This window comes from Myotis yumanensis, unplaced genomic scaffold (assembly GCF_028538775.1).
Source record: "Myotis yumanensis isolate MYYU_CA2020_CCGP unplaced genomic scaffold, mMyoYum1.0.hap1 SCAF_7, whole genome shotgun sequence".
Taxonomy (NCBI): domain Eukaryota; kingdom Metazoa; phylum Chordata; class Mammalia; order Chiroptera; family Vespertilionidae; genus Myotis; species Myotis yumanensis.
The window spans coordinates 32,453,707-32,523,570 of record NW_027223758.1 but is presented as its reverse complement, the minus strand read 5'-3'; the positions used below and the strand labels follow the sequence as shown (position 1 = coordinate 32,523,570).

At 53.0% G+C, this 69,864-nt stretch overlaps 2 protein-coding genes across 2 annotated transcripts; one reads left to right on the top strand and one right to left on the bottom strand.

Moving 5' to 3' along the window:
- The first annotated feature begins 2,910 nt into the window (after positions 1 to 2,910).
- Positions 2,911 to 14,660, top strand: FAM110A (family with sequence similarity 110 member A). Its single transcript, XM_070421473.1, has 2 exons — positions 2,911 to 3,104; positions 13,097 to 14,660. Exon 2 carries the CDS (start codon positions 13,194 to 13,196, stop codon positions 14,076 to 14,078), a length of 885 nt encoding a protein of 294 aa, XP_070277574.1. The 5' UTR covers positions 2,911 to 3,104; positions 13,097 to 13,193; the 3' UTR covers positions 14,079 to 14,660.
- Positions 14,661 to 40,308: 25,648 nt separating this feature from the next.
- Positions 40,309 to 69,322, bottom strand: ANGPT4 (angiopoietin 4). Its single transcript, XM_070421472.1, has 9 exons — positions 69,023 to 69,322; positions 57,009 to 57,164; positions 55,488 to 55,609; positions 52,443 to 52,684; positions 50,148 to 50,254; positions 48,049 to 48,150; positions 46,398 to 46,564; positions 42,995 to 43,125; positions 40,309 to 42,297 (listed from the first exon to the last, which is right to left on the bottom strand). Exons 1-9 carry the CDS (start codon positions 69,320 to 69,322, stop codon positions 42,137 to 42,139), a joined length of 1,488 nt encoding a protein of 495 aa, XP_070277573.1. The 3' UTR covers positions 40,309 to 42,136.
- Between the last annotated feature and the right edge of the window lie 542 nt (positions 69,323 to 69,864).

Genomic DNA, 69,864 nt, shown 5'->3' with positions numbered 1-69,864 from the left:
ATCTGGAGACCACACCATTGTTGACATTCCCGACCTTAAAATGGGGATGCTGAGGTCTGGAAGGCAGCCTAGCAATATGTTCACATTGTCATATGCTTTTGTAAAATCTGCCACATCAAGGTATTTTAACCGCACTCTGTTAAAACCACCATCTCTTTTCAGGCTTACTTCCCCTTGTGTCAGATGATGTGGGAGTGAGTGCTAGCATTTTGGGGATCTGGCTAAGATGCCCGTGACATTTCATTTGGGTTTAGTGGTTTTATTTATGTTGTTTCCAGTAACTTTTATGAATAAATTATTACCAACTGACCTAGTATAGGAATGGCTTCCAGGAATGCCCCTACTTAGCACACTGAGTTGACTCAAACACCACTGTGATGTGAACATGCGAGTCAGAGGTTATATCTCTATACGTAAGAGTGGTTACATGTTTGTGGAAAGTATTACGGAGGTAATTCATAAAAGTAATGTTATTTTTCTGGTAATGTTTGTGGAACTTGTCATTTGCCATGGTTTCTTTTATCTTTCTAACCTAATAATCACTTTATTATCCAATTTTATATTTGTAATTTTGTAGTTCTTTTCCTTTTTTTCTTTTTAAAAAATATATTTTTATTGATTTCAGAGAGGGAGAGAGAGAGAGAGAGAGAGAGAGAGATCAATGATGAGAGAGAATCATCGATTGGCTGCCTCCTGCACGTTCCACACTGGGGATTGATCCCGCAACCCAGGCATGTGCCCTTGACCGGAATCAAACCTGGGACTCTTCAGTCTGCAGGCCGATGCTCTATCCATGGAGCCAAGCCGGCTAGGGCTGTAGTTCTTTTCTTTTTTTTTTTTTAATATTTTATTGATTTTTTACAGAGAGGAAGGGAGAGAGATAGAGAGCTAGAAACATCGATGAGAGAGAAACATCGATGAGAGAGAAACATCGATCAGCTGCCTCCTGCACACTCCCCACTGGAGATATGCCCGCAACCAAGGTACATGCCCTTGACCGGAATCGAACCCGGGACCCCTCGGTCCCCAGGCCGACGCTCTATCCACTGAGCCAAACCGGTTTCGGCTGTAGTTCTTTTCTTAAATAAGATTTCCTAAATTGTATAAACCGTGGGAAGTACAAAGGCTGGATCTGCCCCTGCTAAGTTTTCTCTGTGTCTTTTAGGATCACAGGGCCCTCCTTGCCTTTCCTCACTGTTACCACCAAACAGGTTTTGCACATTTACATGTGGATATAATAAAATAGTTCAGAAGACTCCTGCTGGATCCAGACCAACCTTTGTTTTCTCATCTATAAAATAGGAATAATAGGATCTATCTTCTCAGATAGTAATAAAGTCAAGTGAGAAAACATGTATAAGGCCTCAAGCACAACCTGGCAGAGGGCACAGTTAGAGCCAGGTTTAATGTTTTGCTGGTCCTCTCAGATATAGTCAGATGCCCTGTTTCTGACAGTATTTGTTCTGATTTGGTAGGTGCCCAGGCCAGGACACCCAGTCATTGTTAGCTATTGGTATATTATTAGTCTCCTCCCCTGTGTACCCAAGGAATGTGCACACAGTAAGTGCTCAATCATTGGCAATCCAAGAATTTGAAAGACACTAACTGGTTCTAAATTGGCCCAACCTGTGGGTCACGACCCCTTTGGGGGTCGAATGACCCTTTCACAGGGGTCGCCTAAGACCATCGGAAAACACATATATAATTACATATTGTTTTTGTGATTAATCACTATGCTTTAATTATGTTCAATTTGTAACAATGAAAATACATCCTGCATATCAAATATTTACATTACAATTCATAACAGTAGCAAAATTACAGTTATGAAGTAGCAATGAAAATAATTTTATGGTTGGGGGTCACCACAACATGAGGAACTGTATTAAAGGGTCGAGGCATTAGGAAGGTTGAGAACCACTGCCCTAGACTCGAACAGTGACTCATAGCTATGAAATCTCCTCATCTCTAAGAGCCTTTTGAGTTAACTTATTCTAATCCTATTAAAAAATTTTTTGGACATGTTTAAATGTTGGAAATTTGGAAAATCCACAAAAGCCAAAGAAAAAAATTAACTGCTGTTATTATAAATGATTATACACCTATACATGTGATGCTATGATTATGTATTTAATACATATGTTGTACATGGTGCTTTGAAACATATTTTAAAACAAACAAACACTTTCTTGGCATTTTCTTTAAATATCTTTTAACAACATAGTTTTTAATGACTGCATAATATTCCTCATCAGTAAGTGGGGTTAATTAAAGGTACCCATCTCAAAGGGTTATGTCATGTAAAGTTACCGGGCATGTAAAAAGCAGAATGGATTTATATAACCAATCCCCTTTCGCTGAGCATTCAGGTTATTTCCATTATTTTGCTATGATACATAACGCTGGGCTATATTAATCTTTGCTCAAATCTTTGGTCATTTCCTTAGTAAATGTCAAGATTGCTGGGTGTGCACATTTTAAAACGAACCCACTCATTGTGGTGCTGTTAAGGGTACTGAGAGGGAAAGGGGTTTGCCGGGGCTCATATAGCGAGTTAGCTGCAAAGTCCGGACTAGGAACCAGCCCTGGGACCCTAAATGGTGCCTCACGCAGCTGGGAACCAGGAGAAAGTCCAGCTTGAGCATTAAGGCACCGGGCTAAGGCCGCCCCTGGAAGAACAGGAGGCCGGTGCGAAGGGGCGGGGCGGGGCGGGGCGGGGCTGCTGGCCTCGGGCTCTGCGGACCTACCGAAGTTAAACGGTCGCCTGGCAACACGGGCGGCGCGGCGTTCGAACGGAAGCGAGGAACCAATCAGGATGTCCGGGGCAAACCATTTTCGTGACGGGGGTGGAGGGGGAAGGCATGCTCACTTCCCCTTCCTCTGCGCACCAGGACCTTCGTTCCGGTGGGGGCCTTGCGACGGTCGGGTCCCCCCCGCTCGTCTCGGGTGCGGAGGACCGCTCCGAAGAGGTCCCTCTGCGGGTCCTCACGCGGGACTGGCCCCCGAGCGGCGTTGGGCGTGGCCATTCCCGGCCCGGGTCCGAGCTGTCAGCCTCTCCACCACCCGACCTGGAAGAGCCGGGACTCGCCTAGGGTGGGCTCCAGGTGAGGGCGCAGGTGGTCTGGGGCGCGAGCTCGGTCTGGGGGGGCCCCGCTCACCGGAAGCCTGCGTTGTGTGTCCTCCCTGCGTCATACCTGCGTGAGAGGGGCACCTGGTGGTCTTAGCAGCCATGAGCCCTGGCTGGATCACCCCCCTCTGTCCCTTCCCACACCATCTTTGGGTGCCTTTTCTGGGCGTCTGTCTGCTCCTGTGCGCCAGGGGTTGGACTTGGTTCTTCTGCCCACGAGGTTTTGAATTACAGCGCTGTTCCTCTGAGAGGCCCGCTCCGCTCCGGGAGTATCGGGCGCGACTGGCGTTGCTGGGCTAGAAGCGGCGCGGGCAGCAGGTGCTCTGACCCCGGAGTCACTGTTGTGCTCTTGGGGACCCGGGGAAAGGATAGAGGCAGCCCCTCAACGGAAGCCAGAGCCACCAGAAACACTAGAGACTTTGGAGTTGGGGGTGGTGCAACCTGGTGAGCTTCTGACCTCGACTGTGTCCTGCCTCCTGGCCGCCCCCACCCTCAATCTCCCCCCCCCCCCCCCCCAGGTTGCTATTCTTGGTGTCCTTTTGCAGGTGGGGAAACTGAGGTTCTCAGAAAATAAGCCCCTTGCCCAAAGTCACACCAGCAGACTTGGCACCGCTGGGGTTGGCTCCCAGTCTGTCTGGCTTCAGTATTAGAATTCTAGGCGCTCAGAGTCATAGCATCTGAGAGTCTTGGATTTCTTTAAGGGCAGGTATCCTCTCTCCTCCTGGCTCTGGGGAGGGGAGCTCTGGGGACTCAGAAGGAAACAAGTCATTCATTCATTCATTCATTCATTCTTTCTTTCTTTCAACAAATATTTATTGACTTCATATGCCTTGCCCTCCCCCTTGTCTATTTTGTAGCAGTTACCCCATTTGATGTCCTGTATATATATATGTCACTTTTTAGGGAGTTTATTCTCTTTCCTGACTGGCATGTGATGCAAGGAGGGGGTTTAGGATGAGGTAAGTGAGGCACTTTCCTCCAAAGTGAAATTGAGGGGGTGCCCCAAACCTCTGTGATCAAAGCAACTAAAGTTGACATTTATTGACCGTTTGTGGTGTGTTCTGCTGGCTGAAGATAACTCGTATGGCCTCTATGCAACACAGTCCCTCCCATTTCTGTCACAATTACAAGTGCATCCCTGAAGCCACCTGTCCTACTTCCAGGCAGAGTGATGAAGGTGGAGTTATGCTGCAGTGTGGTGCGTAATAGGGAGAGACTGGACACAGACTAAATTGCATCAAAAGAGGCTGATGGGCTCTTTATGTACAGAGGTGGCACAACATATATTAGCAACAACATATACTATTAAGTGTATTAATAACATATTATAATTAAAATAGTAATAACATATTATTAAGAACAACATATATTATTGAGTAAGAAGAGCATGATGAAAACAGTACATACAGCATGTTACCATATGTGTAAAAAAGAAAGAATACAGGGTATTCCCCCCAAAAACAGTATACACATTTTAACAGCTGATAGCTCAATTTTGAATACGGAATGTATTTCATAAACATTGCCTTTATAATTATTCAAAGTGTGTGTATACATTTTTGGGGGCCACCCTATATCTGTCCATTATTGCCTATATCTCCCTAAAATCTCCCTGGAAGGACACATTGTCTGGTGATAGTGGGGCCTGCAAGGAGGGGAATAGGTGGCTGGGAACAGGAGTGGGGGGGAGTTTATTTTTACTTCTTGCCCTTTATAGCTCTTGAATTGAGCCATGTGCATATATCACCTGGTTGAAAAATTTTATATCTGTTAGATTATATATTTAATCAAAAGACCACTGCCCTGTCTGTGATCTGTCACTGACTTGCTGTGTGACTTTGGGCAAGTTTCTTTACATCTCTGGTCTAAGATAAGAAGCCATAATGGTGAGTTCAGGCCTGGGAGAGGGCAATTCGGGCTGGGAAGTGGGCTTGGCTGTGGGTCTTCCCCAACCTTCCCCTTCCCCATCCTGTGTGCCGGGCCCTGCCCTAAGGCTCTGCATGTGGTGTCTCTCATGCTGTTTCCACTGCAAGCCCCTTTGTTCCCATTTTGCAACCTCAGGTACAAACGGAGGCTCAGAGAACTGAGTTGGCCTTCACTGGGCCAAATAGAAGATTGCTGCCTTAGGTGACTGCCCCCGCATCCTTCCCACAGCCTGCTCACCTCTGCCTTCCCGAGGCTTGTGCAAGGCCGCCCTAGGCAGGGCTGACTCTGGGCAAAGCTGACGCCAGGCAGGCCAGGGCACGAGCGTCTAGGGAGACTCCAGAAATAGCATGGGGCCTGGTGTGGCCCTGGGGGATGCCCAGCTAGCCGGGTGTCTCTGACCCCGACAGCTGGGCTGAAATTGAGCTGGGCTACCCTACTGGCCAGCCCCCTTCCTGCTGCCGGGAGCCCTCCTGATCCTCCTCTAAGGCAGGTGAGGGCCTCCCTGTCTCCACCCAAGTCTGGGCTTGGCTTCTGCTGATGAGGAGAGAAGCAGGTGGAAGGAAGGGGTGGGGGTGGGAGTGCAGAATGTCATGGAAATGATAAACATCAGAAACTATACCTCTGCCCTCTTTGCAAAGAATGAAAATCACTAATGCCTCTTGAGCACTCACTGTGTGCTAAGTACTTTATAAGTATGAACTATTTTAATTCCCTCAATAATGTAAGGTAGTTACCACTATTATTATTTCCACCTTACAAAGTGAAAGTGAGCACTAGAAAGATTTAGTAACTTGTACAAGGTCACCTAGAGCTGGAATTCAAAGGCATGAAGTTTGGCTCCAGACTCTATATATTCATATTCTCTCTCTCTCTCTCTCTCTCTCTCTCTCTCTCTCTCTCTCTTTTGTAAAATGTATTAAGATAAAGTTGACCATTTTAACCATTTTTTAGAAAATATATTTTTATTGATTTCAGAGAGGAAGGGAAGAGGGAGAGAGAGATAGAAACATCAATGATGAGAATCACTGATCAGCTGCCTCCTGCACGCCCCGCACTGGGGATTGAGCCCAAAACCTGAGCATGTGCCCTTGACTGGAATCGAACCCAGGACCCTTCAGTCCACAGGCTGACACTCTATCCACTGAGCCAAACCAGCCAGGGCTATTTTATCCATTTTTAAGGGTACAGTTCAGGGGCGTTGAGCACCTTCACATTGTGCAACCATCACCACTATCCACCTCCAGGCCTTTTCATCTTCCCAAATGGAAATTTTATACTCATTAAACACTCTCCATTCTCCTCCCTTCTCGCCCCTGGCAACCACCATTCTAGTGTCTGTCGATGAATTTGACTACTGCAGGTACTCTGATCACTGGCATCACACAATATTTGTCTTTTTGTGTCTGTTTATTTCTCTTAGCATGTCTTTAGGGCTTACTTATGTTATAGCATGTATCAATTTCATTCCTTTTTAAGGCTAAATAATGTTCCATTGTATGTATAGATAACATTTTGTTTAATCCATTAATAGTCACTGGGGTTGCTTCCACCTTTTGGTTATTGTGACTAACTCGACTATAAACATGCTTGTACATATATGTGTTCAACTTCCTGATTTCAATTCCTTGAGGTATATACTGAGAAGTAGAATTGCGGGATCCTATGGTAGTTCTACTTACAAATTTTTGCCTAACTGACGTACTTTTTCCACATTGGCTGCACCATTTATATTCCCAACTGTGCACAAGGGTCCTAGTTTCTCCACATCCCCAATACTTGTTATTTTCTGTATATATTTTTTATAATGGCCATCTTAATGGAAGTGACATGGTATCTCATTGTGGTTTTGATTTACATTTTCCTAACGATTAGTGATGTCGAGCACCTTTTCATGTGCTTATTGTCTGTTTATTCACCTTCTTTGGAGAGATGTCTATTCAAGTGACTCCGCATTTAGATTGATAACCTCTGACAGAGTGGTGAACATTCTGGACTGACGAAGGCCTCATCCAGGAGCACTTGGTTGGTGAATAGTTGTCACAGCTCACACTTTGGTGGCGTTTGTCATGCACTGGCCTCGTGCTGGGAGAGGGCACGAGAGAGCAGTCCTGTTTTACAGTGGAGGAAATGGAGGCATGGAGGAGCTGAATAGCTGGTCACTGGTGGAGCTGGGACTTGACCCCAGGCAGGCTGGTTCCGGAGTCCATGCTACAGAGCTGGCCAGGGAGATGGAGTGGAAAAGGGCAGTGCTGGCAGCAGACCCAGTGTGTGCAGAGGTTTGGACGTGGTGTCTGGAGGTTTGGAGACAGAACAGGGCTCAGTTAGAAATGGCCAGAGCCTACCTTGAATGGGGGTGATTTGAGGCTGGAGGAATGGGGCAGGTGGGGGAAGGCCTGGGGCAGGGTCAGGGGGCTGGAAGGAGGCTTGGTGCTGAGGGGCCTTGGCCTTGGAGGTAGCCTGGTTCCAGTCCTACCCCTTGGTCAGTGTTGGCCCCTCTGGTGTTTGGTCCCTGGAGGAAGACAGTATGGAAGAGTGTGAAGGAGTTCCCAGCCCAGTGGGGGAAACATATTCCCAACAGTGTACAAGGGTTCTAGTTTCTGCATATCACTAATACTTGTTATTTTCTGTTTTTGGCTCCACAGCCAAGCCCACTTCCTGGCCTGAATTGCCCTCTTAATACATTTTACAAATAGGAAACAGGAAACAAGTGACAAATAAGTGAACATCTAAAACAACAGGGTGTGATGAATGCTTGGAAGGGAACAGACCAGGTGAGAGAGTTGGTGGGAGCCTCAGAGTGGGCAGGGAGTTCTCTCTGAGGAGGTGACATTTGAAGTGAGACCTGAAGGAGTTGAGAGAAGAGGTTCCAGGCAGAGAACGGATGGTACAAAGGCCCTGAGGCAGGAAAGAGCTTGGCGTGTGCAGGAACAGCTGGGAGGGCTATGTGGCCGGAGCAGAAAAGGGTGCCGATGAGGTGGGACAGGAGGGCAGGGACTGGATCTGGGGGGGCCTGAGGGCCCAGGGAGAGTTTGGACTTTATTTTCAGGTGATGGGGAGCCACAGCGGGTTTTCGGTAGAGCAGTGAAGAGATCTAATTTCTGTTGGGAAAACATTGCTATTATTGCCCCTATTTTATAGTTGAGGAAACAGACCCAGAGCCATAGCCAGGGAGTGCTTCCTGAAGCAGCTCCACTCTCGGGGGTCCAGAGAGGGAGGCTGTAGATTCCTTAGGAGACCCTTGGTGAGTGGCCGAACCCAATACTGGAGACCTGTTCCCTCCTCCCCCCAAGACCCATATTCCGGTTCAAATCCTGGCTCTGCCAATTACCAGCTTTGTGACTTCAGGCAAGTGGTCCCACCTCTCTGTACCTCAGTTTTCTCAGCTGTAAAACAGGCACACTAGTAGTACCTATCCCGCAGGGTGGGTGTGAGGGTTAAACGAGTTAACATACATAGAGAGTGTAGAAGAGTGCCAGGTACGAAGAAAGCACTCAGAAAAATTCTTACCGACTTTATTCTGAAAAGTATTATTGTCGCTTTGCTTTTACTACTATTAGTGCCTAACTGAACCCTCTCCCACCTCATTGTTCACCGTGGAGGGCCAGGCAGGGACCCAGCAGGCTACTGTGGGGAAGGATGGTCTTGTTCCATCATTCAGGCCCCAGGGCCTGGAGGGGGCGTCAGGGTTGACTCACTCTCAGTGTAGACAGCGGTTCCCTGAGTCACTTCCTATCTCCTCATGCCCTCCACCCCTATTCTGTCTTAGCCTCTCCAGGCACAGACATGGACCTCTTCAGCCTCCCCAGGGTTGGGGGGGGGGGGGCACTTCCTTCTCTGGGCCTCAGGATCCCCATGAAACTGGCCTGACCAAATGTGCCACCTGAAATGACTTAACAGGGCTTAGGCTGGCAGAGCAGACCATCAGCTCCCTCCCGGGATTCCTTCCTTCCAGCAGGGCTACTACCATTTCCTCAGAAAACGGGGATGAAATAGTTCCCGGTCTGGGGAGTGGGGAGATTGTCCAGAGATTTAAGTAAGTACAGTGCCTGGCACTCAAAAATTGTAGTTACCACTATTACTCTTATTGCTGTTGTTACTAATGTTTACAGCTTGCTCAAAGCTTCTACAGGCACTCTCAGACCCCAAGAACTCACACTGACCCGGCCTGTAAGGTGGGATCCCCTCTTTGGAGGGTCAGAAAGGTTAAGCAACCGGATCAGGGACACACAGCTAGAAAGGGCTCGGCCAGAGGGAAGGTACCCAGGTTGGACTCCTCCGGGTTACCTTGGGCAGCTGATGCAGCCTGTCTCAGCCTCAGAATTCTATTAGTCAGGTGGGGATAATAATAGCGCTCAGCTCATAGGAGTTGTTGGGAAGATTAAAATGGGTTAATTGATACCAGGAAAAGCACTTTCTCACGCCCGGCACAGTGAACTTAAACGGTGGTCCCGGTGGAGGTGGGAGGGGACTCAGTTTCTCTGTCTCCGCAGTGGGCACGCTTGCGGGAGTGGCCACGGGGACTCGCGTGGAGGGGCCAGTGCAGCTGTGAGAGCGCCCGGCTCCCGGGGAGCTTCCTGAGTGGGTCCCGGGACAGGTCCAGGCGCCCCGCCCACGACAGCGCGTCTGGGCTCGGGTTCTGGCCGCTGCCTGGCGCGCGTTCGCTCTTTTTTGGGTAATACCTGGGTCGACAGGTTCGCCAGCTCGCCGCCGGCCACCGGAAGTTGCGCAATGCTTGTTACCTGAGCCCGGGTGGGCCGGGCGGAGGAGCGCAGTGTAGCGGCGCGGGTGCAGCCAGGTACGTGCGGGCCGGGGCCGGGCCGTGGGCGCCTGGTCAGGGCCCGGGGCGGCCCCGCACCCCTTACTCCTCGGGACGGCGGGCACCGGGCGGGGGCTCACCTTCCGGCCTGGATGGATGCCGCAGACATCGTGCCGTCAGGCCCCTCATTTCAGAGCCAGGCCAACCCGGGCGCAGAGAGCGGTGACCATCGGCGAGAGTCACGCAGACCGCGCCGGGCCCGCGGCCTCTTCCACGGCAGGGAGTTCCTAGATTGCCCCGCAGTAGGGAAGGGTAGAAGCCAGACCGGGATCCGAGCTGCCCCGCTCCCTCTCTCCTCCTGAGGCTCCCTCGGGGAAGCCGGTGGGAAGGGGGCAAGGTGGGACCGAGTGCCCAGAGATGCCAACGAGAAGGGCCCGGGGCCGCGCGTTTGGGCGTTTGAAATCCGTGGGTGAGGCGTTGGGCGATGGAAGGAGGCTCAGAGCCTCAGAGAGGACCAGTCCCACCTGGCGCTGGGGCCCTGGCTTCAGCTCGCAGGAGCCGCCGCACTCTGTTTGCCCGCCTGTGAAATGGGGCTGGCGTGGATGGCTCACGGGTTAGCCTCTATCCTGTGCCCGCGAGCTGAAGCCAGGGCCCCAGTGCCAGGTGGGACTGGTCCTCTCCGAGGCTCTCAGCCTGGACCTTCCTGTTCGCGGCCCCTTCCTGAGCGGGTTAGAGACCCCTGCGAGGGCCGGCGGGGGGCGGGGGGGGGGGCGAGGAGGGAGCCAGGTCTGTGGAGTTTGAAAAACAAGGAGCCCGGGGCGTGGGGAGTCGCCTTTTGCCGGATGCTGAAGAAAGTCCCCGAGCTGTTTTGTCTCCATCCTCACGGTGACCTGGAGGTCTATTTTTAACCACATTTCACAGATAAGCAAACGGAGTCTCGAGGAGGCGCGGCTGCTTGCACAAAGCGCGCAGCCGGTGGTGGCCAAGCCCAGACAGGTATCAGTCCATGGGAGGCCCCGGGGCCGGCGGGTCCGGCCGAGGGTGTAGGGACCCCAGCCGAGCTGGGGGCGAGCGTGGCTTCTGCCCTGGCCCTGCCCATCTGACCCCCTTCATCCCCGATTCCCCGATAGTGGGATAGTGCCCGGAACCACCGTCTCGGGACGGGTTGGACTGGTTTGGGAGGCGGCAGGCCCGGGGGTGGGGCAGAGTCTAGCTACTTGGACAGGGCTCAGCAAGGCTGCCTTTCCTATCAGGCTCTTCTCTCCTGAGGTCTCCTGGAGGTCGGCCCTCGGTGGGACCGCCATTTCCACCCACTCCATCCCTTCCACCTGGGGAGCAGCTCTGGCTCTGGGCCAACAGCCCCAAAGGGTCTGTTCTCAACTCGCCATTGCAGCAAAGGTCCCAGATGGGCTGGGGCCAGATGGAAGGGGGTGTGGTGGCAGGTGCATGCTTTGTTGGCCCCGTACATGCAATGTTTTTAAAGTTATTATTATTTAATATGCTAATTTTTAAGAACCCAGAGTTTTCCTGCACTTCTGGATTTCCAGCTTCCTAGAATATCCAGCATGCACCACCTTGGGCCCATTGCCTGCCGCAGACGGGGTGTGTCTATTCACATTGGGCCCCCGTAGACATTTCAAGTCAATAAAACTGTACTGAATACCTATTATGCATCTAGAGTAATATCGTGAAACTTAGATACAGTGAACAAGATACCCCCTGCCCTCGTGGAGCTGATATTTTAGAGGAATGGGAACAACAAAAAGTAAAACTACCACAGACATAATAGATAAGTGAATTCAGCTTCCTGTGACTTGGGTCTTGTTTAGCTGCTCTGGGACCCAGGTTGATCACTTCTCTGCGTCTCAGTTTCTCCATCTGTAAAATGAGGTGACAACGACCCATCTCCCTGGCTTGCTGGAGGATTACAGGGGAGGACAGTGTTAAATGTCTAGCAAGCACACAGTAGAGATCCCTGCCTCCCCACACCAATCTAGACTTCCCCTCCTGGAATTCTGGATGTGTAGGTGGCGCTGCCCAATACATTCTGTTAAGATGGAAATGCTGCAGTCTGTGCCGTCTCTTGTATGACCACCAGCGTCTATGGCTACCGAGTCCTAGAAATGTGGCTGGTGTGATTCAGGAACCGAATGTAAATTTTAATTTAAATTTAAACTACGTCTGTGGTTGGTGGCTATTGACTTAGACAACACAGCTCTAGATGGCCTGAACCTCCACTCCTCTTGGTTATCACCTTGACAAAGTCCTCCTCCCCAATTAACAGATGAGAAAGTTCAGGACTTGGCCTACAGGTTTTCTTCTGGCCCATCTCCAGGGAGGCTGGGGGGCATTTTGTGGCTCCAGCCCTTCCTTGGAAAAAGGGACAGGGACACCGGGCTCTGATGCCCAGGTGATTACGTGGATACTTTGCACCCAGGTGGGGGCACTCCTGCCTGTGGGTGTCTGTGCTATGGGTACTGGCAGATCAAGAGTCCGCTGGATGCCCCCAAGCAGGGCTGTGCGATCTTGGGCATTTCCAGCCACGCTGGGAGCAGCATAGCTTAGGTCTGACGTTTCCCTGTGACAGGCATTCATGGATCACTGTGGGCCTGGCATTGGCGTCCGGTCCTGGAAGCTGATGGTGCCTGTACTCCCCTGTGGCGGGGGTGGGGATTTTCTGCCCTCCTCCCCCACAAACGCCGCCGCTGCTGCTGCTGCTGCTGTGCCTGGGGCCTGGCATGTTTAGGCGGGTGGATGGCACAGAGCAGCTTCCTGTCCGGGTAGGCAAGGGGTGGCCGTGGTACCAGGCTCCCGGTGGGCAGTCCAGATTGGGTTTTAGCCCTTTCTCTTGGGTTTTAGCCCCAAGGCTCCTGTGGCAGCACTTCCTTGCTTGGAGGCAGGAATAGAGCCACCAATTTGTTGAATTAGCTTCAGTTTCCCCATCGGCAAAATGGACTGGTAAGAGGATCCACTGCGGTTGAGCCGGCTGGTGCCCAGCACAGGGTTCCGAGCCCACTTTACTTCCTTTGCCCTGTCTTTTCTGCTCAGGCTGCGCCTGTTCTTTTCTTTGGCACCTTTTTTTAACTCTGCCTCCCCTGGGCCGGGTTCTCGGAGGAGGGCGGGGAATGTGGGCGGAGCCTCAAACCCTACAGCTGGTGCTTTCTGCCTTCTGATTGGCTCTGTGAACCAGGGGCGTGGCCTTCACTTTTAATGGGGAAGGCGTCTTCAGCCTCTTCCAGTCTGCCGAGCCTTTGAGCGTGCTCAGCCCTTCTCTTTCCTCCCTGCAGCCGTTGCCGGCGTCCAGCTGCCAATTTTCTGCCTGGATCACTGTCTCCTCTCTTCTCCCGTGTCCTCGTGCAGAAGGCCTTGGGGTATGTAACAGTCATGCCTGTGGACATGCTGTCTCCTGGAGCCCGGGACACACCCGCCCTGCCTTTCCGCCTGAGGACCAAGGTCCCGGGCTACCTGCTCCGGAGGCCAGCCGACGGTGGAGCCCGGAAACCTAGTGCGGTGGAGCGCCTGGAGGCCGACAAGGCCAAGTACGTCAAGAGCCTGCAGGTGGCCAACACCCGCCAGCAACCTGTGCAGCCGCTGCTGTCCAAGCAGCCGCTCTTCAGCCCTGGGACTCGCCGCACTGTGCTCACTCCTAGCCGCCGAGCCCTGCCGGGCCCCTGCCGCCGGCCCCAACTGGACCTGGACACCCTTAGCAGCCTTATCGACTTGTGTGATAGCCCGGTGTCCCCTGCCGAGGCTAGCCGCACCCCCGGGCGGGCAGAGGGAGCCCACCAGGACCTCCCAGCCACCCCTCCACGCCCACCTCCCAGTACCTCTGCCGTCCGCCGAGTGGATGTCCGTCCCCTGCCGGCCTCACCTGCCCAGCCCTGCCCATCACCGGACACTGCTGCCTCCAGTCCAGCACGGCCCCCGGGTTTGCAGCGCTCCAAGTCAGACCTGAGTGAGCGCTTCTCGCGGGCAGCGGCCGACCTGGAGCGATTTTTTAACTTCTGCGGCCTGGACCCAGAGGAGGCACGGGGGTTGGGTGTGGCCCACCTGGCACGAGCCAGCTCAGACATAGTGTCTCTGGCGGGGCCCAGTGCTGGGCCAGGTAGCTCCGAGGGGGGCTGCTCCCACCGCAGCTCGGCCACTATTGAGGAGCGGGCCCGGGAGCGCGTCCCCTATGGCGTGTCCGTGATTGAGCGCAATGCCCGTGTGATCAAGTGGCTGTACGGGTTGCGGCAAGCGCGGGAGACTCCAGCGGTGGAGGGATAGGTCTCCACTGGACTCGCATTCGGCACAGGACAGAGCTTAAGGAGGCAACTGGCCCCTCGAGCTCTCCTTCACCCTTTCCCTGGTTGGGGCAGACTGGAGACCACTGCCTTTGGTGAACTTGGCATGGAGGCAAAGGCTCCGAGGCTGGGCCAGCATCCGTCTGGCAAGAACTGACCCTGGTGAGAGTGGCCTCTTGACTTGGACCACTCCCTCCTCCTCACCTGTCGGGATTTTGCCACCAGTGCCCCTCTGCTTGGTTCCTCGCATGGGCTTGGGGCACTTAGACCTCCCCCCGAGCGAGGGGCCAAGGATCCCTACCAGGTCTGTCTACCCAGTGGCTCTGTTTCTTTCTTCCTTCCTTGGCCTCTATCCTTTGCTGACTTCCTCTTCCTCACTCAGTGGGCCCTGGTTCCCTGGGAATTCACCCTCGGGTGGGGGCAGGGAAGAGTGGTCTAGCCACTGTTCTTCCCAGGCCTTGGCAGCCTGGCCTAGGTGGGTAGACTACAGGAGGGACTGGTAGGAGCCCTCCTGGCTCTGGCTTCCCTCCCTTTGGTTAATAAACACAAATGCTTGCTTTTTCAAGGTTGGGTCACCAGACTCTTCTGTGTTCACAAGGGGAGGGGAGGGGAGAAGTCTTGGGGCGGGGCCTTCCAAACCTAGTAATTGTTTACCCCAGCAGTTAGTGGGGCAAGAGGGAGCCTCAGGGAGGCTGGTGCACTTCCTTCAGAGAAGAAGCTGGGTCCAGGCACCCAGTGAGTTGGGATAGAGCTGGGGCTGGGACAGGGGCCTTCCCCCGGAGCAGGAAGGGGAACTGCAGGGGAAAGGCTAACATGGTGAGGGACCCTCCCCATCACGGGTGTTCTGACTTCCCCCACTCCCTGCCCAGTTCCAAAGAGGGAAGGAAGCTCAGAGAGGGCAAACCCTGAACTTGAGGTCACATAAGCCATAGATTTGGGGGTTGGAAGTGGGAGTTCTTAGAGGAAGAGGGACTTGGGTGGACAGCACAAAATGAATGAACTTACCTCCAACTCTGAGTGACCCTGGACCAGCACAGTCTTCTTTGAGTTGAGGGGGAAGGGGAAGGAAGCAGCTGGCACTGGGCTTTGAGGTCCCTGCTCCTTCCTGTCTCTCCAGGTTAGTTACCTGTCAGGAGACCACACTTTGGCTGGTGGAGCAGCCAGAGCTAGAGCCGAGGACACAGAGGATGAAAGCGTGGGTGGCCTCTGCCAGCTTTTGGGTGGGAGAGGGGAGGGCCTGGGTGGTGCTTCCTTTCACTCGGGCTGCCTGGGCTGCACTGCTCAGAAACAGGAAGCGCTAATGGGGGCCCTAGTGACAGGTTTGATGTCGGTTTTATTTTAGGCATAAAGAGGAGATTTCCGTTGGGCTATTGACAAACTTCCAGGTCAGCCCAGCTGTCTGTCTGTCTCTCTGACAGTCTACCAGCCCCTGGGGGATTAGGCTAGGCCCAGCAGTTCAAGGAAACAAGGGGAAACTGGGGTATAGAAGAGGATGTTGTGAGGGCCCATGAGAATGAAGTCTTTCCCTGCATGATACAGGTGAAGAACTGAGGCACAGGGAAGGCGACCTGCCCACAGGTGCCCAGCAGGTGTGATTATGTAGGGGCTGGGCCTCCTGGTCCCTATGTTAAGGAGTGATGAGAGCAAATGGATAATCTGGGCAGGCTCTGCAGAGGTGGTATCCTTTGAGGGGTCAAAGCCCAGCTCCTCTGGGCAACCTGGCCAGAATTTTGTGCTAATAGTTGCCTTTTCTGTGACCTACCAGCCCTCAGAAACACAAGAAGGTGAGTGTGTTGGCTGCATTTTACATGTGAAGAAATTGAGGCTGGGAGGGCCCTTGTTCCTGGAGGAGGCTTAAGTGCTGGGCTCAGACCCTTTACACTCGTCCTGTCACTAAATCCTCAAGATGGCCCTTCAAGGGTCATCTTAGAAGGTCATCTCTTGTCTTAGAGCAGGAGGGATGGTGGCTTGTGGGCTGCCTCAGACCAGGTATGCACTCTGGCCTGTGGACACCCCACAGTCAGTGGCACTCTGATGCTTTTGACACATGCCTCACTTCTTCCCCATCCTGGCAGCTTTTCCTTCTGGTTACTTTAGTGAGCACCTACTGGGTGCCAAGCAGTGGGTAAGAGAGCCTTGGCCCCTCCCTTAATCTTGGGGTGGAGAGGGAAGGGCAGCTAAAGAGTAAGCACACAGTCATACAATGTGGAGCAGGTATGTTTAGGGACTTTTGCCTGAAGACCAGAGCTGTTCCCAGGAGCTGGGCCTGTGGTAGCCCTGAAGGGCATTGGGAGAGTCTGTTGGGAGGAGAGCAGGAGGGATTCTTGGAAAGTGGGGAAGGTGCCAGTTTGAGCCTGGACTTCTGCAGCAGAGGTTTCCTAGTTGTGGAGGGCTTCTCTCTGCCAGGAGTTTGGAGCCTACTACCCTCTCATGTAGGGCTCTGTGGAGCCACAGCTGGGGCTCCCCCCACTCCCCCAACCAGCCCACCAGCCTTGCCAGCCTGCCTGCCTCAGGGTCTGCGGAAACAGCCCCTCTATTGTTCTGCCTCCAGTTGGAGTGTGAGGGGCAAGGAGCAGCAGCCGCTGCCTTTCAGCCCCTCCGAGGGCCTGCAGCTGCTGCCCCGTCCCCTGGGGCTGCCTGGCCCCCATCGCAGCTCCCCCATCGCAGCTCCCCCAGGCCAGATTGGCCCAGCTGCCTAGCCCCTAATTAGGTAGAGATGAGATCTGCCCCCTGCTCTATTTCCCACCAGCTAATTATATACACGTGGGCTTGGGAGACTGGCAACTTGGCTGCTCACTTCTGTCAGGAAGGTGTGATGGGCCTCTGGGAAAGGCACCCAACCCACCTGCCAGACTTCAGTTTACCCTCCTGGCAAGGGATGGGGTGTAGCTAGGGGGCCTGTGAAATGGTTCTGCTACTGAGGCATTCGAGGGGACCAGGGGAATGATGACTGCATCCTGCCTGACAGCAGAGGTAGTATGGAGGGACTGGAGGATCAGGCTACAGGATCCCAGGTAAGGTGGGGACATGGTAACAGCTGTCATACATACACATCAGAGGGCTTAGAGTTGTGTGGGTCCATCCAGGCCCAAGACAGAAGACCCCATTCAGGTTTTTAAAAATTTAATATTATTTTTCAGATAACATATTCATATATTTCCTCCAACATTTTATTAAGAAAAATTTCAAGCTAAAAGAAAATTTGTGCCCTGGCTGGTTTTGCTCAGTGGTTAGAGTGTCGGCCCTCAGACTGAAGGGTCCCGGGTTCGATGCCAGGTCAAGGACACATACCTCGGTGGATGTGTCTCTCACTCACATTGATGTTCCTCTCTCTTCCTCTTTCTCCCTTCTCCCTCTCCTCCATTCTCTTAAAAAAAAACAAAACAACAACAATGGAAAAATATCCTCAGGTGCGGATTTTTAAAAAAAGAACATTTGCAAGAATTATACAGTGAACACCTATGACTACCTACAGAGGCTCAATTCTTGATATTTTGCTAGATTTGCTTTATCAGGCATCTATCATTCTACCCATCTATTAAGACAGCTTATCTTTTTGAAGCTTTTCAAAGTAAGTTGCAAACACTAGTATGTTTCCCCTTAAAGGCACTTCAGCATGCATATCATTAGCTATAGTTCAAAAGTATTTGTTTACAGTTCTTTACTCTTTGTTGGGGGAGGTAAGATTTACATACAGTGAAATGCACAGATCTTAAAGGTACCCTTTGCTGAGTTCAGATAAAAACATGCTGTATCCCAATCCCCAATCAGGATACAGAGCAATGCTATCAATGTGGAAAGTTCCGTGTTCCTTCCCTGCTAACCTCTGTCCCCACCTCATGGGTATATCAACATGTCTGTATAAGTTGAATAGCACTAATAAAAACCATTCTCCTGCCCTGTCCTTCTCACTCCCAGCCCACCTCTTCCAAGCAACCACATTCAACTCTTTTAACAATTTCTCCTGGTTCTTGCCTCCGTATTTCTAAGTGACATGCTTTTCCTTTTTTTTTTTTTTAATTAATTTTAGGCAAGTGTTGACCTCCTTTCTGGTCTGATGTCTTCATATATGCCTTCTGCAGCCTGCCTGTCTGGCTGGCCATGACTTTGGGCAAATGACTTAACCTTCTTGTGCCTCAGTTTCCACATTTGTAAAATGAGAGTAATACGAGTATTTAAGATGCTGGGTTGTTGTGAGGATTCAACATGTAAAGTGTCAAGAATAATGAACATTACCCAGTGAGTGGTCAAAACTGTTTCTTTTTATCATTATTATTGTCAAGGAAGATTGAACCTTTCTCACCCTCCTCTCCTTTGAACCTATAGTTGTCACAATTTTCCATTTGATGAATACTGAGTGCTTTTTTATTATACCTGTATAAGAATGGTTTCCTGCTAAGCCAAATCACATGTTATGGTTACATTCCTTTCCTGTGAAGCTCTTTGTTGTTGCTTTTTCCTGGAGTTACTACTACCTGCTTCGCTTTTCTTCCCTTAGTTTCCTCTTAACTCATCCTTAATTCTCAGACATCCTCAATTTACACATAGAAGACAAATTATTGATTCCAGTTTATTTCCTGTAACCCTTCCAGGGCTTTTTAACAACCTTCACTTTTTAATAAAAACAGGGGAACCAAGTTTACAAATAGAGTCTCAAGCACAGGGACAGTTTGTAAGGTAAGTGTTTGGGAGCACCACTGTGTGTTCCTGCCCACATGGGTCCTACGAGGGCTGAGCACTGAAGCTGTGGCCCTGCTGCCAGGCCTCCCCATTTACCCAGGGGAACCCCTCAGCACCTCACTGGTCTGCTCACTGGTGCCGTCCTATGGCTCATTCACTGCCCTTGGCTTTATTCACCTGTTCATTCAACAGAAGTCTGCCGGGTCCTTCTCCATGCTCTGCGCGGTGCCGGCCAGTGCTGGGGACACAGACCTTGGGCAATGTCCACCCTCCCACTCCCAGGTTGACATTTACATTGACATGTGAGCAGGCAGGAGAATGGTCGGAAGAGGTGTGTGTGGGGTTGGGTGATGGCTGGTATGTGTGTATGTGCCCTGTGAGGGGTGTGGGAGTGCCTGTGTGGGTGCTGATAGAGTTTCAATGGAAGGCCATCTGGGTACATTTATGTGCGTATGCATCTGTGTACAGGTGGTGTCTGCATAGTGTGTATTCACAAGGTATATGGATCAGTTAGTTTTTGCTGCTTAAAATACCACCCTAAACCCAGTGGCCTAAGGTAATTTATTCTATGAATTGGTAATCTAGGCTCAGCCCGGTAGTTCTTCTGGTCTTATCTAGGCTCATTCATGTAGTTGCAGTCAGTGGGGGCTGGGTGGTCTCGGAGGGCCTCCCACACATGCCTGGCAGTTGGCAGGCCGTTCGCTGAGGTGCCTCAGCTCCCCTCGAGGAGGCTAGCTTGGGCTCATTCACATGGTAATCTCCGAGTTCCATGTTCAGCAAGAGAGGACCAGCTCCATTGCCTTTGATGGTGATTACAAATGTCCCAGACAACATGACATGGCCAGGTCAGATCCAAGGGATGGAGAAATAGTCTCCCTCTCTCAGTCATATTGCAAAAGGGCAGGAGTCCAGGCATAGAGGAATGATTGCAGCCGGTTCCCAGTGGACAACAGCCTATGTGTGCCAGGAAAAGTATGGGGGGAAATTCCCAGTTCGAGAATCAGAAAGACCTGGATTTCCTGGTGCTACCCTCTTACTTGCTGTCTGACCTCAGTCAAGGTGCCCCAGCGCTCTGAGCTTTGTAACCTGGAGACAATAGCATGAAATGAGGTCTTTATGAAGTGCCCATGAAATTCAATTGTTCATTAGTGCAATGCATATTTCTTAGGGCCTACCATGTGCCAAGCACGAGCCGCACCCTGAGGATATGGCAGTGAACAAAATGAACCCAACACCTGCCCTTCGGAAGCTCAGCCTAGGTTTAGAACAGACACGAACCCATCCCAATAATTTCGTGGTCGCTATGATGAGGTCCTGGGAGGAAGGGAGGACTGCTGACCTGGCCAGGGAGGTCTGGAAGCCTGAGGTATCTGAGCAAAGGTGTGAAAGATAAGTAGGAGTCCACCAGGAGAAGAGGGAGTAGGAATGGGAAAAGACACCAGATCGAAAAAGAGCGTGTGCAAAGTCTCCGTGGTGGGAGCAGGACATTCCAGGAACAGAGACTTGGAGCATAAGAGCCGGGCCGTATGGGGTTATGAGAGTCTCTGAACAATTCAAAGGCCTGTCTTGCCAGGCAGCCTGAAATAAAAACCCCCGAGGTCTAATTGCTCCAGGAGGCCCTCATGACCTAGATTCCTGTTACTCCTTCCTCCCTCCCTTTATACATACTGCACAGCCACGATGCTTTCTTGATGTTCCAGGAACACACCAGACACATTCCTACTTCAGGCCCTTTGCATTGGCTGTTTTCATTGCCAGGACCTATCCTGCCCCACATGTCCACTTCATTCTCTCACTTCATTCAGGTCTCTGCCCACACCTCACCTCCTCAGAGAGAGCTTCCTGACCCACCCTCTCACTGCCCTCTCCAGCTAAACCGTCAGCATCCAACAGTCACTAGTTCCCTACCCTGGTTTATTAATTATTACTATTTTTAAAAATATTTTATTGATTTTTTACACAGAAGAAGGGAGAGGGATAGAGAGTTAGAAACATCGATGAGAGAGATTGATCAGCTGCCTCCTGCACGCCCCCCACTGGGGATGTGCCCGAAACCAGGGTACATGCCCTTGACCGGAATCAAACCCGGGACCCTTGAGTCCGCAGGCCGACGCTCTATCCACTGAGCCAAACCGGTTTGGCTATTAATTATTTTTTTGCTAGAGAAGTACACATCACCCCCTAACTTACAGCAAACAGAGGCCACATAATCTGTTTCCTGTCGGTGTCTCTTACTAGCAGTGCAGCTCCAGGAGATAGGGACTTTCTATGCTTTAGGCTGTGACCCATTCCCTGGGGGAGCAGTAGGTATTCCCTAACATTTGTTGGATGAAGGAATGAGTGAAAACCAGTAAGTGCAAGGCATGCTGGGAGTAACCGGCTCCTGGAAATGAGGAAGTCTGGGTTGAAGCCCTTCTGTGATGTAAATGACTTGTTTGCCTTTCTGTTCCTTGGTTCCCCAGCTGTGCTACGAGGCATCTGTGGTCTCCAGGTTGGTTCTGGGTTTGAAAGGAAGTCTCTAGGCCAGTGGTCGACAAACTCATTAGTCAACAGAACCAAATATCAACAGTACGATTGAAATTTCTTTTGAGAGCCAAATTTTTTAAACTTAAACTATATAGGTAGGTACATTGTTATTAACTTCATTAGGGTACTCCTAAGGCTTAGGAAGAGCCACACTCAAGGGGCCAAAGAGCCGCATGTGGGACAGGACCCATGGGGGAGGAAGGGAGCTGGCTCACTCTCCCTGGCCCTCCTGGGGATGAAAATAGCCGATCCCAGGCCCTAGGTCGTCTCCTTACCCTCACTGTGGCATCCAGCTGGAGCCAGGGGGCTCTGTCTGGAGCCTGCCAGCCTGGCGCTGGGCTGGGATCGAGGCTGCCTGACAGCTGGGCCCTGTAGACCTGGGAGTTCTTAAGGGCAAACTGGGCCTCTTGGGTGTCCCCAACCCCCTCCCCTCCTATCCCTCCTCCCTGGCCATATAAATCCCTTAATCCCCTACATGCCTGCAGCCTTTGCAGCTTGCAAAGCTCTTTCTCAGTCCGTGTCTAATTTCACCCTGCAGGGTAGCTGCTTTACCGGTGGGGACACTGAGGCTCGGAGACAGCTGCCTCATTGGAGGTTACACAGCTAGGATGGAGTGCAGTCACTGTTGGTACCCAGGTCTGGTCCAGCCCTTCTCTGCCAGTGTGTGTGTGTGTGTGTGTGTGTGTGTGTGGTGGCATGACCACAGTTGAGCCTCACTACCAATGCCCTCCCTTCACCACTGGTCCCCTGGATGTCTGGTCCCTGACACAGTGTGGCGGTTAATAGCACCTAGAGCCAGGCTGCCTGGGTTCAAATCCCACCTTTGCTACGTCCTCACTGAGTGGCGTGTTGGGTCCCCATCATGCTCTCACCTCAGTGTCTGCCAGTAGGACAAATCACCGAATCCTGGACATGATCAGGACTAACCTTAGCATGGACCAAGTTTTAAACATTTAATTAGTTGCCTACTGTGTGCCCAGCTCAGAGCGAAGTGCTCTAGGGGCGTTCATTCCTGGGAGCGGGTGCATTGTGAAGTGGGTACCAACAGAGACTCAGAGAGGTGAAGCCACAGGCCTGAGGCCACACCACGGGGAGGCAGCAGCAGGGAGGGAGACGAGCGTGCGGTGGCGGAGACTCCAGCACTCACCCCTCTGGGCTCCTTGAGACCCTTGGCGTTTATTCAGGCAGGTGCCTCACTCCCTGTCTGTGTTTTTCTTGGCAAAGAGGGGCGGGGCAGTGGTAAATGGAGAGGGCCTGTCCCAGCCACTGCCACCCTCCAGGAATGTGGGCTCAGTGGGGCCAAAGTTTTAAGTTTTCATGAAAATCAAAATCTCAAAAAAATGTGCCCTAGCCAGTGTGGCTCAGTAGGTTGGGCGTAACAAGAGGTCACTGGCTGGATTCCTGCTTGGTGCACATGGCTGGGTTGTGGCTCTATCCTTGGCGAGGAGCGAGTGGGAGGCAGTCAATCGATTGATGTTTCTCTGTCATTGATGTTTCTCTCTCCCTCTCCCTTCCTCTCTCTAAAATCAATAAAAACATATTTAAAGAAATCTCAAAAACATTTAGTAGGTTATTCTCTCACTGTTTAAATGTGGGAAAGTAACTGTGTAAGTGTAAACTATCCCCATTCAGAGGGTATACTATTATTTATTACACGATTGTTTGCAATAGCAAACAGCTGTAAATGTCCATCCGGGAGAAGTGGTTAAAAGAACGGGGGCCCAGCCAAGCAGTGGAATGCCACGTAGCCATGGAGAAGACGCCCTGCGTGCGCTGGATGTGGAATACCTGGCGACACACCTGGGTCAGTGAGCAAAGCAAGGTGTGGGGTGGCACGCGAGGTGTGCTGTGTTTGCGGAAACCAGAATGCGTGTCCACACACTCTTGTCCTGGCATAGACCCTCCTAGGAGAGCACACAGGGGACCTTACACCCTGGGTGTCTGGGAGGGAGCTGGCTGTCTGGAGCCAGGGGTGGGAGGGGTCTCACTTTTCACTTTTTGTACCTTTTGAATTTTGAACCACGTGAATGTATTATCTATGCAGGAAAAAAAAAAGTGAAATAAAGTAGACAACAAGACATCTCAAACAGAAAGATAGATACCAGGCCAGCTGGCCCAGTTGGCTCCCTCCCCTGGCCCCACCCTTGGGCAACCACGAACCGCATTCTAGGCTCTGCCCAGCTTGGTTTTGTGGCTCCACCCTCTACGGTAATATTTTGGTTTCCACACGTACAGCACCCACAGGAAACCCCAGCCAATGGGCATCAGGTTCCAGGCTGGGCCTCCTGCCAAGGTTGGTGGTGGGCATGACACAGCTCCAGGAATGGTGTCTAAATGCCTGAGTGATGACGCAGCCACATGGAAGGCTGACACTTCCCACAGTCTCACAGGCCCTGCTGGGCTGGGGTTTGTCTTGCAACCTCCAGGTGGGTGTGTGGGTACTTCAAAACAGGCATCCCATCAATGAGCTCTGAACCTTCGGGCACTGAATCCATCCATTCATCCACCCATCCACCCATCCATCCACATATTCATCCATCCACCCATCCACCCATCCACCCATCCATCCACCCATCCACTCATCTATTCACCCATCCACCCATCCACCCATCCATCCACCCATCCACCCATCTATCCACCCATCCACCCATCCACCCATCCACCCATCCACCCATCCACCCATCCATCCATCCATCCATCCACCCATCCATCCACCCATCCATCCATCCACCCACCCATCCACCCACCCACCCATCCATCCATCCAATATTCATTAAGACCTGCTATGTGCCAGTTCTCTTCTAGGCACTGAAGGTACAGCAGATAACAAAACAGATAGAATATCCTGCTCTTGTGGAATTGACATTCAGGTGGAGAGATAGGCAATACCCACCAGAGACTGGAAATGCTATGGAGAGAAATGAAGCAAGGAAGAGAGGTGGGGGGCTCTAGGTTCCCCCCTTCTTATTGAGGTATAACTGATAAACAATGAAGTTGAACCATTTTAGATACACAGTTTAGTGAGTTTTGACAGTTGTATGTATCTGTGTATCCACCACTTCAGACAAGTTATAGCCTATTCCTATCGAGCTGTAAAGTTCCTTCAGGCCCCCCTGGCAGCCATTCCCCACCTCCTACCCACTTCCCGTCTAAAAACTGCTGGACAGGCCCTGGCCTGTTTGGCTCAGCGGATAGACCATTGGCCTGCGGACTGAAGAGTCTTGGGTTCGATTCCAGTCAAAGGCACATGCCCAGGTTGGGGCTTGATTTCCAATGTGGGGTGTGCGGGAGGCAGCCGATCAATGATTCTCTCTTATCATTGATGTTTCTATCTCTCTCCCTCTCCCTTCCTCTCTAAAATCAATACACACACACACACACACACACACACACACACAGAAACTGCTGGTCAGTTTTCCTTCACTGTCGATTGGGTGGAATCTTGCTTCTTTCTTCCAGCATCATACCTTGACGGTTCATCCATGTTGTGTGTGTGTTCATTTGTGTTGCTGAGTAGTATTCCATGTTATGGATGGCCCATTCTGGTTTATTCATCAGCCTGTTGAATGGACATCTGGGCTGTTCCCATTTTGGGCTGTTACAAATAAAGCTACTCTGAACATTTGTGTACAACTCCTTGTGTGCGCATGTTTTCATTTCTCTTGGGTAAGTGCCAGGAGTGGATTGGCTGGGCCTAGTGGTAACTTAGCTAGAAGTGGGGATTGTGCTGCTGTTAAAGAGGACAGTCAAGGCAGCTTTCACTGACCAGGGGACACGTCAGCAGAGGCTGGAAGGAGGCGAGTGGCCTTGTAGAGCTTTGGTCTGCAGGGTGAACTGAGTTAAGGGGCTGTGCCTGGTGTGTTTGAGAGCAGCGTGGAGATCAGTGTGGTGGGAGTGGAGTGAGTGAGGGAGGAGGGTCACGAGGTGGGGTCAGTGCTGGACAGTGTAGGCCACGGTGAGGACATTGGCTTTTACGCTGAGAGCCCATGGAGGGTTCTGAGCAGAGGTGGGACAGGATCAGACTTGTATTTTAATACCCTACCCCCATCCCCGGGCTATCCCAGGCTGCCAATGGAGAATGGGCTGCAGGGCAGCAAGGGAGGGAGCAGGGAGGTCAGCGAGGAGGCTACTGCAACAGTCCTAGATGGAGAGGCAAGAGCTGGATGGGGGGCAGGGGGCGGAGGGTGAGGAGTGTCAGTTTCTGAATCTCCTACAAGGGAAGTATTGCTGCGGGAGGTGAGGGACACAGGGACCTGAGGTGGCTTCTAGGAGTTGAGAGTGACCTCCAGCGAACTGCCAGGGGGAAATGGGTCCCTCAGACTGGTCGCCACCAGGAACCGAACTTTGCTGACTACCCGCATGACCCTGAGCCTCCACAGAGGAGCACAGCCCAGGCCACAGTTTGGTCTCAGCCGGGTAAGACCCTGAGCAGAGAACCCAGAGATGCTGCACCCAGACTTCTGACCTATAGAAACTGTAAGAGTGTTGCTTTCAGTCCCCACGTTTGTGATCATCTTTAACTCAGCAGTAGATGATAATTCGGGCATCCTAGGATGCCACCATGTCAGAGCTAAGAGGGTCTTTAGCAGCCACTGAGTCCAACCTCCGCATGTGCAGATGGGGAACTATAGCCCAGAGAACAGATGGGACATGAACCTGGTCCCTGCAGGGAGGTGATGTCAGGCAGAAGCTGCCCCCGCCCTGGAGGCTCTGCCAGGCCCAGCCTCTCATCCCCTCAGAGGCTGCGGTATCAGCCGCTCTGCTAACTCTTCCTCTGTGGGGGCGCTGGCCCCCCAGAGAGCTGGTTTCTGGCCACCCACTGAATAGCCTCATCTCCTGGGGAGCAAGCTCGGGCAGGCTCCCCATCTGGCTCCTCAGGTGGCCAGGAGGTAGCGCCCCCACCCCCACAGCAGAGCGTGGCCCAAGCGTGCAGGAGCCAGGTCTGACGGAGTCTGGGAACTCAGGGGAGAGGTCAGAGGGATCCTGGCCGGCATCCCAGCCCGGCCATCGTCAGCCGTAGGACCCTGGTTTAGGGACTTCCCATGCTGAGCTCCACATCTGTGAACCGGGAGCAGGGATGCGTTCCTTCCGGCCGCACACGAAACTCTGGACAGAAGCTCCGTCAATGTGCAAATGCATGTCTCCAACCGCGTCCTGTTTGTGGGCCTTTCCTTCCCCTATTTGTTAACTGATTTTATCCTAGATCTGTGTTGGGGACCCTAACAATCGACCATTTTAGGGTTCAAATTCCAGCTCCGCTTCCTACTAGCCGTGTGACCTCGGATAAATCACTTAAGCTCTCTGAGCCTCGGTTTTCTCACTTGCAAAACAGGGCTACTGATCATACCTACCATTACATGGGAGATGCAGGTCAGATACCCAGCTGAGTGCCTCCAAAAATGTCAGCTTTATCACCCTCATGATCATCGTTGGAGCGTGTGAGTTTGGTCATGCCTACTGGAAAGGGCAGCGGGGCAGAGCCTCCCAGGGTGAGGGAAGTTTGGTTTCCTTGGAGACAAATGTTTGTGGGCTGGGAACATTTTTGTTCCTGCATACATTTCTGGGAAAACAACATTAGTTCTTTTCCCTCAACTCTCTGGCCCTGCACCCATCTAAGCCCCTGCCCCGAGCAGCACTGGGCTTGTAAGCAGTAAAGCTGCAGGCAGGTTTTGGCAAACAAAAATGTGCATTTATTTCTGTTCCCAGGTCGAGGAACTGCTTCCTGTTTTTCTCTAACGGACGGACGGCAACAGCTCGTGCAAATGGCCGGAGGTGGGAATGTGAGTCAGACACAAACTGGGTGGGCATCACTGCCGCGTCCCCACTGGCCGTGCTTGATGATTGCACGCTGTCCTCTGCCCACAGCCGATTCCCTGGTGTTGACAGACACCCGGCTGCAGGCTCCGGGGAATTTGAAACTTGAGGGCACAGAGGCAGGGGGAGGCTGGAGATGCATCGTCCCAGGCCAGTGCCCCGGAGAGGACAGCCACAGGCTCTGCCTCTGAGCCCAGAGGCCCCCGAGGGGGACGCACGCTGAGGGCTCTTCTCCCATCCCAGGAGCCACTTCCTCTAACCACCGATGGGCTCCTTGGTGGGTAACTTTCTGGTGTCTGCCACCCTGCACCCCCTGGTCGATGTGGTGACTGGGAGGATACAGCATTGCTGGGGGCTGAGGGCAGTCTGTGGGGTGGAGCAGTGACCCCTCAGGTCTGTGTAGGTCACTGTGGGGTGCTTCTGTGCAGAAAGAGCATTGGACTGGAATCTGGTTCTCTATGACCTATCGGCTGCGTGACCTTGAGCCAGTTACTGAGCCTCTCTGTGTGATCTGATTGCAGGGAACCAGGGGCCCCTCAATGAGCAGATGGGGAAACTGAGGACCAGAGAGGAAGAGCTTTCCTTAAAGCCACACAGCAGGTTTAAGGCAGACTCTGGAGCGCTCCAGGTCCTCCAAATCCCAGCCCCCAGGGGGCAGTTCTTGGAGCAGGAAGCTCATCTCTAATTAGTAGCAGGTCCTGTTGCCTCAGATGAAACCCAGGTCCCCACGCACTTCATGGACCACAGATTCCTTTCCCAACCAATTGTAGCATTTGGCCAGTAATAATATCGAAGTCACGTTTGGGGGCTGAGCAAATTGAGCTCCGAGAGGGCCAGGGACTTGTCCAAGGTCACACTACAATGTCATGGCAGACCTGGATTCTGAGCCAGATCTGAAAAGCCTGTGCTTTTGGCTCGAAGTCAGGGCTTCTTCAGCCTGTATGTGGGGATGAGTCAGGGATGGTGGCTCATGAATTTTGCATAAGAATTTTAAAATTGTTTGCTTTCATTTTGATGATACCACGTAAAAGGAACTCAAACATATCATGAATCATCTGCATGACCCACGGTGATTCTTACCTGAGCTTGTATTTGAATTTGGGGGTCACACTGGCACCAAAGAATAACATTTATTGAGAACTATGGGCTTTTTTGTGTGTGTTATTCATTATCCCTCACAACAATGCTATAAGGAGATAGGAGGTGCTATTATCCTCCCATTTCACAGATCAAGAAGTTGAGGCACAGAGAGACTGAGTAACTTGCATCAACCCGCACAGCGAGTAAGGGGTGTAGCCAAAATTTGAACCCAGGTTGATTCCAGAGCCTGTGATCTTGATCACTATGCTTTATCACCGTAACATCTCTGGGTGGTGAGAAAAGGGCAGAGGTGGCTGACGTGTAAAGATAAATTCCTGCTAAGGAAGGTCCAATCGGTGCAGAGGTAGAGGGTGGGAAGCAGCCTTCACTGTGGGTGAAATAAATCCAAATGGTGGGAGAAACAGCCATCAGAACAGAGACACAGAGTTGGGAGGGAGTGTGACAAACCCGAAAGGAACGGCAGTGCAGCTGAATGTCCCATATTCACACTGCTGGTGACTATTCAGCTTCAGCAAAGCGACATCGTGTTCATCACTAACTTAAAGTGGTTACCTCGATGCTATGGCACCATACTTTGGTAGGTAGGGCCATGGGCTTAAGAGTCATGATTTTGGGTTCAAATTCATCTTCCTTCTTGCCTAGTCCTCAGACTATGGGCGAGTCACCCAATCTCTCTCAGCCTCAGTTTTTCTCAACCCTCAAATGGAATTAGAATAGAACCTGAAAGACTGCTAGTTGCCTTTGCAATTTCTTTCTCTCCTTTCACTGTTTTGGAGCTAATCCTCATTTTTATTCTTGGGTGATGATGTACCCAGGCAAACAACAAACATTCTCAGCTTCTTTTGTAGCTGCTGGTGGCCAGGAGTGGAGGTGGTGAGGTGAGGTCTCTGGGAAATATCCTTGGAAGATGCTGATGCACCTGGGAGGAAAGCCGATGTACCTGTCTTTTTTAAAGAAATATTTTTATTGATTTTAGAGAGGAAGGGAGAGGGAGTGTGAGAGAGAAACATCAGTGATGAGATCAGCTGCCTCCTGCGTGCCCCACACAAGGGATCGAGCCTGCAACCCAGGCACATGCCCTGACCAGAGATCAAACTGTGACCTCCTGGTACATGGAATGTACCTCTGAGCCATGCTGGCCGGGCCAGTTTTCTTCCTACATGGGACTCACTCCTTGCGGTTGGAGCCCCACCAGCTATCTTGGAACTAGAAGTGACCTTGACGATGAAGCCAGGTAGGAAGACGAAGCAACATGAAGCTAGAGGGGACCTTGACATTGATGACCCCATGGAGATGGCATCAGCCCTGGCCTGGACTGATCTTTTCAGAATTAAAAAAACCCCCACAAAACTTATAATCCTAGAACAGTTTTAGATTTACAGAATTATTGCCAAGATAGTACAGAAAGTTCCTATATGCCCCAAACCCAGCTTCTCATATTATTGACATCTTATGTTAGTATGGTACATTTATCACAATTCACGAACCAACATTGTTATGCTGTTATTAAGGAGGAAGTCCGCACTTCACCCAGATGTCCTGTTTCCCTGGAATGTCCCTTTTCTGTCCTGGAATTCCACCCAGGACACCACATTGCACTTAGTGATCTTATCTCCTTGGGCTCCTCTCGGCGGTGACAGTCTTAGACGTTTCTTGCTTCAGATGACCTTGGTAAGTATTTGTAAAATGTCCTTCAATTGGGCTTTGACCATTTTCTTACGATCCTACCAGGGCACTGTGCTTTGGGGAGACGGCTACACAGGTATAGTGACATTCTTCTCCCGTTCCTCGTTCCTCGAAGGGCAGGTGCTATTAACTCGACTTATCAGGATGGATGTAAACTTCGATCACTATCCGTTTCTCCACCATAAAGTTCCTCCCGCCTTTCCGTGCTGTGTTCTTGGGAATCAGGTTATTGTGCACAGTCCACCCGGAAGGGCTGGGAGTTCTGTTCCCTTCGTAAGGGTGGAGTTTCTACAGAAATTATGTGGAATTCTTCTGCACGGGAGGTCAGTCTTTTCTCCTTATCTTATCTCATTTATTTTCTAATATCTGTATGAACACATGGGTATTTATTTTATTCTTTGGGTTATAATCCAGTACAACTTAATTTCCCCCTCAAATTGTTCCACCTTTGGTCATTGGGAGCTCTTTCCGGGTTGGCTCCCCAGATGTCTTAACACAAGAGAAAAACCGAGGTAGTTATTTTGCAACTAAGGTCTGAAATTCCTCCCATTCCTATGAGCTCACCCCTTTGCAACATGACTTTGCAGCTTCTCTCATCAAGACCTAAATTAAATCTCTTTCTCCATCCCTGGAATCTGGGCGGGGCCATTTGACCCGCTTTGGCCAATGGGGAAAGACCAAAGCTCGAAAAGGCTGGTCTGTGGGGCCTGCTGCCCGTAGGCCCCTGAGACCACGACGTGAGCCAGGGCAGGCTGCCTGCCAGCAGATGCCACGTGTGGCCCAGTTACCTCAGCTCCCGCCGCCTAAAACAGACCACAGGCTTTGACTGTCGCTGGTTGCAGATGGGTGATGGGCCCAGGGACACGCCCTCCCCACTAAGCCCAGTCCAACTTCTCACCCAGAGTCCTGAGCAAATCAGTGGGTAGTTTAAGCCGCTAAGTTGTGAGGCAGTTTGTTGTGTAGCAAGAACTACCTGCTGCCCAAACCACTTCCTTTTCGCAAGTCTGTGATTTGAGTTTTCTGTTACAAGAAGTCTAACCTCATCCTAAATGGACAATAATCAGTCATTTTGTTTCAGATTTTTGTTCTTTGGGAAACAGAAGCTTCAGGACCTGAGACCTCGTTTTATGAGCGTCTACAAATCAGTGATTTTCTGTCTGTACCTTCGGGCCTGCGACTATCAGGAGCTCACCTGCAGCCAACCAGGCTGGATCCACTCCTCGCTGCACAGCGATACTGCACGCTTGGGAGCCCTGGGTGTCTCCGTAAGAGGGCGGCAGAAAGGGCTTCCTATAGGATTTGTGTCCGGTGATTCTGAGTTCACAGAAGTGGGATGCTGTGAGGCAGTGGGAGTGATTATATGGTTGGGGTCTTGATAAGTCCTCTCTATGGAGGAGGCAGAGCCAGGCTAAGTGTTAGGTGGGAAAGCAGCGCAGTCACTGTGTGAGCCAGGACAGGGGGTAGGGGGAGGTGTTTGGTTATTTTTAAAAATTCTTTATTGTTTAGAGTATTACATGAGTCTCCTTCCCCCCACCCCAACCCCATTGACCTCTCCCCAGCTGCTCCCACCCCCCAGCACATGCCCTCACCCTGCTACTGTCTGTGTCCATTGGTTATGCTCATATGCATGCACACAAGTCCTTTGGTTGATCTCTTACCTCCTCCCTGCCTTCCCTCTTAGGTTGGGCGGTCTGTTCAATGCTTCCATGGCTCTGCCTCTATTTTGTTCATCAGTTTGGTTATTTCTGTGGCTTGGAAATATTCATGGTTAATGTTCAGACATCATTACAGAGTGATCTTGTTTTTGTCTTGATTCATGAGTCACAGAGTGCCTTGTTTGATGTGGGTGATCTGTAAAATGTTCATGCTCACAGGACATCAGCTATTACCTGTGCCGGGCAATTCCTAGCAACGCCCAGGCCTAGCTGGCCACCATCCAGGCCAGCTCCTCAGGGGCAGCGCTGCTTTCCTTTCTCAGTTGAGGTCTTGTTGCAGAAGGGGACACGAGGCACAGAGAGGGTGTGGAGCTAGCTTCCGGTCACACAGCTATTGAGTGGATTGCATTATAAACCCTGTCAGCTGTCTCTGCAGCCTGTGGGCTGCTGTGGGCTCGTTCTTGGTATTGTGTACATGCATGTGAATATCCTGAGGCAGGCGCCAGGCACGTGGATGTGTGGATCTGTTTCTGGGTTGGGGTGTGTAGTGCGTACTGTAGAAAAGGGAACCAAAATCCCTGTTCTCTCTGGGCCTCAGCCTCACCTCTGGGATCACATGGGCTCTGTCCTTCAAGGGCTAGGCGGGGGGAGGACCGAGGGGCCAGGCAGCCTCTATGTCCAGTCGATGCTATGTCTGAGGAAATTCGGGCATGAAGAGAAAATATGACTTGTATCTTGTCTAACGTCTAATGTAGTAACTTTAAAAAACACACAGCTCCATTGAAGTAAAATTGACACACCATAGATGGCACATGTTTAAGGGGAACCATTTGATGAGTGTTAACAGGTATTTATCCTGAAACCCTCACCTCAGTCAAGATGATGAACATAGTCCTCACCCATGAATGTGTCCACTGGGAAATTAGGGGAAGGCACTGTCTCAGAACCGGGCTCTGGGAGCTTACGTCCGTCTGTGATTTTCAGAAAAGACGAGACTAGTTGGCCAGTACATGTCACCACCTCGCGGCTCGGTGGCCAAGCCCAAGAAAGACACCTGTGCGTCCCCTGCTGACATCTGAAACCCTCACAGCCACACCCGCGTGCCATCCAGGCTTCTTTAAGCTGCAGGCGACAGAATCCCAACTCAAAGTAGCTTGAGCAAAACGGAACTTTTATCGGCTCAAGGAGCTGAAAAGTCCACAGTGAGCCAGGTCAAGTGCAGCTTGACTCAGGACTGCTTTTCCCTTTGTCCTCGTCCACGGCAGGCTCTCCCCCGGAAAACAGGATGGCAGCGGCATGTGCGGGGGTGGGGGGGGGGTGGGGGGGTGGGGGGGGTGGGGGGGGGCTGGGCAGGCAGGGAGGGGCAGGCCCCCGGGCGTACTCTTTACTCTGGGGTCAGTGGCAGGGGCAGCCTTGGGAGGAACTGTGAGCATGAGAATGGCCCGATTAGATCTGGGTTCTGAGATGATCACGCCAGCCATGGTGCGGAGCCAGAGAGATAATTAAAAAAAAAAAAATCTTGCTTGAAAAAACCCTTTCTTTTAAACAGAGTTGGCACGAGGCAGCATTCTGGGCTCCTTTTTAAGGATCTCATGTCTTCCCACAAGTCCCTGAGAAAAATGCGTATCAGTTAAGATTTTAAGTCCCAAACAACAGTGGCTTAAATAAGAGAAAAGTTTGCTTCTCTTTTGTGAAAGTTGGTCGAGGGCTGGGGAGCAGCTAAGCGATGGAGAGAAATGTGAGCTCCTTGTATTGTCCTGCTGCACCTGCCCAGTCCTCAAGCTCGCCCGTGGTCCAGGCTGCTGGTGCTCCAACCCTCACACCTGCACCCCAGACACAGGAAAGGGGAGGACAGGGGTTCGCCTCCTGGTCTGGCCAGCTTCCCCATCTTCCTGACATGACATTTCTTCTTACAGATCATCCCCAGAACCTGGCCACATGCCACACCTGAGTATCAAGGGAGTCTGGGAAATGGGATCTTTATGTGGCCACATTGCCACCAAAATGGTGTGTGTGTGTGTGTCTGTGTGTGTGTCTGTGTGTGCCTGTGTGTGTCTGTGTGTGTGTGTGTATCTGTGTGTGTCTCTGTGTGTGTGCCTGTGTGTCTGTGTCTGTGTGTGTGTCTGTGTATCTGTGTGTGTCTGTATGTGTGTCTGTGTGTGTGTGTCTGTGTGTGTCTGTGTGTGTCTGTGTGTGTGTCTGTGTGTGTGTCTGTCTGTCTGTGTGTGTCTGTGTGTGTCTGTGTGTGTGTATCTGTGTGTGTCTGTGTGTGTGCCTGTGTGTGTCTGTGTGTGTCTGTGTGTGTGTCTGTGTGTGTGTGTCTGTGTGTGTGTCTGTGTTTGAAAGAGGCTGTACGTGCTTTGATACAGTTTCCACCCAGAGGTGGGGTCTATGACCACAAACCCCAAGTCTGGCTGGGGCTCTGTGACGGCTTTGACCGCTCAATAGGGTGGAAGTGTTGCTTCTACACTGACTTTCCAGGCCAGGTCAGAGGAGGCCATGCAGTGTCTGCCTGTTTGGCATGGAGCCAGGACCAGCTTCTTGGGCGTGTGACCTATTTAGTTGCACAGGGCCTGAGCCAGAAGCGTTGTTCACTTGTTTTAATGCTCTGCTGTGGTCTTGACATTTTTAATGATTTTATCTGTGAACTTGTGATTTGTAAGAGAAGTGTGATGGGACCACGGAGATGTGCCTCTGTGGAGGGCTGTGTACGCTAGTTCCTTGCCACCCTACTAGCATCTGCCTTTTCGATACCGGCTTCCATTACCACTTACCTTGCACGGAGGGCCCCATGCTCAGAGGGGCTCCTGTCTTGTCTGCCTGCTGTCACCATCTTGAAATTCTTAATTTTACCCTTGAGCTCGTGTATTGGAAGTGAAGTCCAGGGGGGCAAGGGCTCATGCCTATGGGCAGAAGAGATGCACACGGGATGGATGCCCACCGTTCACATACAGTGTTCACAGTGCCCCCTGAGCACAGGCTCGTGGTGCACGCGCAGTGCCTGGACGTTCAGAGAGACTCCCAGTGTGAACAAGGGAAGCCTGTGATGGCTACGATGAAGTTGGGGCACAGCCCACAGATGCTATGCTTTTTGTGTGAACTAGCAGTTCCTTTGGCCAGAGAAAAAGACAGTGGGATTCTAAGAAACACAGACAACCACGGAAACTTATCATATCCTTTCGTATTCATGTTACTTTCCTGTGTTGGCCAACCACTTACACTCAAAATGATGCCATAGAGAGAGAAACAGGGCATCCCATTGTTCCCTTTCCTTTCAGTCTTCCTACTCACCAGCAGGTAGGAAGTAGAGAGTGTTGATTGAATGTGTGCGTATCCGGAAGTGAAAGAAGAGCAATTCAATTAGTTTGGCGCAGCATTTCCATGTTCTGGTGAGAATGAAATAGACACACACGTGCGTGAGTTATGAAACACCACTGGTGGCATGTCAGTGATTCTGCACGTGAGTTCAATGCTCTCACGTTTGCATTTCACACTATCGTTGCACTATGTAAAGATGAATGGTAAAGCTCATGCACGTAAGTTGCATTAAAATGTTTTTCTTTCCTTAGAACAACATTTAGCAGTAAGTAAAGCCACGCCATGACTGGTTGAGAGAGGGAGACTAGAAGAAGGGAAAAAGCTTTATATTTCAGCACCGCCACTGGCACTTTCTTCCTACTTTTTGCACAAAGGGCCCCACCTTTTCATCTTGCGCTGGGCCCTGTAGATTACGCTGCTGGCCTCGTTGGGAATGCTTGCAGTCAGGAGGCGTCCTAGAACCCAGTCGTCACGCTGTGAGGAAGCCCGAGCCGCATGGAGAGGGCATGTGCAGGTGCTCCAGGCAACAGCCTACCCCAGCCCAGCCCGTGAGTCAGCCCAGCCCAGGCACAGGAATAACACCTCCAGCTGATCCCTTCCCACGGCTCCCAGCTTCCCAACACCTCCCCGCATCAGGTCCTCCCGCTGAGCCCAGGCCTCGCTGAGTAGAGAGAAGCCATCCCCTCAGTGCCCTGTCTGAGTCCTGACCTACAGAATCCATGAGCAAAATAAAATATATTCTTGTTTTTCGCTACAGGATTAACCCTACCCCTAAGATGGGGTAGTTTGATATGGAGAAATACATGTACCATACTTTATTCATTTGGGTTGATCCTCATCTTTTGTTAATACAAACGAAGTTGGAATAAATAACTCTGTGCAGGTATTATATATATTTTCAAGGCAGACTCCTAGAAATGAGGATTACTGTGTGAAAGGATAAATTCATATGAATTCTTTTTTAGCTATTGCCAAATTCTCTGTAAACTTTATTTTTCTTCACATAGCTTTCTTTGTGTTTACAGTATATTTATATTTGTACTAGAGGCCCGGTGCATGAAAATCGTGCACTTAGGGGTCCCTCAGCCCGGCCTGCACCCTCTGGCAATCTGGGACCCCTCAGGGGATGTCCACCTGCTGGCTTAGGCTCGATCTCTGAGAAGCTGGGCTCTCTGCTCCTTAGCGTTGCTTCGGAGTCTCCCGCCACCGCTGCTGCACTCACCTGCCATGAGCCCGGCTTCTGGCTGAGCAGCACTCCCCCTATGGGAGCACACTGACCACCAGGGGGCAGCTCCTGCATTGAGTGTCTGCCCCCAGGTGGTCAGTGTGCATCATAACAACCGGTCGTTCTGGTCATTCCACCATAAATGTCTCTGGGCTTTTATATATAGACTAGAGGCCTGTTGCATGAAAAGATTCATGCAATAGGCCTGGGTCCCAGGTGCTGGAGGAAAACCAGTGCCGCTCCAGCCAGAGCCGCCTTCAGTCTTCGCTCCGCCGCTTCGCGCCTATGTATGCAAATTAACCACCATCTTTGTTGGCAGTTAATTTGCATATCTCGCTGATTAGCCAATAGGAGGCGTAGCAAAGGTACGGTCAATTTCAATCTTTGTCTGTTATTAGATAGGATAGATAATCCTTGCTGCCCACACACAGAGAAACACACATAGAGAAACGTGCACAAATAAAGGCACAACTTGCTGAATTCTCGCAGACAGAACTCGTGTGTGTCACCCTCAGGTGTGTCAAGAAACAAACACTCCTAGCACCTCACAGGCTGCCCTAGTCCCCCTTCCCAGGGAATACTCGCGTCCGTGGTATGAATGTGTCACTGCTTATCCATTTTCCTCTTGACGTTCCCAGTTAGGGGCTCATGTGAGCAATACTCCTCGGCTGCTGTATAGTCCGCAGGACCCGTTGCACAGATGTCAGGCTTGGAGCATCCTCCTTTACCTTTCTGTGGGTTATTGTTCTCAAACTAGGTTCCTGTGGAACCCCGGAGTCCTTTTCCAAACAGCAGGAAACGAATAAATGCATGGCTTGGCTTCTCTCCGTTTAAAATTTTCCCTAAAAATTTTGGGGTCCACTCCCAGGCGTCTGCTACCAAGTTTCAGCAATGACAAATGTTCAGGAAACAGGAAATAATTGGGGGGGGGGGGACCGGAAATGCACAGGCTGCATTGAAAATAGCAGTGGTCATCATTTTTGGAGAGGTCTTCCATGTTGGAGTAGGTCTTTCATGATGGTGGATAGATTTTCTCTAAAGCCTTGCCAAAACAGGTATCGAGATTCCTGCTTCATTGGCATTGAAAACCCAGGTTCCGAAAGGGGAAGTAACTTGTGCAAGTTTACACACTCATATGGGAGGGAGAAAGTTCACACACTCATATTGGAGAGAGAAAGTTTGCACACTCATATTGGAGAGAGAAAGTTCATACACTCATATGGGAGGAGGAGAAAGTTCACACACTCATATGGGAGGGAGAAAGTTTACACACTCATATGGGAGGAGGAGAAAGTTCACACACTCATATTGGAGAGAGAAAGTTTACACACTCATATTGGAGAGAGAAAGTTTACACACTCATATTGGAGGGAGAAAGTTTACACACTCATATGGGAGGGAGAAAGTTTACACACTCATACTGGAGGGAGAAAGTTCACACACTCATATTGGAGGAGGAGAAAGCCTGTGGGTTCTGAGTGACCCTCGGGCACTGGCTTCCTGCTGTTAAGGCTGCATCTTCTTGTGTCCCCTTCTCAGCCTGGCACCGAAGGCCCTGCCCACCCCAGCCCCTACCAGAGCTGTGGCTGCTTCTGCCCCAGTGCGACTCTGGCAGAGTGGTGGCTGCATCCAGGCCTGGGCAGGTGTTGGGGTGGGAGGTGGTCTCTGATGTAGGTGCTCAGAGGGCACATTCTCCCACCACTTCCCCCTTGCTCACTCTGCTCCGGCCATGCTGGCCTCCCTGTAGTTCCTCATGACCACCCCAGGGCCTTTGCACTTGCTGCTCCTCTAGTCACTAGAGTCTAGTGGGCCTATTCTTTCCACAGCTCTTCCCCTGGCTGCCTCTTCCTCACCGTATTAGTCCTCAACTTCAGTGTCATCTCTTCAGAGAGGCTTTCCCTGATCACCCTAAGTTGGGCCCTCTGTAATCTTTTACCTCTGTCTCCTGTTTATTTTCTCCATTTGCAATATATTAGCTTGTTAATTTAGTTTTTAAATTAAAAACAGTTGGTTTTGGCGTCGGTCCCTCGAGCCTGCTAAGCTCTATGCATATAGAACTGTGGACGTGTATCTCGTTTGCTGCTCCATCCCCATCACCTATCCAGGCCTGGACCCAGGTGGATCCTCAGTACACTGCTGCTATGTGAATAAATGAATGTGTGCATGAATGGCTGTACATTGAACTTGCCTGACTTCCCTGTGAGCTAGATCCCAGTCTCCTTATTGTGCAAACACAGACAGAGAGGCTCAGAAAGTTCTCACCAGGTAGGGCTGGAATGTGTTAGAAACTAAAGGCCTTTGGACTTCCCTGCCCTCAAGCCACATGGGAACATCAGCCGTGTATGCCCACATTAGTCGAACACAAGAAAGTAACACATTTAAGCTGGACATGGCCTGGACCAGACTGCGTTCTCTGAAGGGCTGCTCCATCAAACTATGCTGTTGCCACAAGGCAGCACTGATTGCGTTCTGAAACATTTTTAAATAGGAGAGGTAACGGCTCACACAGACATCACGGGCTGGACCATCTGGAAAAAGGGGTCAAATCCCCCAAGCGGCGATCTACGCTTATGCTGGCTGCTCCCACACCCCCTGCAAAGGGCCACCGTCTACCCCACCCATGGCTGTCGCCTCTGGGCTGTGCACAGTGAGCTCTCCCCCAGCCGTGGCTGGGAACATGCAGAGATCTCAGGAACAGTGTGCTCTGTCTGCCTGGCTCCACCAGGACCTACCAGCTGCCAGTGGGAAACACAGACAGGTCTTGGAGAGCTTTCCAGAAAGTTCCTTCAGCTCTTGATATTGGTGGAGGGGACACCACTCCAGCATTTCTATGTTCAGTGCCAAGATGGCTCCAGAGAGCTCTGGACGAGGGAGGCAGCTTGTGGGTGCCTGTGCCCAAAGGTGGTAATTGGCTGTGCTGCCTTAATGAAATCCTTTCCCTCTCTGAGCTCTAATTTATTCATCACGAAAATGAGGAGAACACTGGTCTGATGTAGGGAGAGGTGACAAGGATTCCTCAGAGGAGCCTGCAGAGGCAGGGATCCCCGAAGCCAGTTCCTAAGAGCAGTGGCCCCCAGGAGACCCGGCAGCGCCAAGGCCACGCCAGCCACGTCCCCCACAGGCTTTGTGCTGCGCAGCGTCTGTCAGCTGGTCTTGTGTGCAGCCATCATGAGCATCACGGTCAGAGGGCCCTCAGAGGTCTGCACGTCTTCCATCCTGACTGCACAGAGGGAAACGGAGGCTCAGAGAGGGCCAGGGTCTGACACTGCCTGAGCAGGACACAGCTGTGTCCTTGATAATCTGGGGCAACCTGGGCAGGAGCTGGAGCCTGGGGCCAGGCCTTGGAGTCAGGGAGAATGGAGGGGAGGCAGAGATGGAGAGAAAAGAGATGGGCGTCAGAGACGGATGGAGAAAAAGTGGTCTCTGGTCTTGCCTTCCCAGCATCGCTGCTTCCTGAAACAATGTCTGCTTCCCCACTGCTCGTCCAGCTGCCACGTGACTGAGGTGGGACAGACCCCACCCCCTGGTTCCAGGCAAGATCATGTGACCCAGGTCTGGTCAATTAGAATCACAGTGTAAGTGCAGGAACGGGCACAGGACCAGTCCTGGCTTGAGAGGATCATGCCCTCGCTGGGACAGGGCAGCTCTCTGCCTCAGAGATGCCGGGTTGGGAGGACGTGAGCCAGCTGGTAGGGCCCTCTTGTCAGGACCGAACATGGCTGGGAATGAAGTCAACAAGGCAGATGGCAGAACCGGGAGATGAAGAGGGACACCATTTGAGCGCCTGGATCTAACCACACCTGAATCCACTTCTAGACTTGTTATGTGAGCCAATCCATTCCTTGGGATAAGGTTTCTATGCCCTGCACTGGAGAGTCCTGGCTTGGAGGGGGAAGGAAGGTGAGAGGGAAAGGTGACTATTTAAAAACAAGTGTCTGGCCCTAGCCGGTCTGGATCAATGGATAGAGTGTCAGCCTGCAGACTGAAGGGTCCCAGGTTCAATTCCGGTCAAGGGCACCTGCTTGGGTTGCGTGCTCCATCCCCAGTAGGGAGTGTGCAGGAGGCAGCCAATTAATGATTCTCTCTCATCATTGATGTTTCTATCTCTCTCTCCCTCTCCTTTCCTCTCTGAAATCAATAAAAATATATTTAAAAAACAAAACAACAAACAAACAAAAAACAAGTGTCTGAGGGTAACCAAACCAGCTTTTTTGATCTTTTAGAGAACAGGGGTGCAGACAGGAATTTGGGCCTTCACCCCACGCAGAGGAGTCTGTCCCTGAGGCTCCCAGCTCCCCTCTCCACTCCTCTCCAGCACATAGCAGTATACAAATAAATGCTGTGGATACAGTAATACATGCTCACCCTGCTGGGTCCAGCAGAAGGGATGACATACACTAGAGGCAATTTCTCACCCCATTCACCTCTTTGGGAACTATTATTTATTAGGCACCTGCTTCATACCAGGCTCTGGTCAGAAGTTGACATACAGGGTCTCATCACCTCCTTGCCCCAACCCAGAGAGGAGTGAGGGTCATCACCTCCATTTCACAGACAAGATAATTGAGGCCGTGAGAGGCTGAGCCATAGGCCTCAAGTTCAAAGAGCTGGAGCAGGTCTGTCCAACTCCAAGCCCTACCCACAGTACCACACTGCACACAGTAAGCCTCATTGGGACTGAAGAGGGTGACACAGTGAAGGGGGAGTGAAAGAAGCTCATGAGGAGTCCTTGGTCTCCCAGAGCCCCAGCTGTAACATCATGTTGGACGGGGCAGGAGGAGAGGGCTAGGGGTTCTGGCTTAGACCTGGGAGGATCTGGACCTGCAGATTGGTGTCCTGCCCACGGCAGTGTGGACAGTCCTTGGTGGTGCCTGTACTTGAGCGAGGGTGAGCTGGGCTTACAGGGAGTGCTGAGGGCAGCCCTAGGCAGAGAGCTGGCTTCCCGGGGCCAGAAGGAGCCTGGGAGATCACTGGCCCATAGCAGACAGGAAACTCAGGGATGGTGTGTGTCTGTTTTAATCCAACATTTCTTTCCAGTTGTTTTAGAGACTACGTGAGACCTTCACTGTGGCGTTTGCAGCCAGAAAGGATGAGTCGCTAGGGGTGGGAGATGGCGCCCTGGGGCTCCTCCTCATGACACTTGCGGACTAGCTTTTTCCAGAGGCATCCACCGCCCCAAGAGATGCTCTGGGAGAAACAGAGCCCATTTTCAAATAAGCACAATTGGAGAAAGCTGCCCGCTCCAGCCCCTTCATGGGCAGTCACAGAGTACATGACCACAGTATAGGCTCTGACAAGTCCTGCAGCTAAGAATGCCTGTCGACATTGACTTAACCTGGCGCTCTCCTCTCCCCCTTGACCAGAGGTACTCTGAGAGGGAAGTGTGAGTTATTCTCTGTGGAACATATTCTGGAACCTGCTGGGGGTAAAGAAATCTCTGTTAGATCTCCTGGAGCCCTTGAGAGACCAGGGTTGAGTTCCAGATGCTGGGGCCCGGGAGTGATGGGCAGTGTGGGGTGGAAATAATGATTCCTGTTATGGGGTAGATGCAGGCCTTTCAGCCTGGGACAGTTCAAGGACAGCTCAAGGCTGAGAAGGCTTGGAACAGGCGCTGGCCTTCCCACCAACCCTGGGGCTAGAATCTGGGGCTCCAACTGAGCACTTTCCTGCCAGCAGATACCCTCCCATCTGCCTGAAATTCCCTCCCTAGCCAGGCATTCCTTGGAGGAGCCAAGGTGTCTGTTCTCAGCTCATTCAGGGTATTGTGACCCTCAAGTTGGCAGGGGCCCCTGCAGAAGACTGGAGAAAAGAGGGGTCCTGCAGAGACAGGAACCCCCAAACGTCCCCCATGTCACAACTTGAGGATGACAGGGAAGCAAGGCAGCTGACTGTTGGGGACTCGTGGGGCGAGGAGGGCTGGCTCGGAGGATCCAGGTGTCCAGGCGCTGGCACCGTGTCCTGTGCTGGGGCCCAGCTTGCCCAGGGCATAGCAAGTCCCGTCTCCTCCTGTGGCCCAGCCTTCGTGCGAGGCTGCTGTTAGGTGCCGATGGGACGCACCATCATGCGAGTGGCCCGCAGCGAGTAGCTGGGGCCCTGGAAGTAGTGCCAGCGGATGCCGTTGAGCTTGCGCAGGTGGCGGCCAGCTGGGTAGTAGATGCCGTTCAGGTTTGAGAGGCCACAGGCGTCAAACCACCATCCTGGGGGAGGGGAGGAAGAGGCTTTGGGAGCTGGGGGCCCACCAGTGGGGTGAGGGCAGCCCCCTACCTCAAAGACTACGCAGGCCTTTGCCTCCTCCAGGAAGTCAGCTCCCCGGATGGGGCTGGTGGGAATGGCCATGGGGGTGGGAGCGCGACTCCCAGACCCTCTGCCCAGCCTGGGGCCCCAGGAGGGTGGCATTGGGCTCCAGTTGCCCCTCTTGGCCCCTCCATCCCTTCACCTTGTCCCTAATCCCTCTGTGTCCATGTCTCCCTCCCTCGCCTCCTCTCTCACTCCCGCACAAGTCCCATCTCCCTCTCTCTGTGAGGACAGTGCTCTCTGTCACCTGAGTCTCTAACACCTGGGGTTGTCTCTTTCTCTCTCTGATGGTCTCTGTGCTTGTCTGTCACTCTGTGGGTCTCTCTCAAGCCGGGCTCCTCTCTCTGATGTCACCCTCTCTGCCTTTCTGGCTCTCTCTGTCTCTCACACACCGTGTTCCTTTCTCTTGCCCTGATTTGCATTTCTCCCTCCATCTCTCCTTTGTACGTCTGCCCCTGTGTAGCTCTCTGTTGCCACCACTCTGTCTCTGAGCCAGTTCCGGAGTGTCTCTCGGTCTCCACCTGTCCCTGGCTCTGTGTCTCAGGGGGTCTCCTGTCTCCCACCGGTGGGTGGATGGGCTTCCCCGAACCCCGCACCCACCTCCGGACAGCATCTGGGCGCACTTGCACAGGCAGTTGTCGTTGTCTGCGTCTCGGGTGCTGAAGTTGGTGCCCTCCAGGGCCAGGCTGCTCTGGGGCCCCGCCGAGCCACTGTACCCGCTCAGAGAAAGCCTGGAAGCCACCCGGAGGTGGTGGTGGGAGAAGGGCGCAGAGTCAGGTTGGGGCTGGTTGAGGAAGGGGCTCTGAGCTGGTCGGGGGCGGGGAGCCCCCGCCCGGACTCCGTGGGCCACCTCCCTCCTGGATTCGCACTCCCTGCCTGCTGCCTCTCAGGCACCGAGCACCCACCTTGTGCCAGGCCTCCCTCGACTCGATGAACTGAGTCTTAGATGGGAGTAGCATGATCACGACAACAGTAACAGTGAGGGCAATGGCTAACGTTGTAAAAAAATCTACCATGTGCCAGGCATTGTTCAAAACACTTTACATGGTTTAACTCATCCGTTTCATCCTCACAAAACTCAGGTATTTCCATTCTACAGACGAGGAAACAAAGGTCCCAAGAACCAGAGGAGCCGGCCTAAGGTTTCAGAATGAAGGAGGGTGGGAGCCACATCCCAGCCCGGGGGGCCTGGCCTGGAGCTATGTGCATTTTCCTCCCCCGCTGACCATGTGCAACCCCAGCCCATCACACCTCCTCACACCCACCCACCTCCTCCAGGAGGCCTTCCCTGACCACACCTGCCCACCTGGACCTGTGCCCGGTGAACCCCTATCCCTATGACTTCCACCTCTGCAGCCGGCTGGGGAGGGTCTCTATTTCTCTGCCAGGCTGCGAGTCTCAGCTCCACCACTGGCCAGTTGCATGACCTTGGGCAGACTGCTGCGCCTCTCAGCTTCCGTTTCCTCATTTGTTAAGGTGGTAATGATCTGTTAAGGTGGTAATGATAGTGTTCACGGTGCCGATCGGCTACTGTGATTTGATGACTTCAGGGTGTGGTGGGTGCAGAGCGGCGCTGGCCCGGGATAAATGCTCAGCAAGGTAACGCCGCTTGCTAATGCCCCTGTGCTCCTGGCCCGTGGCACGCAGCTGGCACAGGCTCCCACTAGGCCTGGTTGGAGTGTTGGGTTCTGGTAGCAGGGAAGAGGCTGCACTGGCCACGGAGACAAGGACCCAGTTTGGGAGCAATAAAGAAGGCCCTCCAGGTGAAGGCAGGTGGACGCCAGATGCGGCTAGGGCAGCTCAGGGACTCTGGGTCTGCAGGGCAGAGCCTGGAGCTGTTCCCCGTGGGGCCCAGAAGGAACGTGGGGCCAGAGCACATGGCCTGGCTGAGTCCCTGCACCTCCCACCCACAGGCTCTGTCTGTGGCGAGGCAGGCACATGGCCCTCAGGGCCCAGATCGCTGTGGCCAGCCACGAGGCTCTGTGCCCTCAAACATGCCACCTGGGGCTCAATCGACTAGTGTTGCAAATTGGCCCTGGCAAGAGCCCTGTCTGGCCAGGGGCTCCCAGGCTGGGGACAAGCAGCCTGTCCACCTGCTAACATGGTCCTGGCGGTTCCTGTGGCCACTGAGGGCTCCTCTTGAGGGCTCAGTGATGTCAGCTCCAAGCCAGGCTCAGGGCACGGGCTACAGTTTGGGGTCCTACTCAGTTTGGGGCTGTGTGGAATCAGCACTGGACTGGCCTCTCTCCTGTCCCCAAGTCCTCAGCTCAGCTCTGCCTCGCTTCCTCTCCCCTTTGGGAGCCAGCCTAGGGACCTGTGATCTCTGGGGGACCCCCAGTCATGGACCAGGAAACCCCACTTGACCCGCTGTTCAGATGCACTTTGAATATGTTCATAGCTCAGTCCTGGGGAACCCAAACAAAGACACGAGTCTCTGGGGATCCCCAAGTTAGAAACATCAGGTGTGTCTTCCATGTGTCTGTGGGTCCGCATACCAGTCTATGTGTCTGTAGTGTGATACCATCTTCCAGTCTAGCGTGTGAGTGTGTGTGTGTGTGTGTGTGTGCTGAGTTTGTGCTAGAATATCTATTGTGGGTCCAGGGTGTGCTTGGGAATCTGCCTTTGTGCCTGGGGTTGTGCATGTTTACCTGTGAAGGCTTCTGTGAGGGATATTTGCACGCGTGTCTGGGTGTGTGTGCCTGTTTGTGTAGCTATGCACTTGTGTGATATTGTGCTCTGCATGTGCCCCAGGGGTGTGGCGAGCCCCTGCACGTGTGAATGCCTGTCTTTTTTGTAGTCAGGCCTGGGCGGTGAGTGCCTCTGGGAGGCGTGTGCCCAGTGTCTGTGTGTGAGCGCCTGGTGTCTTGTCTGTGCCCCCCCCTCCCCTCCCCATGGGCCACTTTCTCCTTAGGGTTGTGCACGTGCCCCAGCTGGACTCCAGAAGCCGCCATGATTGTGACTGACAAATAAGGGTGTCCCTCCTGCCCCTGATGCCCATGCCCCAGCTGCTGACTGCCAACACATTGCTGCCTCTGGACTTTCCTATGGGCATCCTCCTAACCTTACCAGCTGGCCGGTCCTGTCTGGTGGTGGCACAGGGCCCAGTGTCTGCCCTGTCACTTTCCTCCTGGCCCTCCTTGGGCAGTTTCAGGCCCCACTATGCTTTCCAGGATCTCCACCCCGGTCTCCTAAGCTTTTCCTGAATGAGTGGGGACGCTCCCTGGTCATCTCAGCAGCCTTTGAAAGAGCCTTGCTCAGGCTTCAGGTGTCTGTGGCCAACAAATGTCAACTCTCTCTTTGTCTTTTTCAAACATCCCCACTGCCTGGGATGTCCTTCCTGTTCTCTCTTGGAGAATGCCCACCCATTACAGGCATCACCTCAGTGCCTCAGTTTCCACATCACTAAAAGAGGTACAGCCATGCTTACCTCAGAGTGTTGTGGGAGGTTAACTAGAGTAATGTGCTTGGAACATGGTAGGTGCCCAATAAATGCTCATTCCTTTTCTTAAAGAGAGCCAAGAACCAGGCTGAAGGAGGGAGGCCTCGATGGTTTTAAAATATGCTCATATTCAAGCCCATCCTGTTGTTAAAAAGCAGGGGTGCAGAGAAGCCAGAACCTTGATTCATCCAAGCTCTCAAAGTGAGTTGGAGGCAGCATGAGCCCAGGTCCCCGATTCCCAGCCCAGGGACCTTTCTGTCTCATCCCGTAGCACAGGGCACGCTGGGAAGTCTGAGCCTCTGCAAAGTGACTGCCTTAGGGTGATTGACCTTGGAAGGCCCTTCCTGCTCACGAGATGACAGCATCAGCAACACTGTCTCCACCCCACCCAGTGGCTGGGATGTGCTGAGTGCTAACCAGCCGCCTCCACATCCCGTGACGTGCGCCCAAATGGGGGACAGATGGTAGGAACAGGAAACACCCAGGGTCTGACCCTTGGTGCAGACTCTGCAGCCACTAGCCCAGGGTCCTCAGTCCACCCACCAGCCTGGGCCCTGAGCCCACCTGTACAGCTGCCCCTCGCTGCCCAGCTGGAAACGCTCATATTGGGCATAGGCCTCGTTGCCTTCCCAGTCTTGCAGCTCCACACGCAGAGAGTAGGCAGCCCTGCTGGTGAGATGGTGCACCAACTCGTTGCCCAGCCAGTGCTCCCCAGCCAGGTCACCGAAGCCCTAGGAGGAGAGGAAGGACAGCGTGGGTTGTATGCCAAGGAGGGAGGCTATGCCCCAGGCTGAGAGGCTGGGCTGGGCCAGGGCCTGGGGTCACTTATCCAAAACCACTTGGCCTAATGCTCAAGTTCATAAAGTACAGTGTGGGCAGAACTGGGGAGAGGGGAGCTCCCCAACTTCTAGAGCAAAAAAAACTAAGACTTTTGCAACTATAAAAGTCTGTTAAAATAATCACGTTCTATTAAGTTTAAGAACAGGTCAAACTAATCTGTGTTAATAGAAGTCAGAATAGCAACTTCCTTTGCGCGAGTACTGACTAGGGCAGCGGGGGGGGGGGGGGGGCCCACGGAGGGCTTCCGGGGTGCTGGAGGTGTCCTATATCTATATCTGAATGGTGGTCACATGGACGAGCACCGATGTAAACATGCACTGACTTTTACACTTAAGGTTTGTGCACTTAGTGCATCTAGGTTAAATCTCAATTTAAAAATTAAAGATTTTAATCAACGGCAAAAATGATAGAGCGAACTTTGTTCAGTGACATGGAAGCAACTACAAAATTCCAGCAACATAGACACGTAAATAAAAGGGAGTCACGGATTTCTTGGGTTGACAAGAAATCAATGTCCTCAGCTAGAACACTAATTCAGCACCAAGGACAAGGCGCACCTAAGCCCCACTCCCCACTTTAGCCTTGCTGTGCAGCTGATTCGTGTAATGGTTAATCTGCAGCACTCTTTTCTGTATTTCTGGATCTGAGCACCCTGTATATCTTTGCTATTTTAATGACTGTTTCAAATCAAATAGACGCAAGAACACTCATAGCTTAATTTGGTATTTAAGCATTTATCAAATGGACAGCAAGCAGCACAAAAAAATAATATTGTTGTATTTCCTTGTGGGTATCTTTGTCCATTTCTTTTGCTTTTGAAAACTAGAAGAGCTTTTCAGCCAGCTTGCCAGAAATCCTTTATTCATAATTTAATTTTAAAAATTGGAAGACAATTGAGCTCTACTTCTTATCTTGTAAAATGCACCTGGTTTTTGAGCCAGCAATTCCACATTACAGATTCTCTCCTGCAGATGTGGTCACCTATGCGTACAAAGACAAGGAAATTCACTTAAGCAATGCAGCCAGGAGTGCGGGAGAGAGATTACTGTTTTTATGTTCCCTTTCTTTGTAGTATTCAAATTTTTTTAGCACTGTATATACGTCATCTTTTCTAAAATTTAAAACAAAAAGAAGTTAAAGTTTCATTATTTGATATATGTCAGAACTTGCAGAAAGAAGGTCTAAATTTAGAGCATAGAGTCCCTGAAAGTGAATGTGCACCGGGAAAGTTTGTTTGACGTTGGTTGGTTTGGGGTTGGCTGATTTTTTTTTTTTTTTTTAGGAAGGGTTAAGGACAAACCATTCCCCTGTCCACAACCCGCCTCCCACCCCAGGTTTCAGAGCTGAAAAGCCCTCCTCAGGGCAGCAATGTTACCTGCTTATAATCTTTCCAGTTCCGCTGAAAATTCACGCTGCCATTCTCACGGCGCTGAATGAGGGTCCACCCACCTCCATTGGCTTCCATGTCACAGAAAACCTGAGGGAATTGGCGGGGAGAGCGGGTTGGGAGTCCGCGGAGGCAGCCAGACGCCAGGTGTGTGGGCCAGCTTAAGCGTGATCTGGCCAACAGAACCTCACCTAACAACAGGTGAGCCTGGTGGTTAAGGGCATCAGAATGACCCAGATTCAAATTCCCCTCCCACTGTCATTATTTTTCTAGAGGGAAAGTGATGCCCTCTCAGAGCCTTCCTTTCCTCATTTGTAAAATGGGGTATCAATACCTTAACCTCCTGGCATCTCAGTTTCTCGTCTGCAAACTGGGGTTGTTGTAAGAATTAAATGAGATGAATCATCTACAGAACAGAGCCTCGCATGCACTAGGAACTAAATAAGTGCAGGCTTTTCACTCGCTATTGTTGCTGAGCTGCTGTAAGGATTAAGTGCTGATGAGTGTAAAGTGCTTGGCACACCGTATAGACTCAAGAAATGCTATTCCATTCAGTGGACAAATGTTTTCTGAACACGTCCTATGGGCCGGACTCCATTCAAAGCACTGGATGCCAATATGGGTAAGACAGAAAGAGTTCTTTCTCTCAAAATGCTTACCATCGATGACAATCACACCGTTCAGTCTAACCTTTGTTCACATATTATTTTTTTCCAGTTCATTACATGTTCATTATCAATGAAGACAAACTTGGTGCCTGGCCCTGGGTCAGAAGAGTCAGAGACAGATCAGATGTACACTGACCCTCAGTTTGTCATCTGACTTGGTTTGGAGGAGGCTAGGATAGTGCAGGCAGACTACTGATGACAAACATTTGGGCAGCTGTAAGGAGAGCCCTCAAAAAGGAGTCACTGGGAAACCCTGAAAGGCTTCCCAAGGAGGTGGCATTGGAACAGGGCCTTGGTTGATAATGTGCCTGTCAGGTAGAGATGAGCCTGGCATTTTCAGTGGAAGGAGCAGCAGGAGTAGAGGCTCTGAGATGGTAAAGGCCTGCTCAGTGAGAGAAGACAGTGGCAATGTCATGAGGATAACAGAGGGTGCAGAAAGGAAAACTGAGGCCCAGAGAGGGGAAGGGATTTGCTCGAAGCAAGTGAGTCTAAGTAAAGCTGAGGTTCGAGCACAGACCTCTTGCCTCCCAGGCCAGCTCTTCCCTCTGCCCAAATTTCAGCCATTCACACCTTCCCAAATTCCACCAAAGCTCAGTTTATTTGATTTCATATGGAATGTTTACTTTAAAAGGACTTCTTATCAGGACCATAAGTGGAAAACTAATAAGACTTGCCTTTGTTCAGATTCATCTAAAATAAATATAATGAAAAAAAATGTGTTATGAAATTCTAGCTAGAAATGGAGAGCCTGGTCTTTCTTTGTTAAAGGGGACTCTGGCAGGTGTGATATAGACAACCTGGAAACAAACTGAGCCATTCTCCTGGCTATATTCAGAAGGGCTGAAAGGAAATGGAGAGGGAAGTATGAAGTGTGAAGACTGGCAAACTGTTCCTCATACCCTTCCCCGACTGGGCCTGGCCCCAAACCCTCCCTCCTGACCCCCACACTTTCCCTTGACCTCTTCCCCTGCCCCCGCTGGTCCCATCTGATAACTGGACCTCAAAGCTCAGGGCAACCTTGGGAGCCACTCATTGAAGACAGTCCCTAACTTCCCAGTGGAGCAGAGAGCCCCCACTCCTGCCTCCACGGACTATATGTCAACTAGAAATAAACTTCTTTGTGTTAAGATCCTGGAATTCCAGGGGTTGTTTGTTACATCAGCTAGCAGTGCCTTAACCAACATAGAACTATTTCCTGTGATTCCGACTTAAAGGCATCTCTGGAGAAGATGCAGGAGAAGGATGCACTTCCAATTTGGGAACTTCTGTGTGGACCCCTTCTTTTCCAGAAGGAAGGGCCACCCACCTTCTTTGGAATCTAAGATGTTGGACAGGCCTGCAGTTGATGAGGGAGGATTTGTCTGGAAAGCCCTTGGCTCAGTACCTCCAATAGCCTCAGCCCCCAGAGAGCCCCCTAACCTTTCTGGGCTCTGTCATATTGGCCATGTGGATGGTGTAGACGCCACTGGTATTGGCCCCGAAGCTCTGGATCTCTGCACAGTCCTGGAACACCCGCTCAGCTGCAACTGGACGAAGCAAAAACAACTGCAGGTGAGCGAAGAAGAGAGAGAAGAGGCCAGGTGGGCACTCCTGCCTGCTTGGTTCCAGGTTCCTGGTTGGGAGGTGCTGGGGACAGGGAGATGAATCGGACCTGGGAAGGTTTCCTAGAGGAAGTGACAGTGAGCTGGGACCTGGGTAAGAAGCAGGCGTTGCCCAAGTGGCACAGGAGAGGGGGTTCCAGGCAAAGGGAACAGCATATGCAAAGGCTCCAAGGTGGGAACAGTCCTGGTGTGTGCAGGGAACAGGGCGCAGTGAGGGGAACTGAGTGAGGCCGGAGGGGAAGTGACTCACACCATGCGAACGGGTCTGAGGCCAGAGAAAGCTCTGGTTGTCTGATCAACCTGAGAGGAGTAGGGCAAGGCTGGCTCAGAGAGGGTCACCAAGGACGGACACATGAGGAGGGATTTGTCCTTGGCGCTCCCTTGGGTGGGAGGCTCAGAGTCCCCTCCACAGGCCACCCCTTCCCCCTGGGTATCCCTGCAGCCTGGAGGTGGGCCCCCCATCATGCCCCCACTGTGAGCTGACCACTGGTCTTAGGAGCCCATATTTCTTCCCTCAGGAGAATATCAGTGACCCAATCCCACTAGCACCCTGGGGGCCTCAAGCCTGATCTGAAAAAAAAAAAAAAAAAGTGACTGTTGACCAATAGAAAGGGATTAAAATTCCCCTCTCTGCCTCCTTTTAGAGAGGGATCCAATTATAGGCTTGAGCTACGAGTCCTTCAGAATCCAATCTCTAGGTAGGTGGTTATCCAAGGATGGGCTAAAATTCCAGGTAGACAGGTATCCTCACCCAGGAGGAACCAGGAGGCTACCAGGGGGCAGGACTTCCTGTTTTGGCCTCCTACTTGACCTGGATCCCAGGTCCTGGAGCTGGGGCACGTGTTAGAAAGAAGCAGTTTTTCCTAGATCACAGATGAGATGACTAAGGCCCCACACCCACCAGCATGGACATTCCCTGGGCAGATGCCGGGCGACGCACCAGCTGGTGATGGTTCGGGCCACCTCGCATCTCAGGGTTTGGCAGGCATCCGCCTCGTCTGCCATGGCTTCCTCAGGTCCCTACCCCCCACCCCGCAGGGTCTGCCCGACTTAGATGGAGCCATGGTGCCATCCTGTCCCCAAATAGCTGCCAGCCACGGTGCCGGGCGTCCAACACTATAGCTAGATTCCTTGTGCTATCAGGCTTTCAGCCTCCCCCACGGAGACCCGGAGGCAGTAGGAACCCTTTCCTGGGTCTTTCTCACCAAGCCATCCTCCACTCCATGGCTCTAATCAAGCTTCCTGAAACAGTCCTAGCTGTTCAAGCTGCCCTCGGGTTAAAGTTCCCTTTCCTAGCACAGCCTTTTAGACCTTTCATGGTCTGCAAAGTTCAGAAACACGACTAGCAGAGCATCTGGCACATAGTAGGCACTCAACAAATATGCATGTTCTTCTCCTTCCCTCAGAGACACACAGACAGGTGTGGGGTGGTGTGGGCACTTTTACAAGAGACACAGGCCATGGCTACCTTGTTCACTGCTGTATGCCCAGCACCCAGCCCTGGGCCTGGTGCCCAGGAAGTGTTTGGTGACTGAGTGATTGGACTGGAACCAGGAGTGCCTTGGCCTCCCCCGGTGGACCCGTCAGAAGGAGCCGGTGAGGACTGAGGAGCAGGCCCAGGCATTGTTCTCCTGCTCAGAAGTCAGGGCCAGAGGTGCCACCTTACTTCTCTTTGGCCCTCGTTGGCTCACGGGCAAGGGTGTTAGGATGAGAGAAGCCTTTGGGGGAACAGTGAGTCTAATCTCCCCATTCTACAGGTAGGGAAACTGAGACCCAGGGAGGGGTGGAGAAAGCCCCAGCAAGTGGAAATCCTGAAATGCAAAATTGTTCATCTAAGCTGGTGGTGCCCTTGTTATTAGCACCATTTCCATTAAACAGACGGGGAAACTGAGGACAAGAGAGGGACAGGGGCATGCCCAGGGCTCCTCGTGGAGTCAGGGAGAAGAGTCTGGATTGGTCCCTGTTAGGACTGTTCACAGGTGGTGGGAGAGGGGTGAGGCCTTTCCCTTGGTGGCTTCGAGGCAGAGGCTGGGGAATGAACAGGGAGGGTAAGCAGGATCTGCTTACCCGCCCCCCCCCCCCCCGCCCCCCCGCTCCCTCGCACCGGGCATACCCTGCTCACGCGGGCCCTGGGCCACCGTGCGCAGCAGGCGCTTCATGGACTCCAGCAGTCGGTCCTGCTGCCTCTGCAGGAGGCTGGAGTTGCTCCTGGCCGCGCGCAGGCTGCGCGCGAGGCCGGCGAGGGCGCCGTTCTGGCGGCTCAGCAGGCTCCCCAGCCGCTCCTTCTCCTGCCGGAGGCTGGCCAGCTGCGCTTGCTGCTGCGTCTCCAGGGCTCGCAGGCGGGTCTCCAGCGCGCTGCGGGGTGGGGCGGGGCGCACAGGGGTGAGCCCGCCTTCCCCACGGGCAGCCACACTTGGACGCTTTCCCCTGGGTCCCCGGGTGACTCAGCAGGACAGACCCGCGCTGAGGCTCAGAGAGGCAGAGCGTCCAGCCAGAGTTACAAAGCTCAGAGGCCCGTGGCCCAGAGTGAGAAATGGAGGAGAGAGAGACTCAGTTCTGTGAGAGAGATTTGGGTCCAGCAGAGGGAAGAGGTGGGGCTGGGAGGAACATGCCAGCAAACCAGTAGCCCCGATCAACTCCTGATCTGCTGGCCTTTGGCCAGGCAGTCCCCGCTCAGGAAGGACCGTCCAGGAGCAGATGCCATCGGGGGATTTGTGGTGACAGTAAAACGAAATAGCCCAAGTGCCCAGCAGCCAAGGCTGGCTGAGTCTGTTCTGTCTGCTGTTCCTGGAAATGTTCGGGAGCCACGAAGAGGAGGAGGCAGAGTCGCCTGCACAGGATTGGAAGGATGCCCAGGACTTGGCGAGGAACAACCCGGGCACACCGATGCCTCTAGTGTAACCCCACATGTGGGAGAATAAAAGAGAGAGAAAGAAGAAAAGCATTAGTGTAAATGTGGAGGGTTGCAGGTGAACTTATAGGGAAAGATGCGGAAAAACGTGGAAGGACGCAGTGGTGCCTGCCTGCGTTGTGGAAAAGCAAAAGAAAAAGTGAAAGAATCCACTAAGCGCTGTTACTGCTGCAGAGCAGGCTTGCGTGGTGGAGATGGGGGGGAGGAAGAGGGGCTGGGGGAAGGGGCCGGCGTTCCCTTTCATTTTACACAGGTCTCTATTGACTGATGATATAAGCATGAGGCCTTTTTGTAATGAGTTGGAAAAAAAGTTTTTGAAAGAAAGAGGCTTTCTACTCAGCCCTTCCACGTTTGGCATGTTATCCCACAGATGTGAGACATGGAATGCTGTTCATCGCATCACTGGCTCAACTGCCAAAAAATTGGAAACAACCTCAATACCCATTAATTGGGGACGTGGAAATAAATGCAGGGACAGGAGAAGAGAATGAGCGAGGGTGTCATGCACTTACAGAACCATTTCCAGGGTCACTGGGAAAAACCAGCCAACCCCCAAACCAAGGTACAAAAGAGTAGAAGCCCACATTTGGGTTTCAGTAGGGCAAAATTCATACATATTTATATCCACACATTAAATATTCATCTATAAGAAACCTTCTTATATCAGCTTCTAGAATGTCCGTTCTACCAGGACTGGGATTTTTGTCTATTTGTTCACTTCTCTAACCCCTGGGTCTATAAATAGTGCCTGACACATGGTAAGAGCTCAAGAAATAATTCCTTCCTCTTCCCCCCAAATATTGTTGGTTGAATGATGGGGGGGGGGGGCACACAAAAAACTAAGAACAGTGGCGCCCTCTGCTGCAGGTGGGTGGGTGGCTGAGGGAAAGCGAAAGGAGGGAGAGATTTTCTTATAGGTGAGGTCATGCTGACCCATTCTCCAGGCTAAAACACTAAGCCCAGCCAGGGCAGAGGGAATTCCCCCTGGGTCCAGTGGGGCCTTGACTTACGAGTTTAATTCGTTCGGAGACCGAGCTCGTTAAGGAGCTCATTAAGGAGCTCGTTAACTCAAATTACTCTATCAACTCAATGCAAAAAATCGGCCGAGAGACAGCTGGTATCTCAAAAAACTCGTTAGTCAGGACACTCGTAAGTCAAGGCCCCACTGTATGTTGCAGGAAGAGAGGGAATTTGGGCTCACTCAGATTCTAGAATTTTAGCCATCTCCAGTGGCCAAGAGCTAATTGACGCCACCCATCTGCACTGATTTCTAGGCACCTGGTGCCAATTCAGAGTGATGGGAAGCATCCCAGTCTTTGCCCTGCCCCACCTGGGGGTGGGAGGGTAAGAATAAGAAGGTGACAAACTATCATTAACTGCACCCAGACCAGAGGGGGCTGGGCGGTCCTCGCGGCCTTATCTTGACCCATCACATGAGCAACAATAACACCTCGCCGTGTACACAGGCCTGTGGCGGTCTCTGTGTGTGCGTTTTGCCGCCTCCAGCACCCTGACCCTGGCAGTTTTTTCTCTACTCAGCTCGAAACTGAGATGAAATCAGCCTTGGGTGTCTGCCTCAGCTATACCCCATGACTCTTTTTTCTTTGTAATTTGAAGGGTGTTCCCTCATATGTATTTGCTGATAAATACAGAGACTCTCTATCATGCAGACAGGAAATTGGTAACTGACGGTGCTTGCTTCTGGGAAGGGAAATTGGTGAATGAGATCAGATTTATTATTATTTTTTTTACAAATGAATAAATCAGATGAAGATTTACAGGGTAAGTTGTATGGTACATAAATTGTAGCTCAATAAAGCTGTTAAAAATTTACAAAATATATAAATGGAGAAAGGAAGAAAGGGAGGAAGCAAAGAAGGAAGGAAGGAAGGAGGGAGGGAGAAAGAAAGAGTCAGGGTGCCCTGAGCTCCAGGAAAATGCCTGTCCCCACCCAGGCCCTGTACCTGCCTGGCCCCCAGCTCCAGCCTCAGTCCACCCCAGTGTCCACCTTCCCTCCAAGGTCAGTCTGGTTTCCAACCCTAATTTTAGTCCTTATCACTGCCCTGGCCTAGCCCCAGCTCTAGCTCCAGCCCTAGTCCCCAAATGATGCCTCACTCCAGTCCTAATCTAGGCCTCTAGCTCTGTCCCAGCCCCTGTCCCAGGCGCTAGACCACATCCAGCTTCCAGCCCAGCCCTGGCCCTCAGCTTGGGCCCCAGCCCCTCTCCTGGCCCGGGGGCAGCGCCCACCTGTTGTAGTCCTGTAGCCGGTGGAGCTCAAGGCCTTGTAGAAGCAGCTGCTTCTCCAGCTTGTTGGTGGACAGTGAGGTCTCCTGCATCTGGATCTCCATTCTTGATGTCTGGTTCAGTACCTGCCTCGGCGAGCAGGAGGGGGCGGGGGCTACGTAAGCCCTGCAGGAGGCCTTCCCAGCAACTGCCCACCTGCCCACGGGCTCTGCCATCCCAGAAACTTGCTGATCTGTTTCACCCTCCCCGTAGTGAGTTCCCGTGGTTGTTCATTCATTCATTCATTCACTCATTCACTCACTCACAGGCCCTAACTGAGCTTATGATCTTCATCCTAAATTTGCTCTTCCCGTCACTGCACACGGCAGCTCCATTCCCCCTGCTCAGGCTTGACCCCCACAGCTCATCCATCAGCGAGTCCCATCAGCTCTATCTTCCACATGGCTACTGACCACTCCCCTCCCTGTCCATGGACCCCACTCTGGCCTGGTCTTCGTCATCTCTCACCCTGTGTCCTGTGCCAGCTTATTCACTGGGCTCCCTGTTCCTGCCCTTGTCCCCTACAGTCCATTCTCTGCTCAAAGTCTTCCCGCAGTTCCCACATCCTGAGTGAGAAAGCCCAGCTCTCACCCTCTGGAGGGGGCCTGTGATCCATCTGCCCCATCACCTCTCTGACCCCTGGCCCACCACTTGCTCCCTCGCCACTCCAGCCACACTAGCCTTCTTGATGTTCCTGGAGCTTGTCAGCCTGGTCCCCTCTCTGGGCCTTTGCACATGCTGTTTTCCCTGTCTGGACTGCATTCCTAGTAAAGGCTCCAATCCTACCTGCTCAATGGTGCTTTCCTGGCCTCACGATCTAAATCTGCAACTCACCCCTCCCGCCTCTGCCACCACACACTCCCATCGCTCTCACCCATGCTATGTCTCCTTAGCACTATCCCCACCTCACACATATGTTGTTTATGCTGTTTATGTTCTTAAACCTCCTTAGGAAGGAAGCTCCATGAGGGTAGGACCACATACCTGTTTTATTTAGTGCTATAAACTAGTACCGGGCCCCTCTAGCCGTGCCTGGCACATAGTAGGGCTTCAACAAACGCGTGCCCATTTGTCAGTCGCCTTTTCATCCATTCACGAACTCACCCTCCCATTTATACAGCTGTCTCCTCTCTCAGTCAGTGGCCCCCTGAGATCTAATGAATTATTTCCCATCTCCCCCGGAGCACTGTGAGCCCCCTGAGGACAGGGGAGTGTGCTGTCCCCCTTCAGCCCAGTGCCAGGCACAGACCTGAGCATTGGGGTCACAGAGGCCCAGGAGCCAGAGCGAGTGTCCCCCCTAGGACTCGTGGCCTGGTGGGAGACAATTCTGTGACAGGGTCATCAGGAGGGGCCCCAGGAGGATGCAGGCCCAGAGGAGGCCCTGACATGACCCAGGAACAGAGGTCAAGGCAAGATGACCTGGGCTGTGAGCCAGCCTGGCCGGCGCAGCCCCCCCACCGATGCCACCCGCTCACCCCCTGGTACCTGAGCCTCCATGTCAGTCAGCCGGTGGGCCTGGGCGGTGGTCTGGTTCAAGAGGCTGGTGCCCAGCTCCAGCACGGCGGCCGTCTGGTTCTGGACCACGTGCTGCCGTGCCTGCGCCAGCTGCGACCTCAAGTTCATCTGGATGTACCTTTCCAGCTGTGGGGAGACCGTGGGCGGGGTCATGGGCAGGGGCGGGGGGAAGGCTCCTGCCCCTTCATATGTCTCCACGAAGGACATAGAACAACCAGGAGAGACCTCCCTGCCATGCCAGGCCACCATTACCTCCCGCCTGGACTATTCCAGCAGCTCTCTCCCTGGCTTCTCGGCCTCCACTCTTGTCCCTCTCTGCCTAGTCCATCCTCCACTCAGCAGCCAGAGGGATCCTGTTAAACTAAGTCAGATCACATGCTCCCTCCCTCAAACCTCTCCCAGGGTTCCTTCCTTACTCACAGGGAAAGCCGAAGCCTGCTATGCCTGCAGCTTGCTACATGACCTGGCCTCCCGCCACCACTCTGATTTTCTCTTGAGTCCTCTCTTCCTCCCTCGCTCCAGAGGCACTGGCCTCTGTGACATCCCTCCAACACAGCAAGCACGTGCCTACCTCAGGGCCTTTGCACATGCTGTTCCCTCTGCGTGGAGAAGCCTCTCCCCACCATCCCTATCGCATGGCTCACTCCCTCATGTCGTTTCAGGTCTCTTCTTATCACTTATCAATCCCTCACTTTATAGTACATATTTCTCTGTCTATTGCCTGCTTTACCCTTGGAATGTCAATTCCACTAAGCCAGAAATTTGGTCCTGCTCACCGCTTTCTCTCCATGTCTAGCAGAATGCTTATCGCATGCTGGGTGCTCAATGAATTGATAGAAAAGGGGGAGCAGCCAGGGTCAGAGCATAGCCCCCACAGTCATGCCCATTACCCAGCTTCCTGGGGGACAGCCAGCAGCAGAGAGTGGGGACACATCTCTCCCTCGTATAAGAGTTTGCAGGTCCATCTGCCAAAATGGACTTTTATTTTCCTGGCCCTCTCCATCTGCCACACAGGGCTGAGCTGGCCTGTCTCCAAGGGTCCTCCCAGCTTGAAAGTTCTGGGATCCCCCAAGGTAATGTTCATTTCCTGACAGGACTGCCTTTCCCCCAAGAGCAGGAGGAGCTGGGCTGGCAGAGACACCGGGATCAAGTTGCAAAGGTGAACGGCGTGTCTCAGGGCCCAGTGCCCCTCTGGCACTCCCTCTCCATTCTGCACACATGCTGGCCTCTTGCCACTCCCCCCACCCCCTCCACACACACTCCCAGCTTCTTTCCTCACGCTCTCCCTCAGTCTTCCCGGAGGTCCCTCAGGGCAGCTCCCAGGGCGCCTGGGAAGACTGGTTCTCCCCAGAGAGAGGTGGTAACCTTGGCCGGGGGCCCAGGCTCTGGCTGCTTCCTCCTTCATCTCTTCTCCCCTCTGCCATCTCAATTGTCTGCTCCCCTCCCCTCCCCAGAGTGCTTTGGAAGGAGCATCTTCTATTGTAGTGCAAGGTCAAATCCAGAAGAGGGTGCCTCTGGGCTCACTGGTATTGATTAAAACAGTGGTTCTCAAAGTGTGGTCCTTGAAACAGTATCCCCAGGGAGCTCATTAGAAATGCACATTTCTAGGTCTCACCCCACACCCACTGAACCAGGAGCTCTGGGGTGACACCAGCCGTCCTGGTGAGTCTGACACTCAAGTGGGAGGACCCTGAGTGCAGAGGTCACCAAGTGGGCTGAGCACCAGGGAGACAAGCACTTCTGAGCTTCTCAAGCCTCTGTCCCCTCGGCGCCCCCTTCTTTCCCTGCATCCTCAGCCCCCAGCCCATGGTCCCCTGCAGCACACACACATGCTTCAACAGCTCCCATGTGAAAAGTGAAGAAAAGCCTGGCTGGTGTGGCTCAGTTGGTTGGGTGTCGCCCTGTGCACCGAAAGGTCACCGGTTCGATTCCCTGGGCCCATACCCTGGTTGTGGGCTCGCCATCCTGTCAGGGGGTGTGCAGGAGGCAGCTGATCAGATCAACGTTTCTCTCTTTCTCTCTCTCTCTCCCTTTGTTTCTCTCTAAAAATCAATAAAAATTAAAAGTAAAGAGAAAAAATCTTGGACCTCCCAGACCCCTTCAACTATGCCTCCAATTTCTCTGGTCCCCTCAATAATATAACTTCTTGAACAAATTGTCTCCATTTTCTCACCTCCATTCTTATCCTCATCTTAAAAAATTTAAAACATTATTATGGTATACTTCACACATACAAAGAATAATACAATAAAAGCTATGTATTTTCCACACTCGAGAAAAAATATAACCTATTCTGTTGAATCCTGTGCACCACCCCACCCCCACCCCCAGGACTCCTAGGCCCTGAGCTTCTGCCCCACACTCTGAGGCAGCAAGTTCATTCCTGCCCTAAGGCCTCCGCAGGCATCCCCCAAGCCTCTCGCTGCAGATGGACAAACCGAGGCCCAGAAGACTTGCCCAAGGTCACTACTTGGTGGGCTAGCTTCCAAGACTCCTTGCTCAGGGGCTTCCTCCGGACTACAGAGCTGGGTAGGACCTCAGGGTAGCTGAGGGTCATCTTGAGTGACAGGAACTCCCTCATTGGTCTCTCACTGGTCCTTTGGCTGCAAGTGGCTGAGTGGGACAAAGGCTACCCACAGCTGGGACTCATTATCTCATTTGCCACACCCACCCACCCACCATTGCGAGTTCTGGGATGGGTAATGCAGTCCAGATGGGCCCAGTATGGCCAAGGTGAGAGTCTGGTGACTGATGTCAGCCTGGGTGGTGGGGGTTGGGTTTATACCAGGGCTCAGGAGCCGGCTGAAAGGGTTGGGGAGGGTTCCCAATGAAGGTACCCACAGGTGATGGGATCGGCCACAGCTTCCTCCCACCCCACCATTAGACCTACCCCTGCTCTCTCACCCTCATGCTGGCACATTTTTAGGGCTAAGATGGGGAAAGAGGGCCTGGACTCCCAGCATCCCTCCAGCCTGCAAAGAGGCTGATCTTAGGCCCTTGGGCTACCTGCTTCCCCGCTGGCCCTGGGTTTGAGCTCTGGCTCTGCTCCCTCCAGCGGTGGGCCTCCTCTGCTGCTCTGAGCTCACTCACCACCCTGGGACATGGGGACAGGAAACCCTGCTCCTCACTGAGCAGAGGGCACTTGAAAAGGGCCTTGGAAGAAAGGGAAGGCGCCTTGACAGGCAGGGGCTGGGGCTGGGGAAGAAGAGCCAGATTTCGGAAAGAGAACGGATGAGTGTCTGTGGTTGAGTGTTGGGAGCCACGGAAATCTTCTCACACCTTTTCCTCCTCAGTATTTAAATAAAGAAGACTTCAACCGGCAAACAGATGAACAACCTGGGTCCATCCATCCAATGGGCCCTGCTCAGCAACATAAAGGAAGCCTCGCAGGAACCTGAGTGACTCTCCGATGTATTTTGCCGAGTGAACAAAGCCTGCGTACTCAGAGGCTACACGCTGTCTGGTTTATTTATATGACTTTCTGGAAAAGTCAGAATCTGTGGCTGCCAGGGGCTTAGGCCTGGGGGCAAGGACTGACCACAAAGGGTGATAAGAACTTTTTGGAGTTTGCAAAGTCTATATCATGACTATGGTGTTGTTACAGGACTGTACACATTTGTCAAAACTCATAGAACAGCCCTAGCCGGTTTGGCTCAGTAGATAGAGTGTTGACCTGCAGACCAAAGGGTCCCGGCTTCAATTCCGGTCAAGGGCACGTACCTTGGTTGCAGGCTCCTCCCAGCCTGGGCCCTGGTTGGGGTGCATGCAAGAGGCAACCAATCGATATTTCTCTCTGACTTCCCCTCTCTCTTCCACTCTTTCTAAAAATCAATGGAAAAATATTCTCAGGTAAGGATTAAAAACAAAACAAAACAAAAAACACCTCATAAAACTATATGTTAAAAGGGTGAATTTCATTGAATGTGGAATAAAATACAATAAAAAACAAACCCACCAACACAAAGTTCTTTCAAACATCCCATATATATCATCATACTAAATACGTTTCCTCAAAGTAATCCCCACCCTGAGTTTCCTTCATGTATTCTGCCAGGAGTTATTCCTTGAGTACCTACTCCGTGCTAGGTGCTCTCCTAGGCGCTATGGAATCAGGAATGAACAAAATTGGCAAGTTACCTGATTCCAGGGCACTGTCACCAAATCCACCAGTTAAATTCCAGTGGTGACGAGTGCTATGAAGAGAATAAGATGGAGAGATGGTTGGGCTCGAGGGCACGGTTAGCCAGAGCGGGAGGGGAACCCTCACCTGAGCTGAGAAGGTGAGATGGGCCCGCTGTGGACAGTCAGGAGGGAAGGACAAGTGCAAAGGCCTGAGGTGGGAGGGTGTCTGGCGTGTATGAGTGTGACTCCTCACGCTTCCTTGCCATGCGGCCTGGGGTAAGCCATGGCGCCGCTTGGTGCCTCAGTTTCTCCATCCATTAATGGGAAACCATCTTGCTTCAGTCTTGTTGTGAGAATGAAATGAAATAATTCTCTCAAGGCACAGAGAGCAGTGTCTAGCGCACAGTAAGTACATGTTGGCTATCTTTCTTTGTCCTACGCTCTCTCTGGGAGGCAGGGAATATTTTCGGTTCCACTTCCTAGAGGAACCAAATGATGCAGGTGGTGGCTGCCCCAGGACCCCACAGCTGGTCAGTGGTACCACTGGGGCCTGGCCACTTGACCTCCGCTCAGGCCTCCTCAGATCCCACAAGATTCCCGGAGTCCGTTCCAGACATTGCAGAGCCGGCGCTGTGGTTAAGCAAACGCTCTGAGGCCAGAGGTGCGGGCTCAGGAGACAGACCTAGGGGTTGTTTTCTCACATTTCCTGCCCACGGAGAGAAGAGGGAGAGGGTCTGTGCACACCCAGCCACCGAGCTCTGGGGCTGGAAGGAAAGAGCCAGAAACACATGCCCTGCCCCACGGGATGGCCGGGCCAGGCGCTTGAACAAATAAACCCGTTCCTGGGGGGAAGCCGTGCTCCGGGCCTCTGAGGCCGCTGCGCCAGGCCATCCCTCGGCTGAGGGCATCGGTGCCAGCCTTTCTAGGCTCCCTGCTCGGGAAGACAGCCTTCTTCCTCCAAGACATAGATGCTGTTTTCTCCACCCCACCCCCCGCCCCGAGCAGAAAGCAGCCAGGGGAAGGTTAGGAAATCAAACCCCAAGAGATTTGGTTCAGCAACCGAGATTCATTTCTTGTTTGGATAACCCACGGCTGAAAATGCCAAGAATTTACGGGCAGCCTGGGGAGGCCGGGGAGCTGGAAGTCCCGGCCAGTGAGGGAGGGTCTCAGGCTGCGCCAGGACCCCACACTGCATTCCCGCCCCACTTGCTTCTGACCCATGTCCGGTCAGGCAGGGCCCAGTGGCCGCCAGGCGAGGGGCTGAGTTATTCTGAGGTTTGACGTCAGGGAACTGGAGCAAACAGCAGAGGCGAGGGGCAGTGCCCGGTCAGAGGCTCCCGCGCAGCCTCCAGCCTCCCCCTGGAGGGGTGGGCGCTGGCCATTGGGCCGGGGTGTCCTCCAGGGTGGACAGCGCATGTGGATGCCTGGGGAGGTAGAGGTGGTGGGGGCAGATGGCCTAGTGGTGAGGGGAGAATCTGAGAGAATAACAGGGAGAGGCTAAGGGAGACACCAGCCAGACAAGAGAGAGAATTGGAGAGTGAGAGAGACACATGCACAGAAACCACAGGGCCACCGTGGGAGCCCCAGGAGAGACCCCAAGAGGCAGAGGCACACAGAGGTGAAAGGAGAGAGGCAGACAGTGACGCAGGCACAGAGGGTCAGCTGCTACCAGGACAGGGAGAAAGTGGAGTGACCTACAGAGACTTGGAAGAAGGCGTGCTGCCCTCTGGTGCTGGGTGGGGGCGGGGGGGCAGGAGCCTGGGGCCCTGTGTGGCCCCAGTTTTCCTCACTCTCCTCCTCTGCAGAAGGAGCCTGTGGGGAGCATGCGCCAGGGCAGAGGATGCACCTCCTGCTGGGGGGCTGGGAGCTGGGGCAATGGCAGGCATAGTGTGTGCCTTTGTTGGGGGCATGCAGCGGGCAGACACTTCCCCAGCTCTGCTGCTCATGGCCCCATGTCACTTGCCTCACAAATGTGGCACCGAGTGAGGGCCTACACCGGGTCACAGAGCTGGTCTGTGGTGACCCAGGAGGCCATGTGACTAACCACGGTACCTCTCGGCTCAGCTAGGGGAGCCTGCCCTCCAGCTAGCCCTGCTCCCCGCCCCCCAACATTCCTGGCTGGAGCTGCTGTGAGCCCACCCAGAGTCCTGATGGACACGAGTCACTGGGGCAGAAGAGAGAGGTGGAAGGAAGGTAAGAACAGTAGAAGGAGGGGAAGGGAGAGGGGCTCAGGGGAGCAGAGCAAGAAACAGGGAGAGGGAGCAAGGGCAGGGCACCCCCACCCTATGCACATCTGAGCATAGGGCAGGACACCAGCCAGTTGCATGCTGGGAGAAGAGTGGGAATCTGGGAATTGGGATTCTGAGGCAGAAGGGAGCATCCAGCTGTCTCTCAGATCTTGCCACCCCCACCTCCCTGACACCTTCCAGCCAGAGAAAGAACCTCGAGTAAGGAGGTTGGTTTTTGCTGCTGCATGACTCTGCTAAGTCCCTTCTCTTGGTTGGCCTCAGTTTCCTTATCTGTGCAGGGGAGGAGCTGGGGTATGGCTGGGCAGGCATTGGCCATTGGGAGCTTGCAACAGCACCCCTGCACCCACCAAGATGAACAGAATCTTGCTGGGTGCTGGGTCGGGGGGCAGGCTATCTCCTGTCACCCCAGGTCACCCCAATGGCCATGGTGATGATGCTGCTGCTGTCACTAGATAAGGCTATTTTGAAAATCACTTTTTTCTCTTCTGGACTGTCCTAGAAGAAGCCAAAAAGTGGCATTGGCGTTTCAAAGACTATACAAGATAGACTACACAAGAGAAGAGCCAGAGGGAGGTCACGATCATGGCCGCTGAAGTTCCTGACTGCGGCCGGGGAGAGTAGGAGGGAGAGGAGTGACTGTTCAAATGCTGCCTATCACTGAGCCAGGGGTCATATGTCTCAGCTGGGGGAGGAGGGACCCAGGAATCATAGGACTCATGTTGCTATTCCCAGGGCGAGCGCCGAATGGAAACGGGCAATACGTATTGAGAGTTTACTAGGTACCTGGCACCGGACCGAGGACTGCCTGTGCCTCACCTCACAGAGGTAGGTAGCTGTCATTCCACTTTATAGGAAAGGAAACCAAGGCTCAGAGAGGTGAAGCAACTTGCCCCGGGCCACACAGCGAAGAAGAGGCAGAACTGGTTTCGAATCCCAACAGTTGGGCTCCAGCGTTGGGCTCTCACCTTCTAGTCTCTGATGCCACCCCCGGAAGTGCAGGACTCGGGGAAAGCGACTGCCAGGTGTGGTTAGGCCTGTGAGCCCGACCTGTGGCCAGCTCCTCGGGCACAGAAGGACTGGGCACTGAAAGGCATGAGGAAGCACTCAACCCAAGGGGTCTGTCACGTAGGAGATAACATGGCCAACACTTGCATGAACCCCACCAAAGACCCAGCATGATGGGGGACCCCTCGAGAACACCAGCGTAGACAAGTGACATTCCCAACCCTGAGGTTATCTGCCATCCTTGGATGACTTGACCAGGACTGAGCTTCCCCCAACCCGTGGTACAGAGTTCAAAACAGAGATTATGTTGAGTAAATGATGGCCCATCAGTCCTCTGCATTCTTGCCCAGGTGGGCTACGCGAAGCAGGACCGTAGCCGGCAGCAGGCTGAGAGTGGCTCGGGAGTGACCTCGCTGGTTTCCCCAGCCACCCCCTGACGTGCTGCCGTCTTCTCCATTTCAGAGACGGGGAAACAGAGACTCACTCATCCATAGCCATGTGGCAGGGAAGGGCCGGGGCCAGGCTGCGAACTCAGGATGGCCTGACTCCTACATCAGTGACCGCAGGCCCATGGTGTCCTATGGGGACTCGGGATTATCAGACTAGGTGGATGGGCGCAAGGAGAGAACAGTCCACTGTGAGCTGAAGGGATGAGCTGGGTGACCTTTTGACCCAAAAGCCTTCAGTTTAAATCCATCCTTTGGCTGAGTCAGTGTTGTCTAAGCACCAGGCATCCAGGGGAGTAAAGTGGATGAGAGGGTGAGACTCGGGGTAGAGAAGCCAGATGGGAGTTGATGAGGCCTGAGCCAGGGCAGCAGCCAGGGCAGCGCCAGGTAGATGGGAGGATGGATGCTGACGAGAGAAGCTGAAGCAGCAGGATGGATGGGACATGCTGTCTGGCGGGTAGGGGTGGGGGGAGAGGAGGTGAAGGACAGCTCTAGGTGCAGAGGCCTGCTGGCTGGGTGATGATATCTTAAACAGAGAGAGCAGTGGGCAGGGGAGGGAAGAGCTGAGCGTCAGACAACTTTGGAGCTGAGACACTGGTTTCGAATCCCAACAGTTGGGCTCCAGGGGTGGGGGGACATCAGGGTTATGGATTTGGGGCACAGGAACCCATCAGGTGCCCATCTGGTGTCATGGAGGAGCAGGTTGGAGACAGTGAGCAGGACTGGTGGGGGGCAGCCCGGACGGAGGGCAGTGCCACTAAGGGTGAGAGGAAACCAAGAGATGAGATGAAGTCCTGGGAAACACCAACATTTCAGGATAGGGGGAGAAGCAGGGGCAACCTGCGAGATGGGAGGAACACCATGCATCCAGGAGATACGGATTGAGCACCTACTATGTGCCAGGCACCGTTCCAGCCCTGGGAACACAGAAGTGAACAGAAGAGACATGGTCCCTGCCCTCTGGCAGCTCACAGACCAAAAGAAATGCTCGTAAGAACAGGTAGTAGTAAGTGCTAAGGGAAAAACCAAAACCAGGTGGAGGGATAGCAGGAGGGTGACTGTTCTAAATAGGATGGACAAGGAGGGCCTTTCTGAGGAGGTGACATTTAACCAAAGACCTGAGGGAGGTCGGGGATGAGACATGTGGGTATCTGGGGGAGGGGTGTTCCAGGAGTTAAGGCTATTTGCTCTTATGGGAGCCCTGGGAAGGGTTTGGGCAGAGGAGGGGCAGGATCTGACTTAGGTTTGAGCAGGACCCCGCTGCCTGCTGTGCAGAAAGGACTGTGGTGCTGGGTGGAAACGGAGTCCAGGACGGTGGCTGTGAGGACCGTCTAGGTAGGAAGGAGATGGGGTGGCTGTCCAGGGCGGGCCCGTGGAGGTAGGGAAAGTGGTTGGAACAGCAGGCCTTGTAGATGAGGGTTGCTGATGGAGACAGCTTCTGGAAGGATGGTGCTGGGCAGCGGTACTAGATTTGTCAGGAGGTCAAGTATGATGAAGACTGAGCCGTGGCCGTTGATGTGGGAAGTGGGGTGTGGGGGGCGACCTTACGGGAACGAGGAAGTGGGCCTTGAGGCAGCAGAGGTAGAGCATGTGGGCTTCTGAGAGCCAGGCCAGAGTCGGAGGGGCTGTGGGATGAAGAGGGTTGTTTCCTCTCTCCCTCCTCTTTCTCTTCCTTTTGAAACACGGCAGATGCCTGGATGCGATTAAGCACGAAGCGGGAGGGCCAGCAGGGAGGGAGCAGTGGATGGAGACACAGGAAGGATGTTGATTGGAGGAGGTTGAGGGGCTGCAGAGGATGGGCTCACAGCCTAGAACGGAGAAGCGGCCTTGGCCCCTGGAGAAAGGCTCTGGGGACGGGCGGGTGCGCAGGTGAGCCTGCAGGTGTGGGGGAGGCTGCTGAGGGGCACCTCTCTCCCGGGCCCCATTTCTTGTTGCAGGAGGTCCATGGTCTGGTGAGAAGATGGGTGGGGTTCAGGATGGAGGCCTAAGGAAGGTGAGGTTTGGAGTAACTTTTATGGGACTGGAAACAGGTGCCTGAAGACACACATTTCAGGGCAGCATGGCGCCCCAACTGGGTTGGCTCCAGAGTGTGAAGCCAAGAGCTCCCTGGAGGGGGGCCTGAGGGAGGGGGCCTGAGGGTGGGATGGTGGAGGCTGGAGGTGTTGCAGGGCAGGTAGTGGGAGGGCAGGTGGGAAGATGCTGAGTGAGGGCTGAGGAGACGGGTGGTCTGGGCAGGAGTGAAACAGGAGATTAAGTGTGTGTGTGCACGAAGGTGTGAGTGTGTGCATGGCGCACGTGGTAAGACAGGTGCAGGGCAGCCTCTCCCTTGCGGATGGAGCCCCCAGGGTGTGCAAAAGGCAGTCCTTTGGGAAACCGGGAGAAAATACCAGAACTTCAATTTGCATGATTTCACATGGCATCTTTCTTAAAAGATTTTTTTTAGTGATTTTCAGAGAGAGAGGAAGGGAGGGGGAGGGAGAGAGAAACACTGATGTGAGTGAGACATTGATTGGCTGCCTCCTGCACGACCCCTACTGGGAACTGAACGGGCAATCTTTGGGTGCATGGGACGATGCCGAACCTGCTGAGCCACACCGGCCAGGGTCCTATGTCATCTTTTTAATGTTCATTTTCACTTGATGTGCATTTCCGTTTGTGTCATCCCTTGTACATACGATCTTCATGTGGGCACCCGTGCATAGCTATCTGATAAATATGCACGTATTAGGGAGTGAACATTGCTGCGTGGGCACACGATTGGAACAATCTGGAAACCATGGTAAGAAGGGCCCGATCCTTGGAGAGGCACCTCGGGGATCACTCTTGTCTCCTTTGCTCTCACCTGAGTCTATAAGCTGCTGTCTGCTGTTTCATACATTCAAAAGCTCCCGGAATCGGTTCACTCCTCTCCACTCCTGCTATCGATCAGACGGTCTCTGGTGCCTGGGTCCTGCTCTCTCCCTCGGTAGCTCCTACTTAGAGGGCTGGCCAGGTCCATCTCGGGACCTGCAGGATGCCTTTCTTGCCCCTACGCCGGCCCCAAGGCCAAGCCTGCCTCGTTCACCGCAGTGCCCGACCTCGGGCCTGGCACGCAGTAGGAGCTCAGAGTGTTTGCTGAAAAAATGAGGGCAGGAGCTCCTAGTGGCACTGGCCTGGGGCACATGGCAGTGGTGTCCTCAGCTCCTTGTCTCTGCCACCCCCTACCCAATGCATCAGCAGAGCCCACCAGCTCCCTCTTCAGGATATACCAGCATCTGACTGTCGACATGAATGGCATCAACGCCCACTTCCAGCCCCATCCTGCTTCAGGCCTCCATCGCTCTTGCCTGGTGGCTGCAGCAGCCTCCTCCTCGGGCTTCAAACCTCCACCCTGTCCCCTACGGACTGGTCTGTTCAAACCGATTCAGGTGTGTCTTTTCCTGCTCAGAATCCTGCAATGGCTCCCAGGGTGCTCAGAGCAAGAGCCAAAGTCCGTCCAGAGGCCTCCAATGCCCAACATGGACTGCCCTCCCCTCTCCTCCGGTCTCATCCCTCACCCTTCATCCCCCTCCTCCTCTGCTCCAGCCGCACTGGCCATCCTGCTGTCCCCAGGCACCCGGCTGCGTTCCCACCTCCCAGCCTTCGCACTCGCTGGTCCCTCTGTCGGAAAGGCCCTCCTCCCAGGTCCCGCATGGGCCGCTCCTTCACTCCACTTGTTCTCAGGGTTCTCTCGACTTCTCTGACCTCAAATAGCCACCTCTGGCCACTTCTTGCCTTTCCCCCTCTTTCATTTTGCTTCACCATCTGGCCGGGTAGATTTTTACTGTTCATCTCTTTATGCCTCTGCCCCCACTAGTCCAGAAGGGGACATACTGTTTATTTGCTGGTGAATCCCCAGCACTCGGGCAGGGCCTGGCCCATGGTAGCTTTTATCAGGTGAATGAGTGATGGGCAGTTAGGGAGTCAGGTTTCCAGTTCTGACCCTGCCCAGTCTTGCTGTGTGGCCTCAGGCTTATCCCTGCCCCTCTCTGGGCCTCATTATCTCAGTCTCTGCAATTCAGAGACAAGGGTCCCATCAGCCTGGCCCTCTGTGCCCAGGGAAGGCCTCTGGGGTGGATGCTCCAGCTGCCAATTGCTGCCTCCCCCCGCCCCCCCCCCCGCCCCCCGCAGGCCCAGCCCGTACCTTCTGCAGCCGCTGCGTGTTGTTCTCCAGCATCTTCTCCAGGTGTTGCATCCGCTTGGTAGGCCAGGCCACTAGGTTCAGCGAGTCCCTCTGGAGGCTGTTGGAGCCCCTGAAGGTCCCCCCAGTCTCTGGAGCGCAGGCCTCCGGCTCTGGCAGCAGGAAGGTGTAGCTGCACTGGCCATGCTGGACGCGATGCGCCAGGCGGCGCTCTCTCACCTCCTGCCCCCTCCGCTGGGCCACGGTCAGGGTGGCCACGGTGAGGAGGAGGCCCCCCAGCAGCATGGCCGGCCAGGAGAGCATCCGGAGATGTGGTGATGGTGAGGGGTGTCTGGTCAGAGCCCCCGGCCCCGCTCCGTGCCTGGGTGTCCCCGCTGTGGCCAGCAGTGGACAGGTCTGCCCTAGAACCGCTGCAGCTGCAAACCCCTGTTTGGCCAAGCTCCACCCAGACAGCTATTTATACTTGTTCCAGATGCCACAGCTGCTCAGCTCCGCCCACCGCCCTGCTCTCTCCCGCTCTCCCTCACCTCTATTCTTCCCCTTTCCCTTCCTTCCTCTCTAGGGCCCTCTTGCTATCCTGTCTGTGCACCAGCCTTGCTGTGCGTAGGGGCCTCAGAGCCCTTATTACCCAGGGGGACCCGGCCTCCCTGTGAGGGCGCAGGAAAGAAAAAACCCACAGACGTGTGCACACACACTCAGACTCACACACGCACCCCCAGGCCGCCTGCTGCAGAAAACCAACCCAACCCAACTGTCTCTTCCTGTCTCTTCCTGTCTCTGTCTCTGTCTCTCTTCCCAGCCTCCTCCCACGAAGGCCGGAATCTCAAATTTCAGCACCCCATGCC

What these genes read in the sequence shown, in the direction of transcription:
- FAM110A (XM_070421473.1), top strand. Translation starts at nt 13,194, where the DNA reads ATGCCTGTGGACATGCTGTCTCCTGGAGCCCGGGACACACCCGCCCTG.
- ANGPT4 (XM_070421472.1), bottom strand. Translation starts at nt 69,322, where the DNA reads ATGCTCTCCTGGCCGGCCATGCTGCTGGGGGGCCTCCTCCTCACCGTG. An exon ending in TGACTGACATGGAGGCTCAG is followed by an intron (nt 55,610 to 57,008) that starts GTACCAGGGGGT and finishes TCGCCGAGGCAG; the next exon opens with GTACTGAACCAGACATCAAG. An exon ending in CGCCCAGATGCTGTCCGGAG is followed by an intron (nt 42,298 to 42,994) that starts GTGGGTGCGGGG and finishes CCCCTCCCCCAG; the next exon opens with GATGGTGGTTTGACGCCTGT.